The sequence below is a fragment of the Ochotona princeps genome, chromosome 7 (assembly GCF_030435755.1).
Source record: "Ochotona princeps isolate mOchPri1 chromosome 7, mOchPri1.hap1, whole genome shotgun sequence".
Lineage (NCBI taxonomy): Eukaryota > Metazoa > Chordata > Mammalia > Lagomorpha > Ochotonidae > Ochotona > Ochotona princeps.
The window spans coordinates 7,532,212-7,604,300 of record NC_080838.1 but is presented as its reverse complement, the minus strand read 5'-3'; the positions used below and the strand labels follow the sequence as shown (position 1 = coordinate 7,604,300).

Sequence of the window (72,089 nt, the reverse complement as noted above, 5' to 3'; positions counted from 1 at the left end):
GCTTAAGATAGAGAGGAAGATCAATGGAGCAGAATAGAAACACCAGAAGGGAGCCCAAACAGGTACAGCCAAATAATCTTTGACAAAAAGACAAACGACAATCCAGGCAAATGGGAAGGTCTGTTCAATAAATGCTGTTGGGACAACTGGTTAATAGCCTGCAGTATCAAAATGTTTCTTTAACGTATATGTACATAGATGATGGACTTATTGATCTTGTTCTTTATGATGTTTTTTAAAGCAATGGATATGAATACATTTATAAGACAATTAATGAAGGAAATAGTAAAACAAGTAAATAATTACCCAGCTCTCTGGCGTGAAAAGTGCGGCCAACTTTACCCTGGTTACATGAGGCTGTGTCTGCTTGCCAGCCCCTGTTTGCCTGCTGAGAGGGTCAGGGAGGCAAAGGAGCATTCCCACAGGTCGTTGCAAGAACTGAATACGGCAACATTTTCGTGAGGAGTCCCGATCATCACTTCTGTACCTCTCAAATGTTCTATAGAAATATGCACAGGCTTATTTTAAAACATACAAGTAATAGTAGATTCATACCGGCTACAAAATACAGAACAAGTGAAAGGGAAGGAACATGGCTAGAGGTCTCACTGTGATTTGGGGGTAATTCTTTATTTGAAGCAAGATCTTAACTTGTGGGGTACAATTTGAGACAGGTATAAATTCTTCATGCTGAAATTACACTTTTTTTTTAAAGATTTATTCATTTTATTACAGCCAGATATACACAGAGGAGGAGACACAGAGAGGAAGACCTTCCATCCGATGATTCACTCCCCAAGTGAGCCGCAACGGGCTGATGCGCGCTGATCCGAAGCCGGGAACCTGGAACCTCTTCCGGGTCTCCCACGCAGGTGCAGGGTCCCAATGCATTGGGCCATCCTCAACTGCTTTCCCAGGCCACAAGCAGGGAGCTGGATGGGAAGAGGAGCTGCCAGGATTAGAACCGGCGCCCATATGGGACCCCGGGGCTTTCAAGGCGAGGACTTTAGCCGCTAGGCCACTCCGCCGGGCCCGAAATTACACTTTTGATTTTAAAAATTGATACATATATCCTTTTAATCATGAAACATTAAAATATTTAAACTTAAAACAGAAGAAGTTACAAAAGCATTATGCAGTTTCTGTAGGGAAAATAGCTAGTGATTTTGCACGGATATGTAATTTTTTTGTTTTATATTCCCATAAATATAGAAACAGATACTTAATTTTTTTTTTAACATTTGAATTTTATGGTACAATTCTATAGAGTCTGGGATTTCCCCAAATTTCCCACCCCCGACTGATTTTCCCCATATAATTACAATAGTATGGTTCTTCATAAAAGTCATAAAGAAATGGATAATATTGAACAAAGTAGGAGAAACCTATTGTTTTTTGATCTGCTACGTTGATGTAACTATACAAGCTGTACTATCAAATACATGCTTAATGTCAGCTGGGCTGCATACTCTATTTTTTTTTTTTTAAGGTTTACTTTATTTTTATTGCAAAGTCAGATATACAGAGAGGAGGAGAGACAGAGAGAGACCTTCAGTCTGTCGCTGTCCCGCAGCGATGGACTTGGTGCACGGAGCCGATAAAAACACACGTGGACCCTGACTGATGGTCAAAAGCCGTAGTGTATTAGTGGCATCAGACTTTATACACTGACGGCCATACAGGATAAGGGAGGAAGTATTGAGCTGATCAACAAAACCATCAATGCTTTTATTTGCAACTCTTTTGTCTTGTATATTCCACCAGGTGTTCTCATATACATACTCTCCACTCAACTGTTCTTATGCAAATGATATCCAATAAGGTATACAAAAGGTAGCCATTTGTTTATTCTACTCCAAATATTATCCAACCAAGTGTAATCCTGTGCTCACTGACCTTCTACGGTCACAATGTCCTCCTACAACTCTTCAAGTGGCCACAATGGCTGGTGCTGGGCCAATCTGAAGCCGGGAGCCAGGAACTTCTTCCAGGTCTCCCACACAGGTGCAGCGTCCCAAGGCTTTGGGCTGTCCTTGACTGCTTTCCCAGGCCACAAGCAGGGAGCTGGATGGGAAGCAGGGCCACCGGGATTAGAACCAGCGCCCATATGGGATCCCGGCGCATGCAAGGCAAGTAGCTTAACCACTGCTCTATCGTGCCAGGCATGTGAATTAATCTTAAAACAGAAGAATATTGTTGAAGAAAGTGCAGATTGCATTACCCCTCCTGTGTGTCATTTGGAAAAATGGATGCACAGTCTCATCCAGTAATTCAGTTCTAACTATTAACACTAAGAAAAAAAACCAGCAGTGTATTAGACTAATCTTCAGCTTGTAAGCACTGATTCCATGTGAATGCTGGTTCATGTCCAGGATGCCCCACTTCCCATCCAGCTCCCTGCTTGTGGCCTGGGAAAGCAGTCAAGGATGAGGATGGCCCAAAGCCTTGGGACCCTGCACCCGTGTGGGAGACCCGGAAGAGGCTTTGGGCTCCTGGCTTCGGATTGGCTCAGCTCCAGCTGTTGCCCTCACTTGGGGGAGTGAACCAGATCTTTCTCTTTTTTAAATAAATCTTTAAAAAAATTACAAAAAAAGATTGATTCACTTATTGAAAGAGTTACAGGGAGAGCAGGAGAGAGAACATTCATCTGCTGGCTCACTCCACAGGTGGCCGGACAGTCAAGGATGGGCCAGGCTCAAATCAGAAGCCAGAAGCTTCATCTGGGTCTCCTGCGTGGGTGTAGGGATCCAGGTATTTGGGTCATCTTGCAGCAGTAACAATGTAATTTTGGATATTGCAGCATTATGACAAGTCTTAACCTGGGTCAAGTTAGTCATCCATCCTTGTTTTGCTTTTGAAAATGTTTATTTTTTTTATCTATATGAAAGGCAGAGCAGCAGAGAGAAGGGGGGACAGTAAGGGATCATCCCTGTGCTGATTCTTCCCCCAGGTGTCTGCAACGGTTGGGCCTGGGCTCGGCTGAAGCCAGTGGGCAGCAGAGGACCAAGCACTTGAGCTGTCATCTGGCGGCTCCTGGAATGCAAACCCAGAGAGCTGGATCAGAAGTGGAGACGCTGAGTCCTGCACAGTGGCCTAGTGGCTAAAGTCCTCGCCTTTCACGTGTTAAAATTCCATATGGGCATCAGTTTGTATCCAGGCTGCTCCATTCACCTTCCAGCTCCCTGTTTCTGGTCTGGGAAAGCAGTAGAGGATGGTCCAAAGTCTTGGCACCCTGCACCCACATGGGAGACCTGGGAGCAACTTTTGACTCTTGGCTTTGGATCGGCTTAGCTTCAGCCATTGCAGCCACTTGGGGAGTGAACCAGATCTTTCCCTCTGTCTCTCTTTCTCTCTGCAAATCTTTCAGTAAAAATAAATAAATCTCAAAAAAAAAAAAAAAAAAAATCCTGTCAGTGTCTTCCAATAAAATCTATAGAATTTTCACTAAGATCTAATTGAATCTAGAAATCAAGATATCTAAGGTTTTTTTTTTCAAAATTTTAATATTGCTATAGCATTGTTAGGCTTACAGGAAAATTGATCAGAAAATCGAGTTCCCACATCATGCCATTTTCATTCCCACTCTTATCTGTTATTCATATCTTAATTTTTAACAAATTATTTAGTTCTTTGTTTGAAAGGCAGAGATACAGAGAGGGAGAAAATGTCTACCTGCTCATTTACTCAGCAAGTAGCTGCAATAGTTTCAGTTGGGTCAGGTCGAAGCCAGCAGCCAGGAATTTCTACCAGTTCTCCCGATGGATACAGGGCTCTAAGTATCGGAACCACTTTTCTGCTGCTTTCTCAAGGACATCAGCAGGGAGCTGGATCAGAGGCAGATCAGCCTGGACTCAAGCCGGTGCCTACGTGGGATATCTGTGTTGCAGATGGCTCAACTCACTGAGCCACAACGCTGGCATCATAAAGATTTGAACAGAGAAAGAGAACTATTTTCCATCCTTTGTTTCACTCCTCAGATACCCAAGAGCCAGGGTAGGCCAGGCCAAAGCTAAGAGACAATTCCGGTAGGATCTCCCCGTGAGTAGCGGTACACACCCATGTCCTTGGGCTGTCATCTGCTGCCTTACAGGAGTGTGAGTGAAAGGGAACATTTGGGATTGGAAGGACAGTATAGGGCAGTGAAACATTTCATGATAGAGCCTGGGGGCCTGAGAGATAAGGGGCACCTGCAACTAGCCTCCGCCCCTAATGGCATGGCCCCCTCCCTGTTTATATTTAGGGTTCCCCTCCCTGTTTATGTTTAGGGTTCCCCTCCCTGTTTATATTTAGGGCTCCCCCTCCCTGTTTATGTTTATGGTTTCCCTTCCCTGTTCATGGTTATGGGTTTTTTTTTTTTAAAGATTTATTCATTTTATTACAGCCAGATATACACAGAGGAGGAGAGACAGAGACACAGAGGAAGATCTTCTGTCCGATGATTCACTCCCCAAGTGAGCCGCAACGGGCCGGTGCTGCGCCGATCCGATGCCGGGAACCTGGAACCTCTTCCAGATCTCCCATGCGGTGCAGTGTCCCAATGCATTGGGCCGTCCTCGACTGCCTTCCCAGGCCACAAGCAGGGAGCTGGATGGGAAGTGGAGCTGCTGGGATTAGAACCGGCGCCCACATGGGATCCCGGGGCTTTCAAGGCGAGGACTTTAGCCGCCAGGCCATGCTGCCGGGCCCCATGGTTATGGTTTTATGGTTTTATGATTTTAGACTTGGTTTAGCCTTTAAAAAGGATGCTATACCATGACTCGGGGTCGATGCCTAGCCTCCTGCGTGAGGAACTGGCCTCGGTCCCAGCGCGCTGGTGATCGAATAAAGCCTCTTGCTTTTGCATCAAGTCTCGTCTTCAGTGGTCATTGGGGAAACTCACTCTCTCGAGACAATTGGTGAGGTTTTTTCCTGTTGGGGGGCCTTACATGAGCACAACGCTGGATCAGCAGCACAGGGTAACTGGGCCTCCAATCAGGCACATCCCAAGCTGTGGCTCAGCCTGCTAAGTCACACCTTCTTGAATTGTCTTTGCATTTATTAATAATTGACAAGGCAATTCTGATACATTATTATTAACTGAAGCCCCCAGTTGACAAAGGAGTCCCTTTATTTTTGGCGTTCTGTGGCTTTGACATTTGATCTAGTGACACCTGTCCACCACTTGGCTTCTTACTACTGACTTTCAAATATTGATCTCATCCTCTATCACATTGCTGAATGCCACTGGGAAGTTTGAGTGGCTTTTTTGTAGATACTGTTTCCTTTCTTCCTTCCTTCCTTTCCTTGTTTTCTGAAGATTTAGTTATTTGTATTGGAAAGACAGATTTACAGAGAGAAGAAGATACAGAGAGAAAGATCTTCCATTCGCTGGTTCACTTCCCAAGTGGCCACAATGGCCGGAGCTGAGCCAATACAAAGCTGGGAACCAGGAGCTTCTTCCAGGTCTCCCACACAGGTGCAGGGTCCCAAGGCTTTGGGCCGTCCTCCACTACTTTCCCAGGCCATAAGCAGGGAGCTGGATGGGAAGTGGAGCTGCCGGGATTAGAGCTGGTGCCCATTATGGGATCCCAATGGATGCAAGGAGAGAATTTAGCCTCTGAGCCATTGTCTTGGGCCCAGATTCTATTTTCTTATTTCTTTTATTTTTAAAGATTTGGTTTTTGTTTGTTTGTTTGTTTTGTTTTACTAGAAAGACAGATTTACAGAGAGAAGGAGAGAAAGGTCTTCCATTTGAGTAGGTTTGTTAAGTGGCAGGTTTGTTAGGTGGTGAATCATAATTGATCTACTTTTTATTATGGACAAGTCTGCATTCCTGCGGTTAAATTCCACTTGATCTGTGCTTTATCCTTCCTAATTTGTTGCATTTTGTTGAGAATATATGCATCTAGGTTAATACTTGATCTTTTTTTCTTATACGCTTGTCTGGTTTTGGTATTCCTAGGTAATGTTAGCCTCATAGAGTGAGTCAGTAAGTATTTCCTTGTATGTTTTCTGGAAAACTCACCTATAATTGATCCTGTTACTTCCTTAAATGTTGGCTGAAATTCACTAGTAAAGCCATCCGGGCCTGAGTTTTCTTTGTGGAGGAAGTTTTAAACTGCATAATCAATTTTATGAATAGAAACTGGGCTATTTAAGTTACTTAGTTCGAGTGAGCTTTAGTCATTTCTGTTGCTTTCAGGAACTTTTTTCCCCTGACTCAAGTGGCTTTCTTGCTCACATGAGCTAATCAGTACTCTGCTGAATATTCAAGAGTGCTTTTGATTTCTTTTTGTGTAGCTTTCTTCTCAATTCCTCTGTTTTGTGAACTCCGGCTCTTCCTGATTCTTTGACTGTTGACGCTGGCAGCCCAGGCGGGTGCCCTGCGGCCTGGGACCCCTCCCGAAAGCGCTGAGTCAGCTCTAGCACGCACACTCCGCTGCTTGTTTTCTGTCTTCCAGGGATCGTTCTTCTTCCTGGGACAATGTGCACTTGAAAATCTGTTTTAGCTTCTCTTTTCGGGGGCAGAGGGTGTTTCTAGATGGAGGAAAAAAATCTCGTTCCTCTTATTTTGTTTTGTATGGCATTATTTATTTTTTAAAGATTTATTTTATTTTTATTTGAAAGACAGAATTGGGCCCGACACGATAGCCTAGTGGCTAAGTCCTTGCCTTGCACGTGCAGGGATCCCATATGGGTGCCGGTTTGTGTCCCTGCTGCTCCACTTCCCTTCCAGCTCCCTACTTGTGGCCAGGGAAAGCACTAGAGGATGACCCAAAGCTTTGGGATGCTGCACCCACGTGGGAGACCTGGAAGAGGCTCTTGGCTTCTGGCTTGGGATTGGCTAAGCTCTAGTTGTTGTGACCACTTTGGGGTGAACCAGCAGACACAAGATCTTTCTGTTTCTCCTTCTCTCCATAATTCTGCCTTTCTAACAAAAGGAGGCAGGAACCCCGAGCCAGGATCCTCCCCTCAGGTTTCCCAGTGGGATGCAGAGTCCCAGGGAATTGGGCTATCTTTTACTACCTTCCCAGGTCACAAGCAAGGAGCTGGATCGGAAATGGAGCAGCCAGGAACACAAGCTGGCACCATATGGGAATGGTGCTGCAAGTAGAGTATTGGCATACTGTGCCACCTCGTGTACCTTGGAATTAGTTTTAATAAGATAGAGTTTCTCATTTAATGATGAGTCATTACACATAAAGATCCTGGATAGGACTGTTTAAGAGTTTGATATTGATGAATGCTTTCTTGTAATTTAGTGACTGTAAAAAGTATTTAAGTGAAAGGTTACAAAAATAATAGTATTAATGAGAAATAAGGAGAAAAGTTAAAATTCCTACTAAAACTTCTAAAACTGAATCTGTTGTCATGATTCAAATTAAATAAGTTCTACTATACATTAAAATAGTTAAGGTTTGATTATTGTTTGAATGATAAAATAATAATGTTTTCAAAAATAATGGTAAAAATCACAGTATGTTCTCTTGGAGCATTGAACTCTGTTTAGTTTTGTTTTTTTTTCCAAAAGATTTATTTATTTGGCTTTGAAAGGCAAATTTTACAGACAGAAGCAGAGAGAGAGAATCTTTTATCTGCTGGGTTACTCGCTAGATGGCCGCAACAGTCTCAGCTGAGCCTATCTGAATCCAGAAGCCCGGAGCTGCTTCTGGGTCTCCCACGTGAGTGTAGAGTCCTGAGGGCTTGGACAGTTCTCTAATGCTTTTCCAGGCCATACGCAGAGAGCTGGATTGCATGCGGAGCAGCTGGGACTTGAACCAGCTCCCATATAAGATCCTAGCACCATTGGACAGATTAGCTTGCTCTGCCACCATGCTGGCCCCAAGATTTTTCTTTTTTAATAAAATAACTGGGTAGGGGCTAGCAGGGTGACATATCAGGTTAATCCTCTGCTTGCGGTACCAACATCCCATCTGGGTGCCTGTTTGAGTCCAGGTTGCTCCACTTCCAATCTAGCTCCCTGCATATGACCCCGGAAAGCAGCAGAGGATGGATTAAGTCCTCTTAAGGACCCACATGGGAGACCTGGAAGAAGCTCCTGGCTCCCAGCTTTGAATGAGCTCAGCTCTGGTCCATCTGGATAATAATTCTGTGAACAGTTTAGGAAACTATCATTTGAAGCCTTTTTCATGGATGGTAAATATTTTTAATGTATCATATAAATTGGAAGAAGAACAAACATAAAGGAACCAACAGATGAAGTCAATGGGGAAAAGTTGCTTTTCCAGAGACCTGTATTTCCTGATTTCTGCCACGGCACGGCAGAGTAACGACAAACCAGCCAACCAGCACACACACACACACACACACACACACACACACACACACACACACACACACATTAACAACTTACCCTTTCAGGGCCATCTCATTAGTATTCACAAGTAACTGTCTCCGAGGCTCTAGAGATAAAATGAAATCACTGTGAATCCTTACTCGAGAAAATTCTATTCTCTTAATGATGAAAGGGGAAATCAAGCTGGCCCTCGGATAACTGCAAATGCAATACTCTTTCAAAAGGGCAGGGTTGCACGTTGTCATAAACAGAATCAATCAAGCTGAATAAGGGGGCTCAGGGTCTGTCTGCAAACCTGCTCTGTATTTTGACTCATCCTGTTTTGATTCGTACTGTTTCTACAGCCTATCAAATATCAAAACCTGTGAGCAGGATAAATTGGACACCTGACAGCTTCCTAGTTAAGTGGTTTTTACAGCTGCCTTCACTGAAACTGTTAGGAAATTTCTACTTGACTTGGCTAGAGCTACAAGATTGAAATTTCCCGTAAGGAAAATAAATGTGATGACTTACTATGTTGTCGATTTGGAAACCCCTGGGTTCAATGAAGAGAAGTGAGGTATATTTTTCCCACGGGGAACACATCCCACTATACACAAGAGTTCATCCTCACTCTGCTTCTTTCAAAAGATATGTCCTATTGCAAGCATCAGCAGCTCAGCCATAGTGGAGGTTTTTTTTTTTTTTTTTTTTTTTTTTTTTTTTTTTACGGAGGAAAACCTTCATACTTTCCTTTTGTAAAAACAATCATAATATCTCTGACATCTGCTGTAACATACATTGGAGATGTTTTGCTCAGCAGAATAAACCAGTCTCAGGAGGACAGATACAGTGTGATTGCATATATATGAAATGCCTAGAGTAGTTAGATGCATTGAGAGAGAAATTAGCAGAGGCTCAGAGGAAAGGGGGTGAAGGAGTTGGTTTTAATGGGTACTGAATTTTAGCTGAAGAAGGTGAAAAAGTTGTAAAGATGGACATGGAGAAAGTTGTACAATAGTGTGGGTGTTCTTAATGAAAGAACTGTACAATTAAAAATGTCTGAAATGGCAACTTTTTTGTTATATATCTTTATTATCTCTAAAAAATCGTAACTTACTATTCACATTTTTTTCAGATTTAACTTACTTATCTCCATCAAAAGTATGGGTTTTTTAACATATATTTTTATTTTGAATTTTGAAATTTTGTGGTACAATTTTGTATAGACTGGGATTCCCCCCAAACTTCTACCCCCGACAGATTTTCCCCATTTTACTACAATGATAAGTCCTTCAGAAGGAATCATAATTCCATCAGTCTCTTATTTAAGTGTACCCTGACATTGCTGCAGACAATGTCTGAAAGTCCAGCATCCCATTGTCTATACATGTCCAACAGTTTCATTGAGAATCCATTTTTCGTCTGGAAACAGGGATATATGCTGCATTATACCCCCACATCTGGATATGGTAGACCCCAGTATTCATCATTATACATTTCCATAATTGAGAAGCCATGAAACAAGGTCAACAACCAGTATGAGTTAGAACAACAGCCTCAACAACAACAATGACAACAACGAATTACAGCACCATAAAAAAAATGCGCCACTGAGTAACCAACACATGGGTGAATACAAAAGTCTCTTGGGAAAAATGATGCCACCGTGTAATCCACAAGCCAGCAATGAACTCGACAAGAGAAAAGAAATTATTTAGAATAAATAAAACTGAAATAAAAAACATTGAAACACATTGGATGCAACAAAAAACAAACACAAAAAACCACTATGGATCAGATTATTGAAGTTACACATTCCATGCTGAGTTCCTTATATAAAAGAGAACATATGGTGGAGCCCGGCGAGATGGCGTAGTAGTTAAGGTCCTTGCCTTGCACGCGCCGGGATCCCAAATGGGCGTCAGTTCTAATCCCGGCAGCTCCACTTCCCATCCAGCTCCCTGCTTGTGGCCTGGGAAAGCAGTCGAGGACGGCCCAAAGCCTTGGGACCCTGCACCTGTGTGGGAGACCCGGAAGAGGCTCTGGGCTCCTGGCTTCGGATTGGCTCAGCTCCAGCTGTTGCAGCCACTTGGGGAGTGAACCATCGGACAGAGGATCTTCCTTTCTGTCTCCACTCCTCTCTGTATACCCGACTTTGAAATAAAAACAAAATAAATTAAAAAAAAAAAAACAACAGAGATTTTCTATCTGCTAGTTCACTTCCCAGATGCTCACACTAGGCAGAGCTAGGGCAGGTGGAAGTCAGGAACCTGGGAAGCCAAGCTGGTTCTCTCGAGTAGGTGCAAGAGGCCCAAGCACTTGAACCATTATCAGCTGCTTCCCAGGATGCATTCTTTAACAGGGAGTCAGATTGGAAAGGAGCAGGTGGACTCACCCCAGCACTCCAGTATGGATTATGGGCATCCCAAGCAGTGACTTAACCCACTGTGCTACAACACCTGCCCCTGTGTCTGGTGCTTTATACTATAAATTACATGTTTAAAATCGTTCAGGTTACTAGATCATTCTGCTCAGCTAGCAGCTCTCAACAGGGTGAAATATGGCCTAACTGAGAGGTATTTGGCAACATTTGGAGATACAATTGTGTATTACACAGTAGAGTCGGGGGAGATGCTACAGGCATCTGGTGGCTAGAGGTCAGTGACGTTTTTAAACAACCTGCACTGCGCAGGACAGCCCCTCCCGCAGGAATCTGGCTCAACATGGTGCTAGTGCTGAGGTTCAGAGACCTTCCCCTAGCCCAGCCATTCTCACACTGTGGACCTGGCTTGCAGCACCAGCCTTACCTGAGACGTTGTTAGAACGCAAGTTCCTGCCCTGAGCCCATAGACGGGACATTTTGAGGGTGAAGCAAGGCAATCTATGATTCAACAAAACCCCAGAGTGATTCTGATCGAAACTACTGAACCGTGTTCAATTGTACGGAAATACCACCATTTATTTGGCTTATTGATTAGCCCACATTTATTAGGAAAACCCGTTTTCTCCAGGCCAAGGCACTGCTTTATTCCCCTACCTTCATCCCAAAATGTGCCCTTTAACAAGCTAAAATTGACATTTTAGTAATAATTAACATTCATTGAATGCTTGCCTTGTGCTTGGTGTTATTCTGAGTGATTTTTCTCTATTAATTATTCACTAACTCCAGGATGAAGGTGTTGTTATTATTCAATTTCACAGATTAAAAAAAAAAACCATGTAGGGAAGTAATTTGCTCAAGGGACGTAACTAACAAGTGTGTGGCTGAGCTGTGATTTGACCCAGGTTGTCTGGAACTTGAGCTGGTTTCCTTAATGACACACCCTTCTAGCAATGAAGGCCATACCATTTTGGCTGCAAGTTCAGAACCTGGTGTAGTAGTGGACTGTGCATTCAAATGTCCAACCAAAAATGATGTGAACATGAGAGGAAAAATGTGCATAAAGTGATATGAGAGTCTGCTCTGTATTTGGCATACTTTTTTTTTTTAAAGATTTATTTATTTTATTACAAAGTCAGATATACAGAGAGCAGGAGAGACAGAGAGGAAGATCTTCCGTCTGATGATTCACTCCCCAAGTGAGCCGCAACGGGCCTGTGCACGCCAATCTGATGCCGGGAACTAGGAACCTCCTCCAGGTCTCCCACGCGGGTGCAGGGTCCCAATGCATTGGGCCATCCTCGACCGCCTTCCCAGGCCACAAGCAGGGAGCTGGATGGGAAGTAGAGCTGCCGGGATTAGAACCGGCGCCCATATGGGATCCCGGGGCTTTCAAGGCGAGGACTTTAGCCACTAGGCCATGCTGCCGGGCCCATGGCATACTTTTTAACACACACAGAATCTACATTTTGTATATATATAAAAAAAACCCCGTGAAAGCACCTGCCTCATTCCTATACAAGCCATTTATACCACTGAAACCTGAGTCTGTATATGGCATTTGGAGGAAGACTGGCTAATCAACAATGTACATATTTTCTTAATATGGGAGTAGGCTGGGTTCTTACCTGAACACATGGAAGATCAATGTTAAAGTCTAATGGCGGAGTGGGTGTTGGGTAGAGTGGCTACATGGCCCCTTGGGATGCCCACATTGTACATCAGCATTCCTGGTCCAAGTACTAGCTCCTGCACTTGTGACTCAGGTGCCCACGAATGGGCACTCTGGGAGACAGCAGGTGATGGCTCAGGTACTTGAGTCCCCACGGCCCACTTAGGAGAGCTGAATTGAGTCCTGACCGGTGTGGTCCATCCCTGGGTTTGCAGCCACTGAGGAGTGAGCCAGTCGATGGATGAGCACTCTCCCTTTGCCTTTCAAATGAAACAAAAACGATTGAGATTTTTTTTCTAAAGAAAGAACAAATTGAATTGATCAAATGCCTTCAAAAATAAAATTAAGAAGTTTAAAGAAATTAAAAATTAAACAAATAAAAAAACCTTAGTGGGGCCATTAAATATATTCTGTGGTTTTAATTTTTCTGGAGTGTCACATTCTATTTTGATGTGGTATGAAAGACTTAGTGGGGGCCCGGCGGCGTGGCCTAGCGGCTAAAGTCCTCGCCTTGAAAGCCCCGGGATCCCATATGGGCGCCGGTTCTAATCCCGGCAGCTCCACTTCCCATCCAGCTCCCTGCTTGTGGCCGGGCAAGGTAGTTGAGGACGGCCCAATGCATTGGGACACTGTACCCGTGTGGGAGACCCGGAAGAGTTTCCAGGTTCCCGGCTTCGGATCGGCTCGCATCGGCCCGTTGCGGCTCACTTGGGGAGTGAATCATTGGATGGAAGATCTTCCTCTCTGTCTCTCCTCTCTGTGTATATCTGGCTGTAATAAAAAATGAATAAATCTAAAAAAAAAAAAAAAGACTTAGTGGCTTTGTCCTAAGATATTTACTAACCACCTTGGAGAAATATGCAGTGGTGTAGGAAGCAGAATAGAGAAGCAGGATGAAACATATGGATGGCTGAGAGGGGATCTGGAGAAAGAAGGGGGTGGGGAGAGAGAGCGAGCTTCCATGTACTGCTTCACACCCCAAATGCTGGCCACAGACGCTCCATCCAAGTCACCCCAGTAAGTGACAGTGACCCAGGTACTTGAGCCATCATCTGCTGCCTCCAGGGTTCACACTGGCAGGAAGCTGAAACTTGGACCCAAGAATACAGATGCAGGTCTCTCTAGCAATATTTAATCACTGAACTAAATCTCACTCCAATAAACCTGCTGTTTTTGTTTAAACAGATTCGTTTGTGCTTCAGTTACCACTACAGGAAGAGCACTTAGAGAACAGTAGAGCCACACTACAAACAGCCTTACAGACCATCCCCCAAATGTGAATAAATATTCCCAACTAGGAGCTGTAAGTGGCTTAGCCAAGCTTTAGGAGCTGAGCCTTCTAGGCTTCTGGACCAGTGTTAGAGGCTGAGATGGCCACCCCTTCTCCGCCCTCCACTGGCCACCTCTACACTGGAGTAACTATCCATTTACCCCGGGATGCCACTGACCATTTTCTGTGTCTTGGTGAGAACCAGCTTGGGAATTGGGAAGTGATTCTATCAGCAATGGGAAACTACCAAAGGCATGTATGTATGTGATTTCCAGTTGGAGTAAAATAACACAAGATTTACCATTTTTAAGAATGCAGTCCAGTGGTGGTAAATATATCTACATTGTTGTACAACTAATCTCCAGATTTTCATCTTGCACAATTATAACTTGACACACTTAAACAACAACTCACTGGCCTCTCTCTTCAGCCCCTGTCAACCTCCATAGTACTTTCCCTGTCGATTGAAGTATCCTTGTTACTTGGTATCCATGGCTTCATTCAATATTTGTCTTTTTCTGGTGACTGGCTCACTTCTCTTAGCATCGTATCCTCAAGCTTCATTCATGTTTAAACTTGTGTCAGAACTTCTTTTTTAAAGGCTGAATGTTATTCCATCATATCGTGTTCAAGCATTTATCATGTTTTGTTCATCTCTTGATGAACACTTGCATTGCTTCCAGCTTCTGACGGTTGTGAATAATGCTGCTCTGAATATGGATGCATAAACATCTCTGAGATCCTGTTTTCAACTCTCTTGAATATACACCCAGAAGTAGAATTGATGAGTGATACAGCAATTCTCTTTTAAATGTTTTAAAAGATGTATTTATTTTTATTTGCAAGTCAGATTTACATAGAGAAGGAGAGGCGGAGAGAAAGATCTTCTGTTCGCTGATTCACTCCCCAAGTGGCCACAATGGCCAGAGCCACAGCTGAGCCCACCTGAAGCCAAGAGCCAGGAGCTTCCTCTGGGTCCCCCATGCGGGTGCAGGATCTCAAGGCTCTGGGCAGCCCTCGACTGCTTTTCCAGGCTACAAGTAAGGGGTGTATAGCAAATGGAGCAGCCACTTCCTGGAGCATGCAAGGCAAGGAGTTTACCCATGAGCTTACCATGCTGGGCCTCTCTTTCTAAAAGTTTGTAAGGGACTGCCATTCTTCTATCCATAATACCTACACCATCTCATATACCTACAAGTGATACAAAGAGCTCTGATTTCATCACATGCTTCCCATAACTTGTAGTCTTCTTTAAAAGTCTTATTTGCTTATTCAAGAGAAAGATATAGACAGCAAATTTCCATTCACTTGCACATGCCTGCAGTCTGGTCTAGGCCAGGCTGAAGGCAGGAGCCAGGAACTCAGTCCAGTCCCCATGTAAATGGTAGGGATACAATCACTTAAGCTATCACTACTAACTCACAAGATGTACATTAGCTGGGAACTAGAATTTGGAACAGTGATGGGGCTTGAATTCAGGCAATCTAATATGGAATGTGAATGTCCCTATTAGCATCTCAAAAACTTTTAGGCCGGGTGCAGTACCCTAGCAGCTAAAGTCCTATCCTTGCGTACACCGGGATCCCATATGGGTGCCGGTTCTAGTCCCGGGGGCTCCACTTCCTATCCAGCTCCCTGCTTGTGGCCTGGGAAAGCAGTTGAGGGCGGCCCAAAACCTTGGGATACTGCACTGATGTGGCAGACCCTAGGGAGTCTCCTGGCTCCAGGTTCGGGTTGGCTCAGCTCCAGCCATTGAGGACACTTGGGGAGTGAATCATTGACGGAAGATCTTCCTCTCTGTCTCTTCTCCTCCCTTTATATTTGCCTTTCCAGTAAAAATAAATCTTTCAAAGACAAACAGGGCCCGGCACGGTGGCCTAGCGGCTAAAAGTCCTCGCGTTGAACACACCGGGATCCCATATGGGTACCAGTTCTAATTCCGATGGCTTCACTTCCCATCCAGCTCCCTGCTTGTGGCCAGGGAAAGCAATCGAGGACAGCCCAAGGCCTTGGTACCCTGCACCTGTGTGGGAGACCTGGAGGAGGTTCCTGGTTCCCTGCTTCTCACTAGGGGAGTGAATCTCATCAGATGGAAGATCTTCCTCTCTGTCACTGCTCCTCTATCTTTAAAACAAACCAACAAACAAATGGCAAAATAAAACAAAACAAAAAAACCTTCCTAGCAGGATCCAAAGGTGTCAGAACAACAGCCAGGAGCCCAGAGCAGTCCGCAGATACAGAAGAACAGTAACCTTCCTTGGGGACTCAGGAAGGGAGATTTCTCTGGTCCTCGCTTGGTTTCAACCTTGGGTCCCCACCCTCTGTTGCAATGACCATCATGATCGCTCCAGAAACCCCTCAAAACAAACAAACAGACTCTAGAATAGATAGAGAACAACAAGGAAAGCTTGGAATCAGACAGGAAACGGTCAGCGTGGATTCACTTATACCTTACTAGGTGGAACACAAAGATTGGTTACTCCTCACTAGGGTATTGAGGATTTCTCTGCACACCCCTTCTAAAACTGTCCTGCACCTAAACTGTTGACATATGTCTTGTTAGAGTTATAAGCCAGTCTAGACTAGCCGGAAAAAAAAAAGCCAAGTTCAGCAAAATTATGCTTCAACGCTATATAATGCTAAATACTATAATGAAAATAGACACTAGAGTGCTGAATAGTAATCTATAGCCATTTTTTAAAAAGATTTATTCATTTTATTACAGCCAGATATACAGAGAAGAGGAGAGACAGAGAGGAAGATCTTCCGTCCGATGATTCACTCCCCAAGTGAGCCGCAACGGGCCGGTGCTGCGCTGATCCGAAGCTGGGAACCTGGAACCTCTTCCAGGTCTCCCACGCGGGCGCAGTGTCCCAATGCATTGGGCCGTCCTCAACTGCTTTCCCAGGCCACAAGCAGGGAGCTGGATAGGAAGTGGAGCTGCCGGGATTAGAACCGGCCCATATGGGACCCCGGGGCATTCAAGGCGAGGACTTTAGCTGCTAGGCCACGCCGCCGGGCCCAATCTATAGCCATTTTAAGGTGTATAGAATCCGGTTGTGTATAAACTAAAATTGAAATGTCAACGAAGGAGTCACAGGATGTGGTAAAGACTTGCATTTTTTTTAACATGTTGGTTACTCAACACTATGTCAATTAATTCCATAGCATTATAAATTGTTACTGATGTTATGTCAGGGCTTTTAATTGATCGGGATGATACTCTGCCGGCTCTACCTTCAGACCAGAGATGGTCTCCCCAACAAGCTGTTGAATTTGACTCGACAGTAAGATGCTGGACTCTATGCTTGGTAGATGCTTGCAATGAAAGAATCTCAACTGAATTTGAACTGTGGTAATGCAACAAGGTGGAGGAATCTACCATGGGGGGAGGGTATGGGGATGGGTGGGGGAAATCCCAGTGCCTATAAAACTGTGTCACATAATGCAATGTAATTAATTTTAAAAAAATACAAAAAACAAACAAACAAAAAAAACCCTTCCTAGAATCCATTCTGTGTTTTCTGGTCCCTCCCCTTCCCTTCCTTTGCTTTCTTTCTGACAGAGACCATTCTGCGCTACCGTGTAAACTGGTTAGTTTTTCCCTAACAATTACTGATGTTAACATACTGTGTGTCTTCTTTGGAGAATGTCCAATCAAATCCTTTGCACATTTTGTTGTGGCTACTGCTGAGTTGCTGCAGTTCCTTTGTTCTCAATATTACCACTTGCAGACATAATTTCTAAGTATTTTCATACTATAGGTTGTTTTTCTGCTCTATTGATAATATCGTACGATGCACAAAATGACTAAATTTTTTTATAGTTCAGCTTATCTATTTTTACTTTTGCTGGGTATACTTTCAGTGTTCTAGTCAATGAATCATTGCCAATCTAATGTCATGAACTCTTTCTTTTGTTTTCTTTGAAGAATTAGGTAGGTTTGAAAACTTTAGGTTTAGGTTTTTGATTATTTTGAGCTACCTTTTAAAAAGATTTATTTTATTTATAGCATTGCTTATATAGTTGAGTGGGATACATGCCCATGTGAATCTCTGCTTCGGGTGGGAAGGGTCAAGGTACGCAGGAGGGTGGGTGGGAGAAATGATTCTATTTTTTTTTTCTCCTTTGTCTGCAGAGGGGGCAGGGGAGTTGACTACTCCTTGCTGTCAAACTACAATAGCACTTGTGGATGGGAGGATAGTCATTTGATGATGCCTCAGGGACCCCAACGTTAGGAAGAGTGTTCCAAGCGTGTTGCTTGAGTGGTTTCATTAGTTCTGATACCTCATCAATTTTGCTGCACCAGGGTTGAGAAAAATCCTTCCAAATTCTATTGGCTGATCAAGTCCACCTTAGTGCATATACAGGCCCAGGACCTGTTGCAAAGCTTGGCCAGGAGAGTGGTCCAACCTGTTCTGCTTTTTATCCTCTGACAAGACAGTCACTGTTCACCACTGGCCCAGATGTGCTGAATATCACGTCCCTCGTGTGCATCTAGGCATTTGTGGAGGCCCAGCCCTGATACATGCACTCCAAGGTCTACCTCATATATTGTGATGTCCATGGGTGCTTAGCTCAGTCTGACCTACCCCCAGACCCAGCCCACACATATGCTGACAGGTGCTACTGCCTGAACCAATGGGTCTCACTCCCATGTTTACCAGTGGGAGCTACAGTTCATCAGGGGAGTGCCCACAGTCCCCCTATCGGGCCCTCTCCCAGCCTCAGATCTTGTGCCTGGCAGGAGCTACTGCAGTCCAGCCTGACATCACTTACTCCCAGTCCTGGCACTTGCCGGCAGGTGCTGCGACTAGCCTAGCCTGGCATGCCCCTAGTCTGGCCTGCTGCCATCCCCAGCTCTTATGCTCATCAGCAGAAGCACAGTGTACCAACAGAGTCCTTGATATTCCCCTACCAGGTCTGCTCCTAGCCCTGGATCTTGAACATGCCAGTGGGTACTATGGCCCAGCCTGTGATGGCCTGCCCCAGACCTTGGGTGGTACAGCCTGGCTTAATCCTGCCCATCCCCAGACTCAGTCCATACAAATGTTGAGGAGTGCTACGGCTTTGCCTGGTCTGGTCTGCTGCCAGTCTCTTGTGTAGCTGCCTCTTGTGTAGCTCCCTAGTAGGTGCTGTGGCCTAGTAGGTGTGTTTCCCAGGTTCTTCTACCAGGCCCGGATCTCACTCTTTCTAGCAAGTGCCATGGTCCTGCTTAACATGGTCTGTCCTTAGTCCTGACTTTTTGTTTTAAGATTTATTTATTTTTATTGGAAAGGCAGATATATAGAGAGGAGGAGAGACAGAGAGGAAGATCTTCCTTCTGGTGGTTCACTCCCCAAGTAGCCACAATGGCTGGAGCTAAGCCAATCCAAGGCCAGGAGCCAGGAGCTTCTTCGGGGTCTCCCACATGGGTGCAGGGTCCCAAAGCTTTTTTTTTTAAGAATGTATTTATTTGAAATGCAGAGAAACAAAGAGAGGTGGAAACTTTGCATCCATGGTTCACTCCTCCAAATGCCTGTAACAGCCAAAGCAGATCCAGGCTAAAGCCAGGAGCCGGAAACTCAATCTGGGTCTCCTATACGGATGGCAGGCACCCAGTTAGAATCCTTCCCTGGTTCCTTCCCAGGTGTGCATTAGCAGGAAGCTGAAACTGAAGTGGGAGAAGCTGAATTTTACATCAAGGCTCCTCCCACTTGATCTGGCGCCAGAAGGACCCGAGTAGCCTGCTGAAAAGTTCACAGGTGATACTGATATCCCTGAAGGGCAAGGAGGAGATGCTAACTTTGTGAACCCCTGTTTTACAAAGGCTGAGCATCCCTAAACCCTAAAATCTGAAATTCACCTGCTCCAAAATCTGAAACTTTTTGAGCAGTATCATGACACTGTGGATAGAAAATTCCACACCTGACCTCCTATGGTGGGTAGCAGTCAAAAGATGGGCGTACTAAAAACGTTGTGTAAGATTACCTTCAAGCTAGGTGTGTAAGTTATACGGGAAACATAAACGAATTTCATGTTTAGACTTGGGTTCCATGCTCCAGGCATCTCATTATGTATATACAACAATTCCAGAACCTGAAAAAGAAAATTTAAATTCTGAAATGCTTCTCAGCCTAGGCAGTTCAGATCAGGGAAACTTCTACTGTCTTCTTATCAGTGAATTCTGTTGATTACATGTGTCTCTTATTATTCCTTATTTCTGAATTTTCAACCTTTCAAACCAATTGCTTGCTTTGTTTTTGATAGAAGGAGTGCTTTCTTTTGAACATGGTCTTTTTGAGCATGATATCTGCTTTTATTTTTTGAAGGATAAAAAGATCTGAGGAATGACTATCAGTACTTACATACTTACAGATGTGTTGGGCCAGAGCCTGTATCCTTTCATGGGGATATAGTGGATTTATAAACATTGTTTCCTTTTCTAACTACAATTATGAATTTTACAGTCCTGCTACCTTTCCAAAATTTGAATGATTAGACTTGTGGATTATGGTGATAGGAGTGGTTGGTAGGAAATGAGGGCTAATGGCCTGGAGGGAAGCAGATTTTATTGCGATAACCTGTGGATTTCATTATTCATGCAATTTTATCTTATGAGTAATCAAGAATTTTCTGTGGCTATAATTTTCTGTTGAAATTTTCCTTTTGAAAACCTCTGCATTACAGCTTGATTATAATCTCTCACTGCCTATTCAGGGATGCCTCTTGAAACTGGCTGCAGATTTCTTAAGTACTTGAGAGTTTAATGTGTCATTGTATAGCTTAGGACTAAAGGACAAAGAACCCATCTAAAATGGGGGTACTAAGGCATGGAAAGCATACAATTTATGAGAAGTCAAAAAGATAACTGGCAAGCATTCTTAAAACTTTAAAGTAGACACAATAAAAAACAAAGAAAAGGTAGGTTTTTTTTTTTTTTTGAAAGGAGACCTTTTCACCTCTACTTTTAAGAAAAAAACTGACCACTGACCCGTTAGGATGGGGTGCCTCCCATGAAGAGAGGAGAAAGAAGAATTCCCTCACATGTTGTGAAAACGTGAAGAATATGTTATACTCAAACACTGGGTCAATTCATATCAGGAGTGGCTAAGAGCCAGGAACCTTTTTTAAAAATGGGAAGATGTGACAGCTGAGCTTCTGACAACAGCACGAACAGTTGGAATAAAACACTCCTAGGGACACACAAATGCCACATCATCTTTTTCAAAGAAGGAAACAACTTGTCTTGTGATTTTAGGATAATAGCTTTATGTTAAAAGATCAGAAAGATAACATATTTAGGCTCAATCACTAGAAAATGTGCAAGACAATGGGAAAGAGTCTACTTAGCTTTCTCAAAGGAAAATTGAGTTGGACTAATCTAAACCCTTTCCGTCACTGGTGGGAAAAGGTGGGGGCTTGGCACAGTGGTCAAGCTGTGCCTAAGAGAACCCGCACCTCACATCTGAGGACCTGCAACTCCCCTTTCTGTTCTAGTTCTCTGCTAACTGCAGCCTGGGAAGCAGCAGCTCAGACGGTTCAAGTTACTAAGGGCCCTGCCATCCACTATGAGACCTGAATTGAGCTCTGGGCTACAGGTGGTCCAGCACTTGCTTTTGTGGGTATCTGCGGAGTGACCCAATGGATGTAAGACTGCAGTCTCTCTCTGCCTTGCAAATAAATTTGAATAACTTCTTTAAAAAACATCCATGAGAGCAAAATTATAACAGAAAATAAATGTTTAAATATCCATGTTCATGTATCTGGACTTTTTCAACAGAGAGCACAGACTATCAGTATTGAAGACATCATTTGGCATAATGGACCAAATATTCATGAATCCTTCAGAGAGAAAGTAGACACAGGGCTTTTATGAATATCACATAATAATGCTAATCATGAAACAGTAAGATATTCTACATACTGCACATAAGAACAAATATCTATCCAGTTGAATATATGGAGATATATGTATCCAGTTCAGTATATGGAGAAAAATATGTAAATTTTTAGGTATCATGATGTATTCTAATTCTTGCCAATCTGTTTCCCTGTTATTATTATTATTGTTATTATTCCTATTTGGTTCAACTGGACCCATTCCCTGAATTTATTTTCCTAGTTCCATTTCATTGTTGATATTCCTTTTCCATTGGAAGTATATTCTTTTTAATCAATCTTGACCGGTTGAAAATATAAAATCCTTAAAAAGATATTGATCAATATGTATTAGGCATTCCAGTCTTAGCTCCAAGTAGGTTACTGTCATTTAAAAATGTCTATAAAACTTCAGTGGCCTGATGCCTACCACCTCCCACCTGCCTTTTCTTGATCCTCTTCGCCCTCACTCCTGATCTTCTCTCATTTTTCCCTGATAACAGATGTGGAATGTTATTTGTTGTGTATGTTATTTTTTTGTTGTTGATATAAAAACAAAAGACATTTGGGGCTGGCATTTAGGGGAAGTACTCTAAGCCTCAGTCTGCAGCACCTCCATCCTATGTGGACTCCTGTTTAAATCCTGGCTGCTTTTCTTAATGCCCAGCTTCCTGCTAATGGCCTGAGAAAGCACCGAGGATGGGCCAAGTCTGTGGGGCTCTGCACCCATGCGGGAGGCCCAGAGGAAACTCCTGGCTCCCAGCTTCAAACAAGTACAGCTCTGGTCATTGTGGCCATTTAAGAATGATTCAACCAGTGGATATAAGAGCTCTGTGTCTCTCTTCCTCCATAACCCTGCCTTTCATATATATATATGAAATATATACATACATATATCTTTATAAATAATTTTTTAAAGGGTGGGGTAGCAAATCCCGTAAGAGCACCTTTTGAAATCCCAGCTGTTCTACTTCTGCACCAGCACCCTTCTAATGTGCTTGGGAAAGCAGTATATGATGGTCCATGTGCTTGGGTGCCTGCCATCTATGTGGGAGACCTAGATGGAGTCCCAGACTCCTGGCTTCAGGCCTTTGTAGCCATTTCGGAAGGGAACCAGCAAATGGAACATTTTTGTGTCTTTCTCCCTCCCTATCTGTAACTCTGCATTTCAAATACATAAAGGAAAATTCTTTATAACTAATTTGTGTTAACTCTTGTGACCAGTCATTAGGATGGTTATTGTCTGTATAGGATAATGGTAGTAAAGATGATATTAGCTTCATTTTTATGGATCTCTCAGTATATGGTGCAAGGCTTGGAATTTTCTAAGTTCTGGAAATGTGAACTTGTAAAACATTGAAATGAAAACAGAAAGACATTACAAAAGGAAGGAAATAGGTCTGCATGTGTATGTGCACAGACAAACACATGCACACACACACATATATGGTGTACTCCTTATGCTTGAGGCATGTGTAGAATAATCAGATAAATGCATCTGCATGAATGCTTCAGATATTCAGCCAGAAATTTCCTGTTCCAAGTAAGACAATGAAGTAAACATAGCTACTGTAATAATAATTTTAGAGATTACCAAATGATATCTCAACCTGGAAATCAACACCAGTGGTGGAAGGTGAATGTTGAATACAGAGAGCTGAGAAAGAAAAGAATTTGTTAAATTTTGGACACAGATTGGAGGGGAAATTATAAAATAATCTTTAGTGTTAGGGATTACTATCTGAAGAATTAAAAACAACACACATGTTTCAAATAATTCAAAGAAAATCTTAATCTCTTTAGTGTTGGCCCAAACCAGAAGTATCTAAAATAATACTTTAGAAGTATGTCAAGCATAGTCCCAATATATTAGAAACTACACTGTATGAGTGAATAGATTCGTTTATGAATTGTAAGAATGGAAATTTCATAATATAGTTTGAAGAATCGAGTCTAGCATGGCAGGAATTTAACCTAGCAGTTAAGACCCCCATTCTGCAGTGCAGTGCTTGGGCTGGACACCCAACTCTAGTTAATGCAGACACTTGGAGGCAGGAGTAATGGGTCAAGTGGATGGGTCCCTGCCACCTTTCTAGAAGGCTTAAACTGAATTGAAACTTTTTCTTTCTTTCTTTCTTTCTTTCTTTCTTTCTTTCTTTCTTTCTTTCTTTCTTTCTTTCTTTCTCTCTCTCTCTCTCTTTCTCTCTTTCTTTCAATAATCTTACTTAGTTGATTAGGGTACAAAGGGTCAAGGGCTACAGGAAAGTGGGTAAGACCAATGTTTCCACACTAATATCATCATTTTTTTTCCCTGTATCTGGGGTCAGGGGAGAAACAAAGGGAGAAGCCCCACCCAGCCTCCCACCCATCCCAGGTCCCCGATGTGAGGCAAGCTCAGAGGGTCCTGCTCAAACAGTTTTGATAGTTCAACAATACAGATGTGCTGCCAGTCTCACTGTTCCAATTGTGATGTAATCTATTCAGAATCCACTGGCTGACATAGTCTCTTCATGGTTGGGGTGGATTGAATCTCTTACACTTGGCTTTGGCCTCTGGGTCTAGGGCCATCACGGGCTTCTAGGGGCTTATGTGTTCCGAAAATAAGATTTACTTATTTTAATTTGAAAGGCAGTGTTCCAGAGACCCAGGGAGATACAGAGATCTTCCATCTGTTGGCTCCCTCCCCAACTGCCTCCAACAGCTGGCACTGAGCCAGGCCAGGCCAATGATAGGAGACTGGAATTCCATCTAGGCCCATTAACTCAAAATGAGTAATTCAAGGGCTGGTGTTGTGACCTAGTGAGTAAGACTTCTTGCAATGCCAACATCACATTCGGGTATTGGCTTGTGTGCCCTACTTCCAATCCAGCTCCAGGCTAATGGCCTAAGAAACAGCGCAAGTTGGTCCAAAGTCTGGAGCCTTACCATCCATATGGGATGATTCCAGCTCCTGGTTGCAGCCTGACGCAGCATTGGCAGTTGTGGCCATTTGGAGAGTGAACCAGCACATGGAAGATCTCCCTTTTCTCTCCCTCTTTTTCTGAAACTGTGACTTTCAAAATAAATGAATATTGCCTCCAAAAATGTATCACTAAAAAATCGGTATGTATTTACATTTTATTTGAAGATGTTCTACTCACTGATTCACTCCCCACAAGTCTGTAATAGCCAGGACTGGGTCAGAGCAAAGCCAGAAGCCAAGCACTCAGTTCAAGTGTCTCACCTGGATTTCAGGACCCAAGTGTATGAGCCATCAAACAATGCTTCCTAGGATGTAACCTGGATATCACATGGGATACTAGGATTGTAGGCAATGGCCCAATGCAGTGGTATTATCTTTGCTTCCCTAATTAAAAAAACAAAACAAACAAACAAACAAAAACCCAAGCAAACTAATAACGTGTTGTTTACAGGAAATAGATTTGAAAGCTCCAACAAAATAAAAAAAAAGTCATAGAAAATGCTAACCAACAATACATGAATCATAACATTTGGCATAAATGTTGTAATGTAAAATTTTAATTTAGGACCAAAAAAAAAAGTCATAAGGGACTTGACAGTTGATTTTATTTTTCCAAAATGATGTGTCTTCAATGGGATTAATATTTAAATCAGCAAACCTTGAGTGGGGCAGGTTGCCCTCCACACTGTGGTATGCCTTGTCAGTTAGTTACAGTCCTGAATAGAACATAAAGGTCACCTGTCCAAGCAAGAGGGAATTGTTTGTCTGGTGCACTTTGTATGCACCAGCAACACCCCTAGGAACGGAGTTTCTTCCATATTGAAGATTGGACTCAACAGATTTCACTATCCTGTGAGCCAATTCCTCATCTCTAAATATTAGTTTACACACAGCTAGTAGCTCTGTTTCTCTGTTGAACTCTAATACAGGGGATAAAGTGGATGATCTCACATTGGTTAAAAGAATTATGCAAGGATACTTCAAAAAGTTCCTGGACAAATGGAATTTAAAAGATAATGTGTAAAAAGAAGAAAAATTTGCAGATTAATAAGGAGAAATCTTTCAAAATCAATAATAATCTAACAAGATAATCTTAGAAATTTTCAATATGGGAGATAAGAAATAAGTCAGTAAAATGTTTGATCAGTAAACATTGTATCTTCTATCTTCTTATATGTGTAACTTTGCATGCACAAATAGCAATATCAATTTTTCAAATATCCGTGGAACACTTATGTTCGTTGATTATTTAGTTCCCAAAGAAGCCTCAATAAACCCAAAAGAATTATCATCACAAGAATGTTTTCTGACAACAAAGTGATGAATAAATAATCAGCAACAAAAGAGTGGATTTTAAAAGATATGATTCAAAACTGCTAAAATATCTAGGGTTAAAAATGGAAATTCAAGGGCACAGCACAGTAGCCTAGCTGCTGAAGTCCTCGCTCTGCACGCAGCAGGATCTCATATGGGTGCTGGTTCGTGTCCTGGCCGCCCCACTTCCCATCCAGTTCCCTGTTTGTGGCCTGGGAAAGCAGTCAAGGACGACCCAAAGCCTTGGGACCCTGCACCTATGTGGGAGACTTGGAAGAAGGTCCTGGCTCCTGGCTTCGGATTGGTGTAGCTCCAGCCTTATGGCTGTTTGGGGAGTGAATCAATGGACGGAAGATCTTCCTCTCTGTGTCTCCTCCTCTCTGACCTTCCAATTAAGAAAAAAAAAGAAAGAAAGAAAGAAAAGAAATCTTGGACCTGGCATAGTGACCTAGCGAGCAAAGTCCTTCCCTTGCATGCTCCGGGATCCCATTTAGGCACTGGTTCTAATCCTGCCCGCCCCACTTCCCATCCAGCACCCTGCTTGTGTCCTGAGAAAGCAGTCAATGACAGCCCAAATCTTTGGGACCCTGCACCCACGTGGGAGTCCTGGAAGAGGCTCCTGGCTCCCAGCTTTGGATTGGCACAGCTCTACCGTTGCAGGCACTTCGGCAGTTAGTCATCGGACAACAGATCTTCCTTTCTGTCTCTCCTCCTCTCTGTGTGTCTGACTTTCCAGTAAAAACAAAATAAATCTTTAAAAAAAGGAAATCCAAGGGGAAATTGTACCATTGTGTTCTTGAGAATACTTCTCTGTGGTAGTTCTTTGAAGCTTGAATTTAAAATGTCTTCTTCAAAGCAATTTGTATTTGTTCCAGGTAGACGCAGGGGCACAACCAATCCATTCCCCATCTAAAGTAAACTTCTGCTTTCAGATATTTTTGGATGACACAGATAAACTACCTTTGGTTTCAGATGAGGTTGTTTCAGGGAAGCACTTCTGGCATTTTTATCATTCCACCCAGAACCCAGGTTCAGATGGATGTGGCTTCATTTCACTCATTGTTGTCTCCTTGTCTGCTGTCTTCAATGTAACCCCTTGTAATCCAGGTTCCAGGTCACGAGGGTCAGTTCTGTCTCTCTTTCTCTTTCTCCCTTTTAGTTTAGTTAGAATTCATATAAGACAAAGTATATGATTCAGTGGTTTTCGTATGTTTACAAGGATGTGCAACTATCATCACCTCTAATTCCAGAGCATTCTCATTATAGCAGAAAGAAATCTATTCACAATTATTATTGATTCCCCTCTCTTTTTATCCCATAGTAAATGCCAAGCCTTTCCCTATAGGATTTTTTTTTCAGAATTATTTATTTGTAAGTCAGAATTACAAAGGAGGGGATAGAGAGATAGGAAGAGAGAAAGGAACTGGCTATCACTAGCCATGGTTGGTTCAGGTCAAAGCCAAAAGTCAGGAGCTTCATCTGAGTCTCCCACGTGGTGACAGAGGCTCACATACTTGGGCCATCTTCTGCTTTTCCCAGACCAATAGCAGGACCCAGGGTTGGACATGGAGTCATCAGTGGCAATATGGCCTGATGGCATCTCAAGTGGTGCTTTACTCACTTTACCAAAATACTGGCCCCTGTCTATTTTAAGTTAAGAATTTTTCATGTATGTTTGTATTTTAGTTTTCATCAACTTGAAAGGCAGACCAACATATGCATGTGCAAACACACACACGCACACACACACACACACACACACAAACATGAAGAGGGAGAGAGAAGAACAGAGAAGCTCCAACTGATGCGTCACTGCCCCAAAGCTCCTGACAGCCAAGTCTGGGCCTGGTGTGTGGAAACAAGAACACAACAAGTTTATCCTGCTGACCCATGTGGGTAGCAAGGATTCAAACACTCAAGGAGTCATCTGCAGTCTCTCAGGAACAAGCAGGTGGCTGGAAGCTGAGCAGACTAGCTTTGGCGGCGACACTAAAAATGCTGAGGCATACTCATGAGGGTCCGGGAAAAGCCAGAACCAGACCCCTCACTACCAAAAGCGGCTGCGCTTAAATCCTTCTCTTCGCTGCGCCAGTCCGCATTTGTCTAAGCTTTCTTCTCCGCTTCTTCTGCCAGCCTTCCTCCCATTTTCCGCCACCCTTCTTCCCACATTTCTTCCCGTACTCTCTGCTTTGTTCCCCAGTCTTTCTCCTCGTCGCCCCCGTCTTTCTTCTTTGTCGTCGTCTGTTCTGTCCGTCCATCTGTCCTTTTACCGGCTACTTTTATATAGTTCTCCACCAATCACTTCTCCCTGTGGCGCTATCTGATAGGCCAGCAATTGCGGGGGGGGGGGGGGAGGGGGGATTAGCCTATCCCTGTGGCTTCCTGTTTACCTGCTGGCGAGACCAGCTCCGCCTCCTGGCCCTGGGCCAGCTGCCATCTTGCACCGGCCTCTCCCAGTTCCAGGAGTGGCTTTAGCACCCCGCTCCCCACAAGCTTTCTGATATGGGATGCAGGGTTCCTAAACAACAGCTTACTCTGCTGTGCCACAATGTCTGCCCCAACTTGTCTACTTTAATTGTGGAGATTTCATATGACGGAAATCATACCACAATATCTTTGTATGTGGATTCTATCATGTAACATAGCATTTTAAAATATTTCATCCATTTGTGGGGTGAATCATCATTTAATCCTTTTTTATGGTCGAATAATGTTGCACTATATGTGGATGGACCACATTTTGCTTAACCAATTGTAACGCTGACAGTTGAATTTCCACGTTTTGGCTGCTATGATTAAGGCCTCCGTGAACATACGTGTACAAGCTTTTGTGTGGGCATCTATTTTCTCTTTGAGTATATGGCTGAGAATTGTTAAAGAATATGCATTGAATCACTTGAGAAACTCTGTTTTCCAAAGTGACTGCTCTGTTAAATATCTCTACCTTCTTATTTTTTTTTAAGTAATTCTCTTATTTTTCTAGTATGCTGTTTAAAAGTTTTAAAAACTATAATAATGTATCTCTATCATCCCGAAAACCATCCAGAGTGAAATGGCTCACTGATTCATGGAACACTTATTCAATGGAATATGCAAAAAAATACAGAACTCACTAGTACATCAATCATATAGATCAATACTACAAAGAATAAGCTAGCAGACACAAAACAGTATACTTTCTAAATTTCAGTTTTTAATTCCAAATTATTAAATTTGGAAGTCAGGATTATCCTTGAGGGGTCCAGCGCACAGAAAGAAACTTCTGGATTCTGGATGCTGATTTACAACGGCCTATTACATTTATAACAATGAACCAAGTTGTATACTTAGGTGCATCTTCCTTTATGTTCATTAAAACTTCCAGAAAGGTTAAAGTAACATTTACCAATTTTCAATGTGTATTTCCCCCACTTTGGATGTATATTTCTTTTATTATGATGATTTTTATCATATTAGTTGCCCTAGAAAAATAGAAACATGGGCAATGTGCCCAGCTTAACTTAGAAGGCTTATATAATGTTGATGCTTAGTTACATGAAGATAGTAGCCTATTTTAAAACACAGGCTCAAAATAATCCTAAATAAATATAAGCTAATAGGATTCAGCAAACCACTAAAGAACATATACAATCAAATAGGGTTAATATTAGTAATATGGTATTTTAAAAAATTATCTATTTATTTATTTATTTTTGGAAAGACAGATATACAGAGAGAAAGAGAGACAGAAAGATCTTCTGTCTGGTGGTTCACTCCCCAAGTGGCTGCAATGGCCGGAGCTGACACGATCCAAAGCCAAGAGCCAGGAACTTCTTTCAGTTCACCTATGTGGGTGCAGGGTCCCAAGGCCCTGGGCTGTCCTTGACTGCTTTTCCAGACCACAAGCAGGAAGCTGGATGGGAAGTGGAGCAGCCAGGACATGAACTGGTGCCCATATGGGATCCTGGTGTGCAAGGTGAGGACTTTAGCCATTAAGCTACCATGCCCTGTAATATGGCAATAACTCATCACTAGAAGATTGACCAATAAAAGTCATCACATTCAGGAAGATAAAAAGAAAAAAAAATACACTGTAACCTCATTTGCAGAAGAGGTCATATTCTGGTTAGTGATTTTTGAAAAGTCTGTTAGAAGTTTCCTAAGGATCCACATCAAATTAAATTTTTTAACATTTAAGATTTAATATTTGATTAATTTAATAGTTGAGAGAGTAAGAGTGAGCAAGCAAGCTGTGTGGTTCACTCCTTAAATGCCTGCTATGGTTTGGTATGAAACTCTTGGGCCTCCTGGGAGGCAGGATAGGCACCCAATTTCTTGAACTGCTTCCAAGGGGCTGCATTAGTAGGCAGCTGGAGTTAGCAGGAGCTGCAGCTGTGGGTGGAACCCAGGCACTCCCACGTGAGACGTGAGCATCTTAACTGGTGTCTGAACTGCTAAGTTAAACACCTGCCCCTGAAGATCTGTGTTTGATCTACCAAAAGAGGTCAACCAAAAATCTTAGTAAACATACTTAACAAAAGCTTTAGGATGTGTTTGCTATATAAAGAAACCAACATGACAGTAATACAAACACACAGGGATTGATTTTATCTTATAACAGGAAGTTCAGAGGTGGGCAGTACAGGTATGGTTCATGGACTTCACACAGCTCAGCGCTACAGGCTCCTTTTAGCTTTGTGCTACGTCATCCCACACATTCAGTTTTCGTTTTCATGTCAAGGTGGCTTTTGTCTCTCTAAGTGAACTTGGTTCAGACAAGAGGGAAAACTGTTACATATGCCCAAAGCTTAGAGGGTGTCACACTGCTACTTTTTATTGCAAGGCCACCTGTTCTTTGCTGCTACAAACAAGATTAGAGTTCTGGAAGGAAGGTAAAAATAGAGACCTAAAATGTGTCTGTCTTGTATTCCCTGTAGGTTTGAGAGCAACACAGCAATCCTCACTATGACTACTACCTTGCAAATTAGTACTCAATGTCTTGGCCAGTGCAGAAAGACAAAAATAAATATGACACGTCACTCCGAGTTCTGCTGCAAACTGCAGAAAACATCTCTAACCTCGTCAAAAGAAAGCAAAACACCACACTTGTTAAGTCCTAACAGGGAACTTACCGAGTGCAGATGTAAGCTGGAAGGCTACGGAATCAGGAACAACAGTCAGCTTTATTGCCGATCTGCTATAGTGGAGACACCTTTGTTCCCACTTGGCAAAGTCACTGCAAAGCATACTGCCAACTTCACTGATCTCAGCACTGCTACCATTGCAGGAATCCCTGCCTGTGCTTTCTATTTTCTTCTCTCCATCACACTGAATCCTCATACTGCTGTCTTCTTTACATCACCAAGTCCACAGTCAAAGAGCCTGGATAAAGTCAGTTTCTGCTTTCTGTGAAAGGAGGTGGAGAGAAACCTCGAGGGATGTTTGATGATGCTGGGTGAAGGACCACACTGTGGTAGAGTGGATAAAGCCATGTGTTGCTGGCACTCCTTATGGGTGCTGATTCCTGTATTATACAGGCTGCTCCATTTCTCATCCAGCTCCCTGCTAATGACCTGAGAAAGGCAGTGGAAGTTGGCGTACACGTTTGGACCCCTGCCACCCATGTGGGAGACCCAGATGGAATTTCAGCCTTCTGGTTTCTGCCTGGCTCACCCTGGCTATTGTGGCCAACTAGAGAGTGAAGCCACAGATGGAAAATTTCCTCTCTCTCTTAACTTCGACTTTCAATTTAAATAAGTAAATCTTTTTTTTTTTTAAATGCTGTGACAGTAAACAATACATGTCTGTTACAACATACAGAATCTCAAAAATTTCTTGAAGGGTGAGAGTTCAGCACAGCAGTGAAAATGCTGTTTTGGGGAGGGGACAGTACCAAGGTATAGCACGTTAACCCTCTGCCTGTAGTGCTGGCATCCAATATGGGCACTGGTTCTAGTCCTGGCTGCTGCACTGCTGATCCAGCTCTCTGCTAATGGCCTGGAAAACACACAGAGAATGACCTAAGTCCTGGGGCCTCTGCACCCACAAGGGAGACCTGGTGGAAACTACAGGTTCCTGGCTTTGGACTGATGTAGTTCTGGCCATTGCAGCCACATGGGGGAGTGAATCAGCCATTGGGAGAACTCTCGCTCTCTCCTTCTGTTTGTAATTCTGCCTTTCAAATAAAAATAAGCAAATCTTACAAAAAAAAAAAAGGTGCTATTGGGCTGCCCACATTCCGTAATAGAATGTCTGGGTTCAAGGACTCAGTTCCCCTTCCTGCAGAAGTGCATTGTGGGAGGCAGCACATAATGAGTCAACTGTTGGATTGCTGCATCCCCCATGGGGACTGGGATTGAGTTCTGGGCTCCTGGCTGTGACCTAGCCCAGCCACAACCACTCTAGGCACCTGGGAAGTGAACCATGGGATGCAAGATCTCTTCCAACCTGTCTCTGTCTCTCTCCATATATATGGCTTGTGGAAACTGAATGAAAAGATGAGTTTATTTTGATGCCAAAAATGGAAACCCTTGCAAGTTTTTTTCATAATTTATGTTTTCTTTTCTTTCTTGTTTTACATTTGAAAGGTAGAGTTAGAAAGAGGAGAGACAGAGAGCGACAAATCTTCCATCCCATGATTCACTCCCCCAAAGGCTGTGATGACCAGAGCAGAGCTGAGCTGATCTGAAACCAGGAGCCAGGAGCCTCTTCTGTGTATCCAACATCAGTGCAGGGGCCTAAGGACCTGAGTCATCCTCTGCTGCTTTCTCTGGCCACAAGCTGGTAACTAGATTGCAAACAGAGCAGCCAGTTCTTGAACTGAACCCATGTGGGACACCAGCGCCATAAGCAGAAACCTAGCCTACTACATAATGGCTCTGGCCCCATTATTTACATTTTCTAAGAATTTTTTGAAGTCCCCTCATATTAGGTACAAAAATAAATAGATTCTCATTATTTTTAGATACTGACAGTTATTTAAATCTCTCTCCAAGTTAGAAAAAGTGAGTTGAGCCAGACAGCCAGATATATAATCAACATACAAAAATGAATTGCATTCCTCCAAACCAAAAGTTAATACAAGTTTTAATAGGAAATAGAAAATGGCATTTAAACTCCAACAAAGCTATACAATATCTAGAAGTTAAATTAATATTATAGAAAGCAGTTATGGAAAAATGGTATTAACTTAGTAAAGGATATATAAAAACTTAGCAGAATAAATGAATGAAAATAACATGCCAAAAGATGAAATGACTTAACATTTCAAGGATTTAATTTATTCAAATCTTTGAATTCAATGTAATTCTTTGAAAAACTCCAGGAGGACTTTTGGAGGGAAATCAATAAAATGATTCTGAAATATATTTGGTGACTATCTGAGAAGAGTTTTGAAAAATAAAAAACAAAACAACTGAGCAATGTAATAAGATCACATCTTCAAACTAGGTGAGCAAAGCAAAAAAAAGAGAGACTGTGCGACTGTGTCTGTGATAATTTGTTACACTTACATGATGAAGACATAGTACCACAAATCAGTGAAGAAATAATGGATCATTTAGTAGATGTTCCTGATAAAATTGGTTCAGGGCAATGAGAAAAAAATACAATCACATCCCTACCTCTTCTTGTGTAGAACTATAAACTCCAAATGCATTTAAAAGGTCAATTATCCAACATGAAGGTGAAGAGGAAAATACAGGAGAGTTTCAGGAAAGGGTAAGGATAGAATTTCTTTACTAAGTTGTTGTAAGGTGAGTTCTCTTGGAAACACATTCTAAGAAATTGTCAGGCAGAAAGCTTATTGGACGTCAGGATGAACAGCCATGAAAGGGAGAAGGAAGCAGGACTGGGTTGTGGAAGATTCTGGACTGCGCACAGGCTCAGCGGGGGGCCTCAGCTGACTCCTTAAACAGCACTGCAGCCGAGTTGGCCCTGCTGGGTTGAACAGAGTGGCTTCAATTTGCATTCGTGGCATGCAATGCATAGACACAGGCTGCTGCTCCCAGCAAGGATGTGTAACCTTGGGCAAGGCAAGTAGAAAAGGGCAATTGCTGAAGTAGCCCAGCGCTTCCTCCTCTTGGCTATTGTGAATAGTACCACTGTGAACATTCAGTGTGTAAACATCTTTCAGATTCTGCTTTTGATTCTTTTGGATATGCTTTTGAAATTACTCTTTGGAAGTCATTAAAAAAAGTTGGAAAATGCGTATTACGAAAAAACTATATATGAATTTTTTTGGTGCCAAAATTAGCTTATCCTTCAATTCTATTTTCCGTGAAGTTTTTGACAGATCTTCATATACCTAAGTTGGATTGTTGTGTCATATGTTAATTCTACTTTTAAGTTTTTGAGAAACTGCTGTTTTCTACAGTAGCTATACCATTTTATATTCCTATCAATAGTTCATGGGGATTTAAGTTTCTCCATATTCCTACCAATAGTGCTTATTCTGTTTTTAAGATTTATTTTTATTTGAAAGGCAGAATTACAGACAGAAGGAGAGACAGGAATGGTTTTTCCATCCACTGTTTCACTCCCCAAATGGCTGCAATAGCCAGAGCTGAGCCAGTCTGAAGCCAGGAGCCTCCTCTGGGTCTCTCACATGGGTGTAGGAAACCAAGGCCTTGGGCTATCCTCTACTGCTTTCCCAGCTTCTAAGCAGGGAGCTAAACAGAAGTGAAACAGCCAGGGCTGGAACTGGCACCCATATGGGATGCCAGAAACCTTTGCAGACAGAGGATGAGAATGGTAAGTTGCCGAGTGATCCCATTTGTTGTTGTTTTGATTTTTTTAATTGTAGCTACACAAATTGAAATCCTGGTTATATTTCTTTTTAAAAATTTTATTTTTGATGATGTTTACATGGTTGATTAGGGTGGAAAGGGTTGAGGGTCAGGGAAGAGTGGGTGAGACCACTGTTTTCACATATATTTTTTTTTCCTTATCCAGGAGAAAGGGGAAGATAAGGGGAGAAGCCACAGCAGCGTCTCAACCCCACTCAGTATCTGGGGATACGGAATGGCCACCCGATGTCACCCCAAGGTCTCTGATGTGCAGCATGCTGCAAGTGTTCTGCTTAAGTCATTTTGGTAGTTCTGAAATGCTATTGATCTCACAGATCCAAGGATGGGGAACTCCTTCCAAGGTCCAGTGGCTAAGAGAGTCCACCTGTGAGCTTTTTTTTTTTGATGCTCATAATAGACAACTCAGAATAGTTGCCTTCTTTGTTTTATAGGAAGCACCATAAGCTTTTACACAACATCCACTTGTTTCATTTCCACCTTTTGATTCAAGAATGATTATCAAAACAATTCTAAAAAAATTATCATTTTGCTTTATGAAAACATTCTCAGCAAGCCACTGCTCATTCCAACCTGCAGTCACGTGGCTGAAGCCAGGAACTCCACGGTTGGCAGCACATGCGGTTACAGAGTGACAGGTGATGTACGTATATACAAAGTCAATTTTCTCTAAACTTATGCTAATATTACCCTATTGCGCTATCTTGATTTTCCAGTCCACCTGTGAGTTTTTGTTCACCCAGAAATTTGCTGTCTGCTTTCACTGGAGTATAGTTGACTAATTTGTTCTGCCCTCCTTCCTCTGCTATGGTACCAGATGTTCTCTGCAAGCTCCAATAGTCTGACATAGCCTCCATGTACTTCTGGGTATGCTGTCCACTGCTCCGTCTTAGCCACTGATGAGGTCATTTGGACACATGTACCCCATTGTCAGATCACAGGTCCTGTCACTCTTCTTGTGACTGGAGTTTTGAGTTCAACGGTTCGGGGGGTGGGGGGTGGGGCGGGCTTCAGGGAAATTTTGTCTGAGGTGATCTCAGACTTGACTCTAGTGTGTGCTCATCTGTCCGGCTCATTCTGTCACACACCTCAACCTATGTACACACTATTAGTTGCCATTGCTAGGTTAGATCTGTCTCCAGCCCTATTTTGCTGCAGTCCAGCCCAACCCTGCCCACTGAACACTTGGCCCTCACATACACCATGGGGAGCTAAAGCTCAGGCAGAGCGACCTACAACAACTCCCACGAGGCCCAGTCCCAGCCCTGGTTTCTGTGCCTGCCAGCATGTGCAATAGACTGGTCTGGTCTATTCCACATCTCATTCAGCTCTTGAACACATCGTTGGGTGCTGAAGCCTAACTCAACCCAAACAGAGTCAGTTGGGTAGAGTTACCCTCCAGCCCATACTCATGCCAGCAGGTGCCATTGCTTGTCTAGTCAGGCCCTTTACTTATTTATTTACTTATCTTATTTTTATTGGAAACTCAGATAGATACACAGAGAGGACGGGAAACAGAGAGGAAGATCTTCCATCTGCTAATTTACTCTCCAAGTGTCCACAATGGTCAGAGCTGGCCAATTTGAAGCTAGGAGCCAAGAACCTCCTCCAGGTCTCCTACACAAGTGCAGGGTCCCAAAGCTTTGGGCAGTCCTCAACTGCTTTCCCAGGCCGCAAGCAGGGAGCTAGATGGGAAGTGGGGCCGTTGGGACATGAACTGGCACCTATATGGGATCCTGGCACATTCAAGGTGAGGATTTTAGCTGCTAGGCCACGCTGCCATCTATGCCTGTTCCATGTCTTTTCAGTATTTTTTTCTATCCATTTATGCATATGGATAATGCTATCCCACAGTATTCTTTGCAATAATTTAGGTGGATATAACTCTGAACCAGGGTGTGTGGTTCAACAAGTGAAGTAAAGCCAAGCTTCAGATCCTGCTTGCCCCCAAGACAGGTCTTTGGTCCGCAGAACATATGTTTATATAAAGTACACATATATTGTAGCTTTTAATATAAACATGGGTGCTTTTAAAAAGATTCAAGTATTTACAGAAGGCACAGTTGCACACACACACACACACACACACACACACACAGTGACAGACAGACAGAAAAGTCTTCCATTTGGTGGTTTATTCTCCAAATGGCCACAATGGCCAGAATGGGGCTGTGTGAAGCTAGGAGCCAGGAGCTTCTTCCAGGTCTCCCACGTGGGTGTGGGGACCCAAACTCTGTGCCACACTCTGCTGCTTTTCCTAGGCCATTAGCAGGGAGCTGGATTGGAAATGGAGCAGATGGGGCTTGAATTGGTGTCTCTATGGGATACCAACACCACAGGCAGAGGTTTTTCTAGCTAAGCCACAGAGGTGGCCCTAAACATGGGCTTTATATTTTTTATGAGATTGAGATCATACTGTTAAGTAGACTACAACTTGATAGGATGTAACTTGTTTCAGTTAATTTCTGTTGGACAGTTGTTTCCAAAGTTTCAATATTCTAACATCTTGCTGGCATGGAACTACTCATACCTAATTCTTTTCGCATCTTTATACTGATTTCTTTACTATAAATTCCTAAAAATCACCTTAGAAACTAAATTTACTGGTGCCTATTATGTGTCCTAGATGACTGTGCTATATATTTGTAGCTACAATCCAGTGCTCCTATTACCTCTTTTTAGAGAGAAACCTGAAGTATAAAAAGTGAAGCTACTTGATTGAGGTCACAAAGCTGGAATGTGGTAGCACTGGGATTTGAACAGACAGGTCTGTTGGCTGTATCCGAGGCAGAGCCTGGGTTCTTAACATGCTATCTTACTAGACTTCCAGGATGACAGATGGATTTGAGAAGAGTTTTAGTAATAAATAAGCCTTACTTCATCAGTGGAGTAAAGTCTGACCGCCGAATAATTTCTATAGGAAATGAGACCATTCAAGAGCGGTGGACTTTTAGCAATGTATTAAAAAAAAAAAAAAGAAATTTCTTGACAGGATGATTCATATTCTAGCACAATTACACATTGTTCATTTGCAAGCTCTTTCTAAGAGAAGTAACATTATAATGTTAGATCTAATCTGACTACAGATGATGATGTCTTCACGTTCCTTTCAGCTGAGTTTCCAAGGTATCTGGACAATGAAGGGATGGGTTTGACATCCTTACCGCAGACCCCTAACTTTCTTTTGCTGCACTTTAGTCTGTGATTTGGATAAACAGAGGGTATGCCCTTTGCCTACTTGCTCACTGTGATGTTAAGATCTACACTTTGTGAACTCTGTGAAAGAAGAGTGTGTGTTAATAATGCAACACTACTCTCTTTTTAAAATATAACCTGAAGTTTCTTATATTTGAAATCTTTATTATTATTATTATTATTATTATTATCAGTATTATTATTTTAAATCTGAAGGCAGAGTCGGGGCGAGAGAATCTTCCATTTGCTTGTTTGCTCCCGAAAGCCTGCGTTGGTTGGGACTGGGCTGGGACAAAGCCGGAGTTAGAACATAATCCAGGTCTTTTATGTGGGTGGCAGGGACCCAAGCAATGGACCATTTACCTGTTGCCTCCCAGGATGTTTAGTATCAGGAACTGGAAATGCAGGTAAGGCTTAAATTCAGGCACTTGGGTAGAAAATGTGGGGATGTGAAGTTTTGCCTTAACTGCTGTGTCAAATGCTATTCCTTTTTTTCCCACCAAAATTAAATCTGTAACAATTTGATAAACAATTCTTATTCAATGTAACATATAATTATACTTATAAGGGGGAGTGCAGGGGTAACAGAGAGAGTCAGACATTTGGCACGGCAGTTAGAACACTGCTTGGGACACCCACACCACACATCACTATGCCTGGTTCCAGTCCTGGCTTCACTCCAACTCTGGCTTCTCGCCAATGTGCACTCTGAGAGACAGCAGAAAATGACTCAAGTAGTTGGGTCTCTGCTAGGTGTATGGTGATCTTGACTGAGTTCCAGGCTCCTGGCTAGAGCTTGGCCAAGTCTGGGCTATTACATTGGGGAAGTGAACCAGTGAATGGAAGAACTTCTTCTTTCAAATATGATAAAAATTAAAAATATTAATTGAAAAATATAAAGACAGAGGAGTCTTGTCTGTATGTTCACTAGAAATAATCAAATTTCAGGGAATCTCTGGATGTGCCAGCATCCCATATGGGAGCCGGTTCATGTCCTGGCTGCCCCACCTCCCATCCAGCTGCTTGCCTGTAGCCTGAGAAAGCAGTAGAGGATGGCCCAAAGCCTTGGGACCCTGCACCCGTGTGGGAGACCCAGAAGAGGTTCCTTGCTTTGAATCAGCTGAGCTCTGGCCATTGAGGCCACTTGGGGAATGAACCAGCAGAGGATCTTTCTGTCTCTCCTTCTCTCTGTAAATTTGCCTTTCCAATAAAAATAAATAAACCTTTTTTAAAAAATCAAATTTTGAGGCTTTAAAAAAATCTTTATTTTTATTGGAAAGGCAGATTTTTACAGAGAAAGGAAAAAAGAGGTCTTCCATCTGCTAGCTTACTCCCTGAATTACTGCAATGGCCAGAGCTGAGCTGATCTGAAGTTGGGAACCAGGAGCTTCTTCCCAGTCACCCACATGGGTACAGGGGCTCAAAGACTTACACCATCCTCTGCTGCTCTCCCAGGCCATAAGCAGAGAGCTGGATTGGAAGCGAGCAGCCAGGACTTGAATTGGCACCCTTATAGGATGGCTGATGCCAGCAGGCAAGGATTAGTTTGCCACCCCAATATGCTGGCCCACAGTTTTAAGGCTTTAAATTGCTATATATCGCACAGCTGAAGAGAGTAAAAATAAAACAAATGAAAAATAAAATTTAGATGAACATATGCATGATTAACATAGGCTAACACATGCACTTACCATCAATGTACCTTTTCTTTCACTTAATTGCAACTTCTAAAGCAGCAGACTCAAAGTAATAGCTGTATACTAAATGTATTCTGTGAAAAAATAAATTACTACAAACCAAATTAAAAAAAAAGATGTATTAATTTGAAATGTGGAGAGACAGAAAGAGATAATCAGTGGTTCACTCTCCAAATAGCCATGATGATCAGGGCTGGGCCAAGCTGAAGCCAGGAACCAGAGGTGTCATTTGGGTCTCCCACACGGGTTCAGGGGCCAAAGGTTTTATGTCTTCCTCCAGTGTTTTCTCGGGTGCATCAGCAGGAAACTGAATCACAAGTGGAGCAGTCAGGAATCCGACTGCTTTCCAAATAGGATGCCAGTGTTGTAGGTGGCAGCTAAACCTGTTATGCCACAATACTGGTTCCTAAACCAAAATTCTTACATACTGCCAATGTATAATCACTTGGGAAAAACTGGTTGACATTGTCAACTAAATCTCATCAAAAGAGTATTTAGAGCTCATCACTGAATAATTCCACTCCTAAGATAAAGTGATATTTGCTTATGACAGAAAGCATGGAAATTAAAAAACATAAAATATAGCAATTGAGAAAACAACAAGGAATACACTAGATCTTAGCCAAAAGGCTGAGAAGTGATAAGGAATAACAATAAACTGTTATGATAGTATTAATGCAGTCATTATTAACACTTTTTAAAAAATAGCCTTACTTTACACATTCTGTTGTAGTTGAGTTTTTAGATATTAATATGTTGTCAGGCCTGGTGCGATAGCCTAGTGGCTAATCTTCACCTTCTAATCGCAGAGATTCCATATGGGTGCTGGTTCACATCCTGGCTGCTCCACTTTCCAACCAGCTCTCTGCTTGTGGCCTGGGAAAACAGTTGAGAATGGTCTAATGCCTTGGAACCCTGCGCTATTATGGGAGACTCAGAAGAAGCTCCTGGTTCCTGGCTTCAGATCAGCTCAGCTCCGGCCACCTGGGTAGTGTACCAGGAGATAGAAGATCTTTCTCTGTATCTCCTTCTCTCTGTATTCTGCCTTCTGATAATAATAATAATAGATATTAATATATTGTAAACATCTTTTCATGGAATAATTTCTGACATTATTTATAATAATATTTCCTTGAGTATAACATGACTGCATTGTAGTAGTGCTTCCATAATTATGTTTTATTGTTAGATACTTAGGATATTTTCAAATATATTCCCTATATTTAAAGATTTATTGTATTAGGATTGGTGTGGTGATACAGTGGCTTGAGCTGCTGTCTGTGATGCAATCCCATATGAGCACTGGATCAAGTCCCAGCTGCTCCACCTCCTTGCTCACGTGCCTGGGAAAGCAAAAGATGGTCCAAGTACTTGGGCCCCTGCCACCCACATGGGAGGTTCAGATGGTGTTCTAGGTTCCTAACTTTGGCCTAGACTAGTCTTAGCCATTGCAGCCATTTAAAAAAAAAAAAACTATGTTTGATAATTTTTACATAGTTGATTAGGATGCAAAGGGTCAGGGCTCGAGGAAAGTGGGAGAGGCCATTGTTTTCACATTTTCTTTTTCCTTCCTCTGTCTGGGGGGAAGGGGAAAGATAAGGGGAGAAGCCACACCCAGCCTCCCAACCATCCCAGGGTCCTCAATGTGGGTTATGCGCCGAGGGTCCTACTCAAGTAGTTTGATAGTTCAACAGTTCTGTATTGCTATGGATCTTGCCATTCCAATCACAATGAAATCTATCCAGAATCCACTGGTTGACCTAGTCCACCTTAGAGCCTCCGTTTGCCCAGGTACTCACTACCAATGTTTGGCTGGGGTAGTTGATCAATTTGTCTTGTCCTGTTATGGTACTGGGTGTCCTCTGCAGACTCAAATGTATTGCCATATTTCCCATGTGCACCTAGATATGCTGTCCACTGCTCCGTCTAAGCCACTGAGGAGGCCCAGCTCTGACACATACACTCCACAGTCAGACCATGGAACCTGCAATTCTCTGTATGGTAGGAGTTCTATCTAGCAGTACAATGGGGGGATTCCCAAAGAAACTTCATCTGAAGTGATCCCAAATTTGATTCTTGTGTGTGCATTCAGGGTCCGGCACAGTCTGTCGCCCAAATCAGCCTCTGCACACACTGTTAGTTGCAATTGCTTGGTCAGTTGTCTCAGTCCTGTCTTCTATGCAAACTAATGGGTGTTGCAGTTCAGCCCGATCCTGTCCACCACACACTCGGTCCTCACACAAATCAGTGGGAGCTGCAGCCTAGTCGGAGCAACTCGCAATAACCCCAGCAGGACCACCCCCAGCCCTGGTTTGAAGAGTGAAGCAAAGAATGGAATATATTTTTTCCTCTCTCTATAGCTCTGGTTTTGAAACAAGTAAATCTTAAAAGAGAAAGAAAGAAATCTCAAGGGGCATCATCAGGGTTCTGGATTGGAAGTGGAGCAGCTGGAACTTGAACTCACTTAACCTACTGTGCCACAATGCCAGCCTCCAATCTGCTTCTTTAATATCCTCCTCCATCTTTGTTCTAACAGCTGCATCCCCAGCTATTCAAGCCAAAAGCCTCAGAGCCATCCATTTTCCTTGCTTCGTATCCCAACATCCATTCTGCAACTGCTGTTAACATCCTCTCCATTTCTCCCTTTCTCTAAGTCATCACCATAGTGTCCTCACTGTGCTTCAGTCCTTACCCCCTAGTGCCTATTCTCAATCTAGCAGTCAAGGTGGTCCTATTTGAGGTGGGGGCTTCTCAAGGAACTTTCTGAGGATGGCCCAACTGTCATTAGATAATCATGTTCCAGTTCTCCAATGGCTCCCAGTTCACTCTCATTATTTCCGTCCACTGATTCACTCCCGAAGCGGCCTCAACGGCTAGAGCTGGGCCAATCCGAAGCCAGGAGCAAAGAGCCTCTTCCGAGTCTCCCAGGCAGGTGCAGTGTCCCAAGGCTTTGGGCCATCCTCCCCTGCTTTCCCAGGCCACAAGCAGGGAGCTGGATGGGAAGTGGGGCCACTGGAATCAGAGCCTGACGCCCATATGTGAAGCTTGCATCCTCCAATGGCATACTTGCAAGAGAGCACTGGAAATGAGCTATGCCTGATTCTGGTTCTCTCCGGAAGCCATTCATCAAGAACTAGGGAAGGAACATACTTCCTGTAGAGGAGGATTTGGTGAGGCCCTTCTCTGAAACATTGTGGCTGTGGAATCCCCCCCCCCACATTATTCTTTTGCAAGCCTCCGGGTGGCCCCGCCTCTTGGGATTAAGGTTCACCTCAAGTTTCAGCCACACCAACCACTGGGCCAGGCAAATGCCCAGAACGTCTAACCAAGAGTTTCTGATTTCTCCTCTGGGACTTACAGTCCAGAAAGGACGTGGGGGAGGAACCGAGAGGGGGAGGTGTGGCTGCCCTGCTTGGCACCTGGCACAGCCGGCAGTCTCTGCACTTGGCTCGGCGTGCAGGGCTGGGCTCTGGGAAGGGTTCCGAGGCACCCGGCAGTGCCAGAGGCCACCTTTCCGCAGCGTGGCGGGGACACACGGAGCCTGCATCTGCCCTCCTGTGTTGTAGGACTGTGCAAGGCGTACCCATTTGGGGGGAGCTGGGGTTGGCAACTGCCAGTGAACACGTGACACACACTCCCAGGATAAATAAAATAAATAAAAATTAAATAAAAGCAACACAGAGACCCAGGGCAGCTTCCTCTACTTCCAGCTCCACCCCTCCCCCCTCCGCCAGGGTCCCTTATTATCGGTTGGTATGCAATTACCCCCTACTCCCTTCAGGGAGTTTGTCAGTAGAGGAACAAGCGGATGGATTCATGAGTAGACTCAGCTGTATTGGGTCTGCATTACCATTTTCCAATTCAGATCTCCTGGAGAAAGTCAGGCGTCGGTGAAAGCCACGTGAGTGGGGGGGCGGTCCGCCGGAGACCGCGGTCAAGACTTATGTGGGAAGTGAGAAACGGACGGCGACAGTTGTGTTCCCATAAGGCCTTCTGGGCCGGGTCGGACACGTGTATAGTTTTGTTGAGGCGATGAGGTCCCGGCGCACGGTTAGCCCTCCAAGGGCGAGACGTCCTCCACGGCGTCCCAGTTTGAGTTTCTGTGGAAACTTTCCCTCCGAGGCTCCTCCCCCTTCACCCTGGAGACGGGCGCGGAGCGAGCGCCGTGCGTGGCCGGCGCCGGGCGCACCTGGAGGCCGCGGCGGGGCGGAGCCGTCGGGGCGCGCTCCCCTGGGCCGGCCCGGCAGGTTGGGCCCCGCCTCGGCTCTCGCCCCGCCCGCGCTCCCGGGGGGCGCGCCCGGTACTCGGCGCGGTTCCCGTACCCGCTGACGCACCGGCCCGAAGTTGTGCTCCGACCTTCTTCGCCTCCTGGTTTCCTTACCGTGTTCCTGTGGAGTTTGAGCCCGGCCCAGACGCACTGGGCTGACGAGACTTGGGAGCGGCGTCCGGCCGGGACGCGCGGAATATATTGTCCCCGACTAGGCGAGGAGCCGGCTCTGCCTGCCTTACGGCGACTGCCCTGGGTGGCGGTTCGGGGACCCGCGCTCCCCCAACCCCGTGGGGCTGCGGCCAGAAACTTTCTGGATTGTGTGGAGACACTTGTCCGGCGAGTCTCACTGCGCGGTGAGGAGCTGCCGCGGCGCCCACAGGTACGTGGCCAACTGACCCGAGCTTTGCGCTGGAAGGGGAAGTTTCCTTAGGGTTGTCGGAGCGGGGAGAACCCCAGTGTCTCTCCTCTGTGTACCCTGGTGGGGCCGTAGGAACAGGTGCTGGGGTAGGGGCTGCCTGGGAAATGTCTTAAAAGAGGGTCGCCACGTGGGGCCGGGGCGCGGCCGTGTGGAGGTCGGCTCTGGGACGCAACGAGACTCGGTGACTGACCCTGGGGAGGGAAGCACGGCTTGTTTTGTCCGAGGAAGATGGCATCAGGACTCCCCACCCCTTTTCTTGGTCCCTGGGGGCCGGAGTCTGGGTCCTGCGGGAGGAACGGGCGAAGGCGGAGGAGATCTGGAGCTCGGCTCTCCTCTCCAGCTCAGGTGGTAGTTTGAGGTTTGCACCACTTTTCCGGTGCGAGGGATTAGCCTGTTGAGTGGCTTGTGGCTCGGTGGTTCTGTGTTGAATCCGCGTTCAGGTCGTGGCGACTGATTGTTCGCCTGTGTGTGTCTGCGTTTTCCCTGGCACCCACAAAGCTCCCTTGTAGCTCTTGTCTTTATTTCCAGCCAGGCCAGAAGAGAGGTGTTGGTTGGATCGCTGGCCTGATTAGTGTGGATCTTTGCAAGTCTGGTGAATTGACTCAGTTCTGTGCCTGCCTCCTGGACCCATCTATTCATAACAGATCCTGCTTCCATTGTTTAGCAGGTGCTGCGGCCCCCAGCCATACTAGGACAGGGAAAACTTCCCCTGGAGGAAAAGAGGCAAGCACTGAGGGGGAAGAGATTGCTTTGAGTAGGGACAGGGCCTGCCAATTGTTACTTCTCTGTTGACTGGGCCTGCTCTCTTGGCCTGGAAGGGCTCTGGTATCAGATTCATCTCATTAAGAAGTCAGCTGCTCCCTGCTAATAGCTACAGCAGCCCTGATGAAATTATATAGGTCATTGAAAAATAATTCCTGCCTAATCACCTTTATCCTGTTGATTAGTGAGAGAAAAGATTTCCTCTCGTATGTACCACGCTTGCATGTCAGGGTCACCTGCCCGACCTCAAGTTCACTTTTGCACCTGGCACTGGACAGGGTTCTGTTTCTGAGGCTACAAGAACCTGGTGGAGCACACTGGGGAACTTCGGTGTTCTTCAGATGCAAACTGAGCAGAAGATTCAGTCCATAAATTTACTCAGTGCAACATACTTGTTGGCTTTAGATAACCTCGCAGACAATTAAAGGCTGGTTTCTTGTGGGCTCTAATTAATCTCTTTCGGCAAAGCTCGTAAGAATTGTATCCATGCCTGTCTTGAAGTAAATTAAGTTTGGGGTTCCATTTGTCATTTGCCTTATGGCTTAGGGATATGATTGATTATACAGGGTGGGTGGATGGAAAAGGCAGGCCAAACTGGGTGTCTCTGAAATAGATTCAGAGAGTGACTTAGACTGACCTAATGATTTACACCAAACTTCGCAGCCAGCTTTCTTCTTGCCCCTAACAGAGGCATTGTATTGTACTACTTTTTTTTTTTTTTAAGATTTATTTATTTACTACTTGAAAGGCAGAATTACGAAGAGAGGTGAGGCAGAGAGATCTTCCATCTGCTGGTTCACTCCCCTGATAGCTACAGCGGATGGAGATGGCTGGGTCCAAAGCCAGGGGCTTACCCTTCAGGAGCCCAAGGACTCTAGCCATCCTCTACTCCATATAGCATGCTGGCATCACAGGTAGAGGTTTAATCAGCATGAGCCATGGTGCTGGTCCCAGTATCACTTTTTTTCCCTAGAGATTTATTTATTTTTATTGGAAAGTCAGATATATATAGAGGAGAGACAGAGAGGAAGATCTTCTATCTGCTGATTCGCTCCCCAAGTGGCCACAATGGCTGGAGCTGAGCAGATTTGAAGCCAGGAGCCAGGAGACTCTTTTAGATCTCCCATGTGTTTTCAGGGTCCCTAAGCTTTGGACCGCCCTCTACCACTGTCCCAGGCCTCAAGCAGGAGCTGCATGAGAAGTGGAGCAGCCAAAACATGAACCAGTGCCCATATGAGATCCCAGCGTGCAAGGTGAGGACTTTAGCCACTTGGCTACTGTGCTGCCCCTCCTCCCTGCCCCAGTACCACTTCTAATGTAGGTCTATGAGCATTAAAATGAATATTGTCTTTCCACAGTCAATAGTGTATTGCTAGAGAATTTGGTACTTTATTTCCCAAGTGTATGTAGTTCACAACATTTTCTATGCAAGATTCTTTTTAAATTTCTATTTTTATTTTATTTTTAAAGGCGAAGGGATAGTTATCTTCATTCTGCTGGTTGATTCCCCAAAGTACTTGCCACAGCTAGGGTTAGGCTAGATTAAAGCCAGGGATCAAGAACTCGGTCTAGGTCTTCCATATGTGGGTGGCAGGGACCCATGATCTTGAAATGTCATCTGTATGCTTTCCAGGGTGTGTGTTGGAAGGTGGAATAGGAAGTGGAGCTGGCGCTGAACCCAGGTATCCTGATGAGGGACACGACTGTCTTAATCACTGTGCCGATGCCTGTCCCTAGAACATGATTTCTGTAATAGGAAGTTGGTAGAAAGTCACTACAAATCAGGGCCTGGTGTGATAGCCTAGCGGCTGAGGTCCTTGCCTTGAACGCACTGGGATCCCATATGGGAACGGGCTCTAATCTCAGTGGCCCCACTTCCCATCCAGCTCCCTGCTTGTGGCCTGGGAAAGCAGTTGAGGACGGCCCAAAGCCTTAGGATCCTGCACCTGCCTGGGAGACTTGGAAGAGGCTCTTTGCTCCTGGCTTTGGATTGACTCAGCTCCGGCTATTGCAATCACTTGGGGAGTGAACCATTGGATGGAAGATCTTCCTCTCTGTCTCTCCTCCTCTCTGTATATCTGCCTTTCCAATAAAAATTCAAAAAAAAAAAAAAAAGAAATATTTTAAAAAGTGACTACAAATCAAGAAGCACACATACAGACGTGCCAAATGAAGGTGAATACATGGAAATATGAAGGTCACTTTCAGAAGACTGTGTTGCAGGGAGTAAAATTATGTTGCCTTTTGAAAATAAAATTTGAAGGACTGGTATCTGCAGGTTGAACTGTTGCCTGTGATGCTGACATCTTGTTCGGGCACCTGTTTGTGTTCCTGCTGCTCATGTCTGAGCCAGCTCCCTGCTGATGTGCCTGGGGAAGCAGTAGAAGATGGCTCAAGAGCTTCGGTCCCTGTACTCACATGAAAGGCTCAGATGAAGCTCCAGGCTTCAGCCTGGCCCAACTCTGCCTGCTGTGACCCTTTGTGGAGTGAGCTAGTGCATGCAGGACCTTTGTAACGCTGCCTTTCACATCAATTAAAAAAAATTATAAATATGAAATTTGATATGGAATCTCCCCTCTTCCTGCAAATTTAGAGCAAAATAGTGTTCTCTAATGCCTGCTTAGACACTTGATTTTGTTCCGTTTACATTTGTCTCGTAGAACAGCTACAGAGGCCCACAAAAGATGGCGGCGACCCCTCAGATTCTAGCCTGGAAATACAGTCTCCATTTACCTCATCCTTATTCTCAGCCACTTCCAGCTTCCAGAAACTTCTCTTCAGAGGGGTCTTTTGATAGAGACTAACAGGTGTGGACATTGCTGCAGTGTGTATGATGAAGACTACTTCCACAGATGGCACCCGTCTTACAGTGGGTGCTTTTTCATGGCCGGAGTATGCAGGGGAAAACACATGAGACTTAGAGATAATAAGGAATTTTTATGGGCATGCTTTGCTTCTGTATCTGGTAGACTCAGGCTTGAAATTGGGATTTCTGATTCATTGGCCACGCTTTTAATTTTCTTTTATGTTTTGTAAAGTGATTGGATGTGAAACTGAATATTATTAACGAAAATGTAAGCTCATGTGGGAACAGGACAAAGGGACTCTCTTTCCACGTCTCTCTCTCTGTGTACTTTTTATATCCTTAACATTTTTACAGGGTAGTGTGGTTCAATAAAATTGAGCCGACTTATATTACATTTGAAATGGTGTGATGAGTGAATAAATGCTCCAGCAGATTAAATGGACAGCTTTGATAATATCTAAAATTGAACAGAAAAATTGGGCAAAAGCCATGTAAGCAAATGATTTACAAACATGGTGTGACTACCAGAAGAAATAACTGGAAGGGCTGAAGGTTTTCTGGGTAACTAGAACCTTGGTGAGGTGGAGCCAGACAGTAGTCTGTGTCATCTGTACTTTATAATTTTAGGGGAAATTTTATACTGTGTACATGGTTGTTATTTTTTAGAAACCTTTGACAAGGATAAAGTCCTGTTAGACTGTTGGAGCTGAAAGGGGTGGTGGAAATGGTTTATTTCGTGTTTTGGTTCTTCAGTTGAGGGAAATGGATAATAGGAATTCCATGTTTTGCTCAAGGTCATGTTAACTGTAGAGACAAAGTTCTGTCTCCCAGCACAAGGTCACATGTTTTCCCAGGTAGGGGGACTTTTTCTGATGTTAGTGCTTCTGCAGTGGCCTTTGCAGGTGATTTTTTTCTCCTCTTACCAGCTACTTTTTACAGTTTTTGAAGAAGACGACAGCACCTATGGAATAAAAAGCAGTTTCCTTGAGTTTTTCGTATTACTGTTGTGAAAATGCTTCACATGTCTTTAGAGTCTGCCGTGTTTGCACTTTTTTAAAAAAATTTATGTATGCAGTTTGTAGAGAGGCATTGAGAACTTCACAGCTCTGTCCGATTGAATTGGATAAATACTGGATTTTGGGCTTGTATCCTCTGAACCTGTCATTATGGAAGGGGGCTTTTCTCGTGTTTGTGTTGCATAATTTTAAAGTTGGGAAGCAGGAATGCTATTGTGCTCTAAAACAGAGCTAGAGACAGGTGATACTTTGTTGTAAAAATCAAGACCCTGGTCCTGGCGCAGTAACCTAGTGGCTAAAGTCTTTGTCTTGCATGTGGCCGAGATCCCATATGGATCCGGTTTGTGTCCTGGCAGCCCCACTTCCCATCCAGCTCCCTGCTTGTGGCCTGGGAAAGCAGTTGAGGACGGCCCAAAGCTTGGGATCCTGCACCTGTGTTGGAGGCCTGGAAGAAGCTCCTGGCTCCTGGCTTCAGATCAGCTCAGCTCTGACCATTGTGGCTGCTTGGGGAGTGAATCAATGGACGGAAGATCTTCCTTTCTGTCTCCTCTCTGTATATCTGACTTTCCAATAAAAAAATAAGTAAATCTTAAAAGAGTTAAGACCCCGAGCTTTCCATTTGCTTTACAGCACGTAGTTTATTCTGTTCTTCTCCTTATATATCATTACTTTAAAGTAAAACTTGACTTTTTTTCTGGGCCTGGTGCGGTAACCTAGCAGCTAAAGTCCTTGCCTTGCACGTGCTTGGATCCCATATGGGTGCAGGTTATAATCCCGGCAGCCCCGCTTCCCATAAAGCTCCTTGCTTGTGGCCTGGGAAAGCAGTTGTGGTTGGCTCAAGGCCTTGGGATCCTGTACCTGGTGGGAAACCTGGAAGAGGCACTGGGCTCTTGGCTTTGGACCAGCACAGCTCAGGCCTTGAGGCCACTTGGGGAGTGGATCAGCAGATGGAAAGTCTTCCTCTCTGTCTCTTCTCTGTAGATCTGACTTGCTGATAGAAATAAAATAAATCTTTTTGTTTAAAGAGTGATTTTTTTTTCTGATTACACGTACAATGTATATTACTCAAAATCCAAACATTACAGAGATAGTTGATGCTGAATGTTACAGTGTACTGTTATATTCTGGAGAAACTTCTAAATATCTGTTTCCTGCAGTTTTTCTACTTTATACAAAATATACTTATTACTGCTGTGATTATTAATAAATGTGGTAATAGCATGCAACTTTCAGGTTGGTTTTATTATATTTTTAAATTAGATTTTTTTTTTTAAAGATTTATTCATTTTATTACAGCCAGGTATACAGAGAGGAGGAGAGACAGAGAGGAAGATCTTCCATCCGATGATTCACTCCCCAAGTGAGCCGCAACGGGCCGATGCGCGCCGATCCAAAGCCGGGAACCAGGAACCTCCTCCAGGTCTCCCACGCGGGTGCAGTGTCCCAAAGCATTGGGCCGTCCTCGACTGCTTTCCCAGGCCACAAGCAGGGAGCTGGACGGGAAGTGGAGCTTCCGGGATTAGAACCGGCGCCCATATGGGATCCCGGGGCTTTCAAGGCGAGGACTTTACCGCTAGGCCACGCCGCCGGGCCCTAAATTAGATTTTTTGAAAGGCAGAGTTACAAAAAGTTAGGATAGACAAATAGAGCTCTTACATTCGCTGATTCACTCCTTCAAGTGGCTGCAGCTTCTGGGCCTGGGCCAGGCTGAGGCCAGGAGCCATGCGGGTCTTCTGTGTCAGTGGGGTCTTCATCCTCTGTTTTCCCAAGCTTGTTAGCAGGGTGTGAGCTGGAACCAGAACAGCCGAGCATGCAAGTGTTGCAGATGAGAGCGTAGGCAACTCTGCTGCGTTTATTTTTTAATTATATTTTATATTATTTTTAATTTTGATTTTTCACTTGAAAATGTTTTCATGACTGTACATACATACAGACCTCCTGGTCTATCGCTCACTGCCCCCCCCCCCCCCCCCCGTGGTATAACATTGAGTAGTTATGTTATAAATTATTTGAAGGATTTCCTATTGTTATGAATTTAGATTCTTTTCCATTTTTACATATTAAGAATGCAAGAATGCTTTAGAAAAATCCTTAAAATTATGCTATATACCTCAGTGTTTTTTTTTTAATAAATTATTTCTTTTTTTAAAAAAGATTTATTTTATTTTTATTACAAAGTCAGATATAGAGAGAGGAGGAGAGAGAGAGAGGAAGATCTTCCTTCCAATGATTCACTCCCCAAGTGAGCGCAATGGGCCGGTGCTGTGCCGATCCGAAGCCAGGAGCCAGGAACTTCCTCCAGGTTTCCCATATGGGTGCAGGATCCCAAAGCATTAGGCTGTCCTCGACTGCTTTCCCAGGCCACAAGCAGGGAGCTGGATGGGAAGTGGAGCTGCCAGAATTAGAACCGGCGTCCATATGGGATCCCGGCCACTAGGCCACGCCGTCAGGCCCTACCTCAGTGTTTCTAAGATGATTTTTATTTTTTGAAGCTGCTCTGTTTCTGATCCAGCTCCCTGCTATTGCACCTGGGAAGTGCCTGGGCCTTTCTGTCCACGTGGGAGACCCAGAAAATGCCTGAGCTGCAGGCTGTAGCCTGACGAAGCCTTGACCATTGTGGCCCTTTGGAAGTAAATGGTGGATAGATGATTCTCTCTCCTTTTCTCTGTTGTCCTTCTGACTTTTAAATGAATAGATAGCTACACTAGGCGTTTGGTGCAGCTGCTAAGATGCTGCTTCAGATACCCACATCCCCTGTCAGAGCATAAGAGAGATGAAAATGTTCAACTTATCTAATTTGTATTTTGTGTAGTAGTGTCCTTTCATTTTTAATTATATTACCACCCACTTTCTTTTTGAAAGATGGAAATTATGAAAACATGGCCAGACAGTGAAAGAAGTCATTGTAGCAAAAAGTGCTGTGCTCTTAGATAGAGCTCGCCTTATTTCTTCATAGTTCAGGTTCCTGTTGGTGTTTAACGTTTTAATTTTAAAAATATTTTCCTAAGAACTTTTCTTCTAGTGCATGCGATATAGGAGTTCAGGAAGCCTGCTAGGTTTGTCAGGATGTAAAGGAAGTGTGTTTTATTCCCTTTCCTCTTTGCTTTTAAAGTTTACCTCTGTTGAAATAGTGGTCTTGAGTCGATTTTTAGTATCCTCAGGCTTTAGAATGTACTGGGATCTGATTTCTGTCGTGTGTGTGTGTGTGTATGTGTGTATCGGGGGCAGGGCTGGGGCATGTGAAATAAGATCCTTTGGCTAAATTTCCTGGCTGGGTCAGTGAGGCAGGAGCATTTCAGGAATTCTTGTGGAGAAGCTTTTGTGTTTAAAGATTTGATTAGTATTTTTAATTTAGTTCAAGCTATTTTCATAACCATCCCACCAGAGGAATATTCTTTGCTTTTCAAAGTGCATATCCTCTGTTTTGTTCATGTCCATAGGATCTCTACTTGCAGTTCATTTACTTTAGGTTGAATTTCTAATATATCAGAATGAGTAGAGAGACATATCTGTTCACAATAACCTAATATGTATTGTACGAACAAACAGAAGATTGGAGGTTTACTCCAGTCATAAAGTAATGTTAAAGAAGGGGAAATGTTGATTGCCTTGGTTTGATTGTATGGTATACATGTATTGAACTGTTCACTGTAGCCTATGCATTTGTAGACTTGCTAATTAAGAAATAAAATATTCACATGTATAAACCTCGTCTTATAAAATACACACCCCGTATTTATTTACTGTGCTTATCCACAAATATATAATGGTGATACGGTTTTTTTTAAATTTCAGAAGTAGATGCACACACATAGATGTATGTGTAAAGAGAGCTTCCATCTGCTGATTCACTCTCCAAAAGCCCACAACGGCTGGGATTTCAGCCCGGAGCTGGGAGCTCCATCCATGTCGCCCAGATGGGTGGTAGGAACTCAGCTACCTGAGCTGGAGTGGGAGTTGACCTCAGGAATTCCTGTGTGGGACCCACTCCCTCAACTGATATCCTGACCACTGAGCCAAAGGCTGTCCTCAAGGTTTTTTTTTTTTGTTTTTAAGATTTGTTTATTTGAAAGGCAGTTACAGAGAACAGAGAAGGAGCAAGAGAATCTTCTGTCTGCCTGATCAACTTGTAAATGGCAGCAATGGCCAGAGCCAAGCTGGGGGAAGCCAGGAGCTTTACTGAGGTCTTGTGTGTCAGTGACAGGAGCCCAAGCCCTTGGTCCCTTCTCGCTTGGTTTCCCAGGCTCATTTGTACGGAGTTGGATCAGAAGTGGAGCAGTAGGAATTGCAGTGGGCACCCATCATGGCATTCAGAGTCTCAGGCAGTGGCTGAACCCATTACACCACAACACTAGTGCTTCAAGTATGTTTTGAAAATGAGGTCCTTGATGAGAGGAGTACCCTCTAAGTAAAGATGACGTCTGCTCATTTTTATTAGGAAAATATTTTTTGATTTTTTTTTCTGAAAAGTTTTGTTAATAAAACAAGAATTCCTTAGGATACAGAAAGTTATAATTTGTATATATCAGTATACTAAAAATACAATGTATTTTTAGTGAACACTGTCAATTTTGTAGCAGTCACTTTCCTGATAACTTGAATGTTTGAATCTCTGCGTCTTGTTTCTATTAAAAATGCACTTTGGCATATATTAAGCAAGACATGGTAGGTTGAATGTTTATTTAAAATCATGAAGGCAGGACTGCTGTTGACCTTGATTCGCTTCAGGAAACAGCAAACTAGTTGATACTTACCTACTGGTTGTATTAAAACTTGTTAATTTCTTATCAGTTTGATTAGATTTGACCTCTGAATTTTTTCCTTCTGCTTCTCTACTGTGTGATTGTTCAGGACCTTGAATGTCCTGTTTGAAAACTGCACTAAGTTGCTAGAGAGTAAATAACCAGTAAATATAACCAGTAGCTTTAACAGCTGAGGACTAGTTTTATTGCCCTTTTCTTCCTCCTTAAAGTAATCCTACCTCTTAGTCATATTTTAGGGTTGGTTTGTCACCAAGGAGTGGTCATTCCTTCATAGTGAATCACAAAATAAATGGATTTGACAGTTTTTTTTTTTTAATTTAGTTTGGCTGCCGAAGCCTGTTTTCCTTTGAGTTTGTTAGTCTGAGCATGCCAGGGGCAAAATCTCAGTTTGGCTGTCTTCTCAGTGTGGGTTATTCCTCAATTTGCATCCTCATTGCTGGCCTTGGGAATCCTGGGCATGCTTCCTCAACTCCTGTGGATAGGATTACATTTAAATCCTGACATCAAATTAAAACTACATGAGACTAATGTGGCTCTGTGTCTTAATGACCTAGAAGAGTACCTTATATTGAGTGAAGCCTAGAAATGTTTTCAGCTTTTTTCCCTCCTCTAATCCATTTTCAAGCCATCGGTAGTTTTCTTTTTTTTAATTATTTGTTTTTATTTGAAAGGCAGCGTTACAGAGAGGAGAAATAGAGATCTTCCATCCACTGATTCATCTCGAAATGGTTGCATCAACTGGAGCTGAGCCAGGAGCCAGGGGCTTCTTCCTCGTGTCCCGTGTGGGTGCAGGGTCCCAAGGCTTTGGGCCATCCTTCGCTGCTTTCCTAGGGCCATAAGCAGGGAACTGGATGGGAAGGGGACCGTGAACTAATGCCCATAGGCAATGTCAGTGCTGCAGGCAGAGGCTTAACCTACCATACATGGTGCTGGCCACAGTTAATTGAGTTGATAAAATGCAGCTTTACCTGAAGCACCTGTCATGATCCCTGTTTCTTACTGGGTAATGACTCAACTCAATGTGTGATGTAAATTTTATGTGTTAACGTGCCTGAGCCATGGGGTGCTGGGGTGCATGGTTAAGCATTCCGGGTGTGTCTGTGAGATTGTCTTTGGATGAGATTAACCCTGGACTTGTAGACTCATTCAAAGCAGGTTGCCCTCGCTCATGTGAGTGGACTTGAGTCAGTCTCTTGAAGTCCTCCACAGAACAGAAGGGCTGAGTAAGGGAGAATGGGCTCTGCATTTGCATGATTGTTTTGGAGCTGCAACACTAGTCCTAGCCAGCTTTGCACTGAGACTTAGACCATTGGCTGTTCCTGGTGTCCAGCTTGCCAGCTGCAGATCTTGCCACTTCCCAGCCTCCATAATCACATGAGCCAATCCTTTATCATGTTTTTATGGAGCACGCGCACACACGTCCCGTGTGTTGTTTATTGGTTGTTTCTTTGGAGAACCTTGACTCATTCTCAAGGCATCTGTGCTGTGGTGCCCTGCACACATCCTCTGTGCCAGCTGCCTGCTGCTCTCTTCCTCATTCCTGAACACCCTGTCTTTTCGTTTCTCCTCTTTCTTCATTTCTGTTGGGACCAATCCTTCCTCTCTCCATTCATTTCAGTGATGGGCGGTCTTTAGAGACTCACCCACTGCGAAGTCCTTGTCCCCCGTTAAATCTTTTTAGGCTGATTTAGCAGATAGCAATTTCCTGACATTTGAACCTCCATACTGGCCTTTTAGGAATTTGGAAATTGCTGATGGCTAGTGTTGTCTTGTATACATTTGTCCTTCTCCCCAGCAAGATTAGAAGGTCTTTACTAAACCCCGTACTTTTGAGTCCTTCACTGTACCTGGTGTTGCCTTTGATTCTCAGAGTGAGTGGCCACTGACTGTTTACTGATTTTTTTAAGCATTAAAATCCGCTTAGGCAAAGGGAAATTGAATGAGACGCTTGTGTGTCTGCATTCTCCCATCTTGAGACTATGGGAGAATGTCTCATGTATTCTCCCAGGTCCAGAAATATTTTTTTTAATGCAGTGGTCTAGCGAGAGACCCTGCCAGTTGTTTGAGATTGTTAATAGAAATTAAATTTTTATGTCATCCTTGATCTAGAACCAATTTTTCCTAAGAAAAGAAATTGAGACATATTTAAAGTCCTGTTAAGTTTGTCCTAAGGTACTGGGATGCAGCCTGTCTTGTTGTCATTTGCTTTGCTTTTGTCCCCTGTTCTGACTCTTTTTGTAATTCTCTTTGCTCTGGCTTTGGCTAAGTCTTTTTATATCGTCTTTCCTAATAATGCCATGTAACGTATTTGGTTCAGTCATTCTGGACGAGGGTGATTGAGAAGAAATGTGGAAAGAGCACTGCATCTGGCTTCATTCCTGGGAAGGTTGAATTTGCCAACTCTGACCCAAGCTTCATTCAGGCACAGTGTGATTTTTCTGATTTTTCCTGCAATTGAATGTAGTTTTTTTGAAGAACATAATTGTTGATCTGACTTCATTCTTGTTTTAGTTACATGCTGTTCTCCTGTACTTTTAACATTGGTAAGTTTTGCTTTCTTATTATGATTTTGTTTATTGACTGTCTCCCCAAGTAAGAATAGACAGCTGTGTAAAATGCAGAGAACATTGGCTTTATTTTTGACTGAGTTGGCTGTGTGTGTGACCACATAGACCAGCCTAACAGTAAATATCCGTGCAACTGGATGGGGGTTTGCTAACCTGCCCTTCCACTCCTTGCCACCCATATCCCTTTTGTTGCCTAGGCTTTCTGTTTTATCTTCTGAGTCTACTCTTTCTTTTTTTCCCTCTTCTTGCTGATGATATTTATCTGTCTGGCCTAGTTGGTGCCTTCAAATCACCTGCTTCTTAGATTGGTGCCTTTCTTACAAAGGCATGTTATAGCCACGTGAATAACTGATTTTTTTTTGCATTTTCTTGGCAGTTCATGGGTTGCAAAGTACCTTTACCTGCCTGTGTACATGATTTCATTTGAATTATTTTTGTGTCTGTGATAGTAGTGGTGTTTTCTGAGGCTTGCCTTTCACCAGGTAGCAAAATGCTGTCCCTTCAGGGGCTACAACTGTTTCCCAGTTTCATATATTCCCCTTGACTATGCAAGGAGTATGTATTTTTGATATTTTCTGGCCTTCTTGTAACAACCATTTTATTTCCCGTAAGAGGGTATGTGGTAATAAAGTGCTCAACTGATGCAAATGGGAGAGAAAAATAGGCAGAGATGGTCGTTTGGCATAGCTGTTAAGACACTGTTGGGGTGCCTACATTCCATATTGGGGTGTCTTGGGTTTGACTCCAAGCTCCACTTCTAATTCTGACTTCCTGCCGGCATGCCTCCTGGTGATGGCTCAAGTACTTAGGTTCCTACCACCCACGTGTGAGATCTGGATTACATGCTGGGCTCCTGACTTCAGCCTGGCCCAGCCCTGGCTGCAGTGACCTGCATTTTTGAGAGTGAATAAGCAGATAGATGATCTGATCTCTCTCTGTGTCTCTGTTTCCCTGCATTTCCAATAAATTAATAAAAAGAAAGATAATGAAGACAGTGCTGTGACTCAATAGGCTAGACCTCCACCTTCAAGTGCTGGCACCTCATAGAGGTGCTAGTTCATGTCCCAGCTGCTCCATTTCCAATTCAGCTCACTGTTTGTGGCCTGTGAGAGCATTGGAGAATGCTTCAGGTCCTTGGGACCCTGTGCTCACATGGGAGACCGGAAGAAACTCCTGGCTCCTGGTTCCAGATTAGCTGAGCTCCAGCCATTACGGCCATTTGGGGAGTGAACCAGCAGGTGGAAGATCTTTCTATCTTTCTTGCTGTAAAATTTGCCTTTCCAATAAAAATAAATAAATCTTAAAGAAAAATATGAAAAGTAACAGATAATCACCAACATGTATTTATGGGACTCTTTTTAATGGAAGGAACTTGGCTACCTGAAGAAAAACCATTCTGTCCTAAAGTTAATTGAATAGCAGGAGCTCCTGGTGGGCCTGCCTGGCAGGAGTTGGGGGTGCCAGCATGGAACTGAGAAGGTTGGCATGAATGATGCAGCTGTGAGGATGAGAGCTGGTGACCTTCAGTGTCTTTGCCAGTAAATTGCTGTCACAGCCTTCTTGGCCTTTCTCCTTCCTAAGCTCTGGGGACAGACCATTTGCTCCCTAAAGACCTCCCAGTTCTTGTCTCCAAGCCATGGGAGAGCTCAATAACTATTAATGTCTAATGATGACATAGGACTATTCCCCTAGCAATCGAAGAGCTGTAGGTGTGCCACGCATTGACAGGTGCTCACAAATCTCCCTTTGCTGTTTTGAAATATCACTACCGGGGGAGTTGTATATACTACTTGTTCTGACAGCGTGATCTTAAATATTCATTCCTTTCACCCATTACCTTAAGAGCAGTGCCAGCATTTAGTTTTCAGGCTGCCAGCAGCAATTTTGGAGAAATTGTGTTACAACTTTTTCAAGATACTGACTTTCAGATAGTTCCTTTACTTATAAAGGAATACTATTTTTAATGATGGAGGCACACACTCTTTGAGATTAGTGGAAATTTAGGGGTTAAATGGAGGTCTTTAATCAGTTGTGTTCTCTGATAAGTTAACTAGCAAGTATTTACTACTGTGTAAAACTACAAGGGCAAAGTGGAAAGAAGATGATGTTTGGATGCAAATGGTGTCATCCTGTGACCTACCAATTAGTAAATGTGTAGTCTTGGATGAGGTACTTTATTTTGACAAACTTAAGCTTCCTCATCCATACATAACAGGGAGATAATAATGCCCATCCCAGGATGTTTCTTTCAGGGCTACACAAGATAACACACGGGTGTTTAATCAGTTAGCCGGTTGTTGTTATTTATGAACCGAGGCTTCTTTTAAATACTCTGGCAGAGTCAAAAGTTGTGCCTGACATATGTTTGCAGAACTCAGAAGGTGGCAAGAAATATGTGTCTAACACAGGAAATCAAGACAGTGTCTAATGAAGTTGGTGCCTGGTGTGGGTCCCATCTTCCCTCCCAATTTGAGTTCCTTGCTGGTGTGTGTCCTAGTAGGTGAGATGTGATGCTTCAGGTGTTGGGTCCTTGCCACCCAGATGGGGATGAAGTACCCAGCTTCTGCACAGCCCAGCCCTAGCTGTTGTGATCATTTGGGTGTGAACCAGTGGATGGGAGATGGCTTTCCCTCTGTCTCTTTCTTCCAATCAATTAATCAATCAATAAATATACATTTAGATAGGTAAAAATCATAATGAAGATTGTGTGAAGATTCTTTTGGATCCAAGTTATAGAAACCTAAACACATCAAATGGAATTTATTGACTCCCATGGCTAACGTGTGGGACAGGTGAATGGGTTGCAGAGAAGTCAAAATTGGAAAGCCTTACGCATCTTGACACTTGATCCCACATATCTCTGTGTCTCTCTCTGCTTCATTTGGCTCCATATGGCTTGGTGTGTGGCTGTAGGAACCCAGAGACTGTGCAGAAAGAGGCCCTGACCTTCTTGACTTCATATGAATTCTCAAAATCTGTGGAATATTTTTCACTGGTTCTTTTTTTTTTTAAAAGATTTATTTATTTCATTACAAAGTCAGATATACAGAGAGGAGGAGAGACACAGAGGAAGATCTTCTGTCCGATGATTCACTCCCCAAGTGAGCGCAACGGTACGCACGCCGATCCAAAGCTGGGAACCAGGAACCTCTTCTAGGTCTCCCACGCGGGTGCAGAGTCCCAAGGCTTTGGGCCGTCCTCGACTGCTTTCCCAGGCCACAAGCAGGGAGCTGGATGGGAAGTGGAGCTGCCGGGATTAGAACCGGCGCCCATATGGGATCCCGGCGCATTCAAGACAAGGACTTTAGGCGCTAGGCCACGCCGCCGGGCCCTACTAGTTCTTTTTGAGTGATTTTCCTGGCCTGGTGACCGGATTATCTCCTAATCAGCATCTCCCTGTATTAATACATAGCTGGGTTGGTAAAGAGGGACAGATGCTTAGAAGAAGGAGTGTGCCATTCTTAGAAGAAAGAGGAAGTCTGGATAGCAAGAGCAGGAGGTGTGTCTGCTCCAAAAGGGGAAGAGAAGAGCTTGAGTTGGTTGCAGGGAGAGTAGTGGGCAGAGGGGACGGTGAGCCACAGACAGAATCCAGATGTAGGATAAGATCGACTCAAAGCAGGTGATTTGTATCACTTGGTTGAGGAGTTTGGATGGATCTGATAGGAAATAAACCTTAAGAACAAACATCAGGCTCTTCTTTTACTTTCTTTAGCGTGGCCTAGCAGCTAAAGTCCTCGCCTTAAATGCGCCGGGATCCCATATGGGTGCTGGTCTAATCCGAATGGCCCTGCTTCCTATCCAGCTCCCTGCTTGTGGCCTGGGAAAGCAGTCGAGGATGGCCCAAAGCCTTGGGACCCTGCACACCCGGAGGAGGTTCCAGGTTCCCGGCTTCAGATCGGCGCGCACCAGCCCGTTGCGGCTCACTTGGGGAGTGAATCATCGGACGGAAGATCTTCCTCTCTGTCTCTCCTCCTCTCTGTATATCTGACTTTTTTTTTTTTAGCATCTGAAGAGAGAAATTTATTTTTGACATATTTTATTCAGATAACAGTTTCAACACACATGGTCCAAAACCATACAAATAATAAATCAGATGTTAAAGATTGGTCTTTAAACATTATAGCCAACGATGCCACGCTTGCCTATGATCTCTCCGATATAAAACCACATCCACACCTCAGTGGCCACCAAGCCATTCAGCATAGCTTCCTTAACTGTGAGCTGTTTGAAGCTACCAGTCTGAGCACTGTGGATTATTTTTTTCAGGCTTTGAATCGCTGTAGGGATCTCAGCAGGGGTTGGAGGAACTAGCTCAACCTTGGCATCTAGAATTCTTTCCACATCTAGAGCCTTGGTTGGGTTCCCAACTTCTAAAACTTCTGAAACTTCTAATTTCTTTCTTTTTTTAAAAATAACTTTTATCCTTTTATAGTGATTACATGATGGATCAGGGTGGAAAGATCGAGGTTTAGGGAAAATTGGGTGAACTCATTGCTTCCAAATTTGCTCTTTCTTCTTGTTCCTGGAGGAAGGGGAGAGACAGAGGGGGAAACCACTCACGACTTTACAGATGTCCCAATACCCAGGGATGAGGACCTGCCAGAATCTCAGTGTGTACATATTCCCAGGGTTCTGTCCAAGTGGTTTGGATAGTTCTGAAATGCTGCCGATTTCACCGATCCAAGGATGATGTCACCCTCCCAATATCCATTGGCTCCATTCACCAAGATTTTTTTGCTGTCATCATTTTTTTGGGGTGGTTGTACAGTTGGTTCTGTTCCGTTACAGCATCAAATGAGCTGCCATATTCTCCTTTTACAACAGGGCCTGTGCATACTGCTCCGCCTTTTTCATTAAGTAGGACATGTTCTTGCAGGCGCGTCCAAGGACCCAGGCCAGGCATCCCAAGTTGCTAATGCGGATTCTGGGAAGAGAGGTGATGGCTAAGTAATTGGACTTCTGTCTCCCACGTGTGAGTCAGCCTGGTCAAACCCCAGCCATTACTGGCATTTGGGGAATGAACCAGTGAAAGGGAGTGATTTATTCCAATCTCTTACTCTCGCTCTGCCTCTGAAATAAAGTGTTTTGGTATTGTAGGCTAAGAATTTAAGTTGGTAATGTGAAGAGTAAGTTGAGCGCAGCTGGGAAGTCTTCCTCACTGACTGGAGACCAGGTGATCCTTGTAGTCAGGTAGGCAGGTATTCACTCTGGCCTTACCCTAAGTGCTAGATGCTGTCGAGCACTTATTGTGCGGTTTTGCATACACACACACAACACCACCACCCAACTAATTACTGTTTTTCAGAACTGTTCTAAGAAATGTAGAATGGATGCCACAAATATTAACTGTTTTTGTTTTTCCAAATAAAATAGCAGGTCTAGGGAGTGATCATAAGCCTGATGGGGAGTTTTATAATTGATAAATCGGGCTAATTTGCGTTGCACTGATTACAAAGAGGCAGGTGATTAGAAAGAGAGGCACATGGAGCAGCCTCCTAACGTGGCAGACTAGAAATACACAGAATCTTCTGTGGAATTTGTTGACAAAATTCAGATGTGATTCTGGAGAAGTTTTTACATCAAACTGTGAGTTTTTGAGAAATACAGAAATCAAATCCTATTTGATGACTTGTTTGGTGAAAGAACATGTTTTGGATAGAGAGTTGTGTCTTTCCTTAGAACTGCTGGCTGCTTGAAATAAACCCTTTCCTCTTATCACAAACCGAAGCCAAGCCAAACCAAAAGAAGTAGTGCAGGAAAACAAGGGCCCTGCCAAACAACCCGTGGAGATACAACCGGACAAACACAGAATGTGGAAATTTGTATAAGAGCAATTACTTAATTTGTTCAGTAAGCAAATAACCGGAAAAACAAAGGAAAAGAATTGTGTTAAGAGTTAAGTGGTGTATCAATCATGTTTGGTCTTGATTTAGAGGAATTAACCATAAAGCTATAAATAAAAAATTATGACACAATTTTGGAAAGGAAAACTGAGTATTAGAAGTTTTTTTTTTTTTTTTGGCTGAAAAAAATGATGGTATTAAAATTCGTAAAGATACAAATGGATGCATTTCCAATTATGTCATATTGTATGAGTTTCCCATGCCTGCTGTAACAAATAACCACAAAGTGGGTGGATCTTGCATTCCTCTTGGAGGCTGGAGGTCTGAAACCCTGCTCTGGTCAGGGCTGCATGTGCTCTGGGACCTTAGGGGGAGGGTCCTTGGCTCTCTAAGCTTCTGGTAGCTGCTCTAGGTTTGCAACTGCATTTTTCTGTCTTTAGCATATCAGTGTCCCATCTCCCTCCCTGCTTCTCTCTTGTAAGCCTGCATGTGGTTGCATTTAGAGCTTACCTGGGTAGTCCAAGGAAAAAAATCCTCATCTCAATTTAGTCATGTCTTGCCACATGATATGATACTCACAGGTTTTAGGATTAGGAAGTGAGTTTTTCTTTGGTGGGGGCTGTTTTTCTCTTCTTCAGTTATGGTATGCAAGGTTTTTGGTAAGATTTATTTTTATTGCAAAGTCAGATATATATATATATACACACATACACACACACACATATATATATATATATATATATATATATATAGAGAGAGAGAGAGAGAGAGAGAGACAGAGACAGAGAGAGAAGGAGGAGAGACAGAGAGGAAGATCTTCCATCCCCAAATGACTTCAACGGCTGGTGCTGAACCGATCTGAAGCCAGGAGCTCTTCCGGGTCTCCCATGTGGGTGCAGGTTCCCAAGGCTTTGGACCATCCTCAACTGCTTTCCCAGGCCACAAGCAGGGAGCTGGATGGGAAGTGGGGCTGCCGGAATTAGAACCGGCACCCATATGGGATCCCGGTATACGCAAGGTAAGGACTTTAGCTGCTAGGCCACGCTGCCAGGCCCGCAAGGTTTTCTTGAAGACAGTTCAACAAGGGTAAGGAGTGGAAATGAAAGATTGTCACTGGCTGAATCAAGAATGGTCATGTATTTTTTTTAAGATTTATTTTATTTTTCATTGGAAAGTCAGATATACAGAGAGGAGGAGAGACAGGAAGATCTTCCGTCTGATGGTTCACTCCCCAAGCGACCTGCAATGGCTGGAGCTGTGCTGAACTGAAGCTGGAAGCCAGGAACCTCCTCCAGGTCCCCCATGCAGGTGCAGGGTCCCAAGGCTTTGGGCCGTCCTCGACTGCTTTCCCAGGCCACAAGCAGGGAGCTGGATGGGAAGCCGGGCTGCCAGGATTAGAGCCTCTGCCCATATGGGATCCTGGCATGTTCAAGGAGAGGACTTTAGCTACTAGGCTACCATGCCAGGCCCTGGCCATGCATTCTTGATGTTTGAAAAATAGTCTAAATTGTTTATGTCAGAAAATTTCCATGAAGAAGTGAAAGTGATGGCCAGCACTGTGACATAATGGGTAAAGCTGCTGCCTGTGGCGTCAGCATCCCATATGGGTGGCAGTTCAAGGCCTGGCTCATGCATTTCTGATCCAACTCCATGCTGTTTTTTCTGTGAAAACAGTAGAGCATGGTTTAGGTGCTTGGGCTCCTGAACCCACATGGAAGACCCAGAAGAAGCTCTTGGCTTTGGGCCAGCCCAGTTGTGGCTGCTGTGGCTGGGGAATGAACCAGCAGATGGAAATAAACAAAAAGTGTAAACTGTAGATTCTTTATTAATCAATTCCTGTGAGAATCAAAAAAATACCATGTTATCCTGATAAACACCAAACTTTTGTGTTTTTTTTTTTTTTTTCTATTCATAAAACCAAGTTCTCACAAGTTGTATTTCACAGTTCCAGGCTTACACAGTGCTCAGTCCTGCACATAGCCTGTGTCTACTCTGTGGGGCTGGAGCAAGGTTCCCCTGCTATTCTCCAGGGCTGCGACTGGGCTTGTTGGTGCTGCAAGTCATAGTCTTCCACACAGGATCATCTCAGGAAGGCTTTGTTCCTGTCACACAGTTCTAGGGCCGTAACTGGTGATGCCACAGGTCCCAGCCCCCTCTGTGTAGTGCAGACCCCGGTCACAGGCCCACTTGCGGTTGGCATCCAGCTTTCTCGCTCTGAAGACATGCTCCTTTGGAAGGCCACGGCCACGGCCACAGGGAGTTAGCCATTGCTGACCGTGACTCCCGCTGGTGAACTGACACCTTACATGCCATCTAAGCAAAAATGCTTTCCTACGAAGGCCACTCAGTAAAGAAGGAGTTGTTACATCAACTTGTCAGATGTCAACATAGGGACATGTGAAACCTGAAAAAGATTCTGTGTTGTAGGGATGAACTCAGTGAAAGGGAGGTCATGACAGAAATCCCATTCAACATAGCCATAGCAAAGATGAAGTGTGTGGGAGTTAATTTAACAAGAGAAGTAAAAGCCAGTGCAATGAAAATGATCAAACACTGGGGCCCGGCGGCGTGGCCTAGCGGCTAAAGTCCTCGCCTTGAACGCGCCGGGATCCCATATGGGCGCCGGTTCTAATCCCGGCTGCTCCACTTCCCATCCAGCTCCCTGCTTGTGGCCTGGGAAAGCAGTCGAGGACGGCCCAATGCATTGGGACCCTGCACCCGTGCGGGAGACCCGGAGGAGGTTCCAGGTTCCCGGCTTTGGATCGGCGCGCATCGGTCCGTTGCGGCACACTTGGGGAGTGAATCATCGGATGGAAGATCTTCCTCTCTGTCTCTCCTCCTCTCTGTATATCTGACTTTGTAATAAAAATAAATAAATCTTTAAAAAAAAAAAAAAGAAAAGAAAATGATCAAACACTGATTTAAGAAACCATCAAGGTCAGACACACAGAAAGGATCCTTGCTCATGGATTGCAAGGATCAGTATCATTAAAATGTTTATGCTGTCTAAAACCATTTATTAAAATACCAGTGACATTCTTTATAGAATTAGGACAAACAATTCATATGGAATTCATATGGAATCAGAAAAGACCCAGAATAGCCAATGCTCTCTTGAGGAAGAAATATCAAGCGGGAGGCACTGCAACACATGATTTCAAAGCTATACTACAAAGCTATAGTAATTGAGGCATCATGGTACTACCATAAAAACTCAAAGGACCCCAACCAGACATAACCGAAAAAGACCTCCAAGGCATATTATAGTCATACTGTTAAATATTAAGGAGTTAATCTAGTAGATAGGTAAAAATGTTAAGTAACCTATAAAGAAAAACCTGTTAGACTAACACAAGATTCTCACCAGAAATCCCACGGGCCAGAAGAGAATGGGATGATCTATTTAAGGTCTTGAAAGAAAAAAGCTTGCAGCCAAGAATACCGTATCCAGGGATGAGATCCTTTAGGAGTGAAAGAGAAACAGAAGCTTTCTCAGACAAAAACTGGGAGAATTTGTCATCACCAAATCATGCCTGTAAGAAATTCTGAAAGGAGTCCTACATTAGAAATGAAAGAACTGTGACAAGCATGGTCAGATCACACAGTAATAACAATAGGAAATAACTGCAGAGCAGGTACACACGCAGCAAACCTGAATCCAATCCTGTGACAGAAAGCTACCCCAAAACAGAAAAAAATACAAGAAAATAAGGAAGCTGAAGATGGAAACAGCCAGTAAGCCGTCAGCAGAATGGCGGAGTTAATTCATACCTGTTAGTATCAGCTTGGAGATGTAAGTGAACTAACTCCTCCATTGAAAATGTACAGGTTGGAGATCTGGGTTAATGGCACCGCGGGTTGTGCAGGTACTTGTGATGGTAGCGTTTCGTGTCAGCCGGCTAGTTTGCTTCCTGAATGCTCTCTCTCTGATCCAACTTCCTGCTAAAGAACTTGGGAAAGCAGCGGAAGATGGTTCAGTTCCATGGGCCCCTGCCACTGCTATGGGAGACTCCAGATGGAATTCCAGGCTCCTAGCTCCAACCTTTCCCTGCCCTGGCTGTTGTGACCATTTGGGGGAGTCCTCTGTCAAATAAATAAATACTAAAAAAAAAAAAGGTGTCCTAACAGGTAAGCAAACCAGACTTGGTACTGCCTATAAGAGACTCATGTTACAACTGAAAAGACGTGTATGCTGAAAGGCTTGAAAAACGATACTGTACAAATGGAAATTTATCGCAGATAAAACAAACTGTAAATCAAGAGCTGTAGAAGTAGTTAAGAGACATGTTGATAAAAAAGGATCAACTTTAAAGAAGATATAACTATCATAAATGAATATGTTCCCAACACTAGATCACTTACATAGATAAAACAAGTATTATTAGCCCACCAGGAAGAGAGAGTGTCCAATATCGTGGTAATGGGAAGTTCAGCACCTCATTGTCGATGTTCTGACCATGCGGAGAGAAGATCAACAGAGATACATTAGAGTTGAAGCAGACTGTAGAGGAACTAGACCTGGCATATTTACAGAAAAAAAAAATATTACCCAGGAGGTACAGAATGTATATTCTTCTCATGGATCATTTTTGATCAAGATAGACCATGTATTAGGCCACAAATAAAGCCTCAGTAAGTTTAAAACAAAAATTATAAAGGAATCATATCATGTGTATTCCAGACCACAAAGAAATAAATCATCATCAGCAACAACAACACACTCAAAAATTTACAGTATACAGAAATCGAACAACATGTTCCTGAGTGACAAATGGATCATTAAAGAAATTAGGAAATAAAAGCTTTTCTTGGAACAAATGAAAATGAGACATAACAAAATCTGTGGAATACATTAAAGGCAGTATTGAGGAAGTTTAAGTACATGCATTTAAAAAATAGAAATATTTCAAATAAGTGATTTAACAGCGCATCTCAGCGACTTAGAAAGCAAGATCAGTTCAAAGCCCAAATCAGCAGGAGGTGGGAATAGTAAGATCAGAGCAGAATAAACAAAACAAAATCTCATAAAGCTACTTTTTAAAAATAAAATCGACATGCATTTATCTAAACTAATGAAAAAAAATCTCCAACTTAGGGTCAATGTTGTGGTGAAGTGGGTTATCACCTGTAATGCCAGCATCCAAATGGGCACTGGTTCAAGTCCTGGCTCTAACTTACAATCCATCTCCCTGCTATCTGTGCCTATGAAAGCAGTGGAGTGGTCCAAGTGCTTGGGCCCCTGTTATGCACATGAGATATCAGCATTGAATTCCAGGCTCTGGACCTTATCCTGTGGCCTCGTCACAGCCCTTGAGGCTGTGAAACATTGGATAGAAGATCTCTGTCTCTCTGCCTTCTACCCTTCTGTCTCTCTAACTCTGCCTTTCAAATAAATAAATCTCAAAGGAAAAACTCAAAATTAGAGATGAAAATGAAGACATTGCCACTGATACCATGGAAATACAAAGAATGGGTTGATTTTGTGGTACCATAAGCTAAACCACTGCCTACAGCCCTGGCATCCTGTGTGGGTGACATTTCGAGGTCCAGTTGTTCCACTTCCAGTCCAGCTCCCTGCTAATGTGTCTTGGAGAGCAGTGGCAGATGGCCCACGTGCTTGGGTCGCTATACCTGATGAAATTCTTGACTTTGCACTACCTTGGCCCAGACTGTTGCAGCCACTTGGTGAGTGAACTAGTGGTTGGGAGATTTCTTTGTTTCCCCCTCTTTCTTTGTATACTGCTTTTCAGATAAATAAATCTTTAAATTGCCAAGGATCATCCAACTGTAAACAAATGTCTGCTAACAGATTGCGAAAAATAAGCTGAGAAACCTGGAGGAAAAAATCCAATTCTTATACAGGTACAATCTACCAAGATTAGATCAAGAAAATGTGGAAAATCTAGGTAGACAAAAAAGTAATAAAATTGAAGCAATACCTACAATGTCACAATGCACTTCAGTGGCGGAATGCTGGACTTGTGACTGTTCTGAAGGATTACACTATTGTAATAATATGGAAATAATAGTGGGAGTGAGGGGAAATGGGCAGGATGGAAGGGGACATTCCTGAGCCTATCGAATGGTATCATGAAAAAGTAGAAATAAAAAAAAAATTGAAATTGTAGCATAAAAGTTTCCCATCAAAGAAAAATTTAGGACCTGATGACTTTATAATTGAATTTGTTAAAATATGTTTAAACAGGAACTAATTTCAGTACTTTTCAGATTATTCCAAATTACTGAAGAGGAGAAACTATTAAGATTTGTTGATGCAGCCAGGATTACTCTATTAAATATTTGTTTACTTGAAAGGCAGTTACAGAGAGAAAGAGATCTTCTATGTGCTGGTTCACTCCTCAAATGGCCTTAACTGCTGGGCTTTGGTCAAGGCTAGTAGACAGGAACTCCAGCATGGTCTCCTACATGGGTAGCAGGAGTCCAGGAGTACTTGGGAGATCTGCTTGCCCAGAAACAAGAGCCTGGAGCTGAATTGGAAGAGGAGCCATGGGGACTTGAATCATTGCTCCCATGGGAGGTGTCATTGCAGACTGTAGTTTAATCTGCTATTGTACAATGCCAGTCCTGAGATTAGTGTTGATCTAATGCCATAATCAAGTAAAAGCACAATGCACACACACATACAAAAACTATAGAGCATTCTTGATGTTTCAAGACTTCTAGAGAAATAACAAACTGAATCCAATACCATATCAAAAAGATCACACGTGATGATCACATGGCATTTATCTAAGGATGCACAGATTTTTAGCGTTCACAAATGAGTAAATGGGATAAATCACATCAGGAGAATAGAGAACAACTCATATGATTATCTCAGTAGATACGATAAGAGCACTTGGTAAGGTTCAGTGTTCTTTCCTTTAAAAATGCTCAGCCGAGGGCATGGCACAGTAGCCTAGCACCTAATGTCTGCCTTGCACATGCTGGGATCCCATATGGGCGCTGGCTCTAATCCTGGTGACCCTGCTTCCCATCCAGCTCCCTGCTTGTGGCCTGGGAAAGCAGTCAAGGAAGACCCAAAGCCTTTGGACCCTGCACCCGTGTGGGAGACCTGGAAGAGGCTGCTGTTTCCTGGCTTTGGATCAGCTCAGCTCCAGCTGTTGTGGCCGCTTGGGGAGTGAATCAACGGAGGGAAGATCTTCTCAGTCTCTCCTCCTCTCTGTAGATCTGACTTTCCAGTAATAGTAATAGTAGTAATACTAATAATAATACTGATCAGATGTAGAAGGAACATATTTCAAAGTTACAAAGCCAATATGTGACAGACCAGCAGTTAGTATCGTACTGAATGGGGAAAGATGAAATTGTTTTCCCTCAGCTATAAATATAAGAAGTCTAACTTCATTATTCTTATTCAGTAAAGAATTAGAAGTATTAGCAAGAGCAGTCAGGGAGTAGAAAGAAATAAAGGAGAAGAAACTTGGAAAGCAGGAAGTCAAACTATCCGTGTTTACAGGTGACATGATTTTTCATATGGAAAATGCTCCACCAAAAAGCTATTAGAACCAATAAACCTATTCAATAGTCACAGGTACAAAACCAACACAGAAAAAAGTGGCATTTTTATTTGTCAGTCATGATCTTGCTGAAAGGGAAATTAAGAAGGAAATCTTGGGGCCAGCAGTATAGCACAGCATGTTAAGTCCAACAACATTCTTTACATAATTAGAAAAAAAAATCCTAGAATCCTAGAATCCATTTTGGAATGCTCAAAGACCCAGATCAATAAGTTGATCTGAGTTGGAAAAAAAAAATCAGGCTGAATGTATCACATTATGCAATATGAAAGCAAGCTACAAAACTGTACTAATTAAAAGATCATGGTACTGACATCAGATCAGACACATACATCAGAGGAATGGAACAGAGGACACAAGCTAATCTATGTTGCTTTTCCCAGTTGACTTTTTTTTTTATAAAGGCCGAAGAACATACGTTGAAGAAAGGATAGTCTTGTCAGTAGTAGCAAAACTGCACATGTCTATGTAGAGAAAGAAATTAGATTTCTACTTCTCACCATATGCAAAATGTCAACTTCAGTATCAAAGACCTAGATATAAGACTTTGTGAAACTGCTAGAAGAAAACATAGGCAAAACACTTGAAGACTTTGGTGCAGTAGTAGTGCCTTTTTGGAGACAATTCCAAAAGTAAAGGCAGCAAAATCAAATGTGGAAAGATGTACAGAGGTTTCTGGACTGCAAGGGCACAATCAGCTGAGTGAGGAGACGTCCAATAGAATGGAAGGTGTTTGACAAAGGATCCATGCCTACTGACTAACTCAGGAACTGAAAAAGCATAACAAAACGGTCAATCCAATTAAAAATAGGCAAAAGACCAAAACAGATGGATCACCAGAGAAGTATGAATGACCAACAATTACATGAGAAAGATTTGTTTTGTAACAGAATCCAGGCAATGCAATTCGAACGCATGGTGCAATATCACCTAACCCCTGCCTATAAGCACTGGCATCGTTATGGGTATTGTTTTGGGTCCTGGCTGCTCCACTTGCCATTCAACTCCCTGCTAATGTGTCTGGGAAGGCAGCAGAGAATGACTCAAGTCTTGGGACCCTACACACATGTGCAAGATCCAGAGGAAGCTCTTGGCTCTTGATTTCAGATTGGCTTTGGCTTTGGCTGTTGGCTGCATTTTGGGAGTGAACCAGTAGGTGGGAGATCTGTCTTTCCTGCTATCTGTAAGTCTACCTTTCCTGCCCCTGATTCTGTGTTAGAAACATTTCAACATATCATTTAGGGGCCAGCATTGTGGTACAGCAAGCTAAGCTGCTGCTTGTGACACTGGCATCCCATGGTGGGATGCTGGTTTGAGGCTTGGCTCCTGTGTTTTGATCCAGCGTACTGCTAATAGGAAGTAGTGGAAGAACTCAACTGCTTGAGTTTCTGTCACCCATGTGGGAGACCAGGATGGAGCTCCTGGCCTCTGCCTATCCCAGACCTGACTGTTATGGCCATCTGGGGGAGTGAACAAGTAGATGGAAGATTGGTGTTCTCTGTTTGTCACTCTACCTTTCAAATAGATAGATAAATCTGTCTGTTAAAGGTACAGCTTTAAGTTCACTGCCACAAAGCAGAGCATAGCATTTCTCAAAAAGCAGTTACAACATATCATAAATCTAACATTATTTCAAAGACCACTTTATGCTCAAGTCAGCTTAGCTGTATGTGGAGTAAATGATGACCGCTATTGAGAGTCATTGTGATGTGGTGGGTAAAGTAGCTTTATCCAGCGTAGTCCCACCGGGTAAAGTAGTTTGAGTTCCAGCTACTTCTCTTCTAATCCGCCCCTTCTAATACACCTGGGGAAGCAGCAGATGATTACCCAAGGCTTGGTTCTCTGTACACATGAGGGAGACTGGGAAGAAGCTGCCGGCCTCAGACTGGCTCAGCTCCAGTGGCTGAGTTGCAGCCATCTGGGGAGTTAACCAGCAGATGGAGGGTCTCTGTCTCTGTCTCTCTATAATCCTGCTTTTCAAATAAGTAAATACATTTTTGGAAGAAAAATGATGACTGCTAAGATTCTGTTATAGATCATGCAAATTACTTCTTAGTTTAGTACATTAATCTTTTAAGGAAGGGCAACAAATTCATATGTAGTATATCTGTTTAATATCTACATGGCGACTTAAATTGCCCAAAATCATGTTTAAAAAATGTGGTGTGCCTCGAAAAGTTATTGTGTTGACTTATTGTGGTTTTACATTCTTTCCTCAGTAATTTTTGCGTTGAATTTGTTTCTTTCTAGATAAGAAGCTTCATTTTATAGGAGTGGTATAAACTCCAGTTGCAAAGTCTCAAAATCAGGCAGTCTTTTTTTTAGCGCACAGAATTAGAAATTAAATGGTACATTTGTTGATATATGAGACTGCTAAAACCCGGCTTCCTCTTTTACATTTGTGTTGAGCTGTGGTACAAATTGTTCTGTATAAGTCAGACACAAAGACATGTGGTTAATCCAGTATAAAATTAGATTTCTTGTGGTATATGTGTTCACACAGTCTATAAGCCTGACTACACTTTCAGTTTTCTATTACATCTCGATGACATTGTGCCCCAGACTTAAAGCTTTCCTATGCATCTGAGTTACAATGTGTGAACTGGATATGGCATATGATAGCAATGAACATATAAAAATGACTTTTCCATGTAGGTAAAATCTTTGGTGAAGGAAAACATCTAAGTCTTTA

The 72,089-nt window shown here is 43.4% G+C and overlaps 1 long non-coding RNA gene across 1 annotated transcript; it reads right to left on the bottom strand.

Moving 5' to 3' along the window:
* Positions 1 to 19,566: 19,566 nt before the first annotated feature.
* LOC131480797 (uncharacterized) lies at positions 19,567 to 43,375 on the bottom strand. The gene is made up of 3 exons (XR_009245821.1): positions 43,262 to 43,375; positions 39,406 to 39,485; positions 19,567 to 19,678 (listed from the first exon to the last, which is right to left on the bottom strand). It is a non-coding gene; the product is annotated as an uncharacterized LOC131480797 (long non-coding RNA).
* Between the last annotated feature and the right edge of the window lie 28,714 nt (positions 43,376 to 72,089).